We start from the raw sequence: 69,762 nt of genomic DNA on the forward strand, positions 1-69,762 counted from the left end.
GACTGGGTCACGGGGAGCCCAGATATTTATTCAAACATTCTCCTGGGTGTATCTGTGTTTCTAGAGGAACTTAGTGTTGGAGTGTACAGACTGGATAAAGCAAAAGGCCTGCCCCTGCAGGTGGGCCTTTTCCAATCAGGTGAAGGCCCACAAAGAGCAAAAGGCTGAGTGAGAGGGAACTCCCCCAGCCGGGTCAGGAGCTCGGGCACAGGGACAGTCTTCTCCTGCCTTCAGACTCAGGCTGAAATGTGGGCCCTCCTCCAGACTCGAGCCCACTGGCTTTCAGACTAGAACTGACACCTTCTGCTCTCCAGGTCCCACACGCCGACTCCAGGACCCGGAGCTTCCCAGCCTCCCTGATGGGGTGAGCGGCTTCCTTGTCCTCAGAATCCTCCTGTGGACACACACATCCTATGGCTGTTTCTCTGCAGAATGCTGATTCCCATGCTGTGTCTTTGGAACTGCTACTGGAGCCTGACGTCAGCAGGGGACTGCCTCACCATCCCTGAGCCAGGTGTGTGGATCTGGAGGAGACTGGCCTTTGGTCCTCTTCTCCAGCCAAGCCCCGTGTCCATCCCAGGGGGGACTGAAACAGGAGGGGAGCAGACAGGACACAGCCCTTGAAAGAATGGCATGGCCTGAGGACGCGGCAGAAACTGACTAGCACCAAGTGGGTCCAAGATGGTGGACGAGTTGCCTTCCACTAGACCTTGAGTCTCAATATGGTCGTTGTTCAGTCACTCAGTCGTATCCGACTCTTTGCGACCCCATGGACTGCAGCACGTCAGGCTTTTCTGTCCTTCACCATCTCCTGGAGCTTGCTCACACTCGTGTCCATTGAGTCGGTGATGCCATCCAACCATCTCATCCTCTGCCATCCCCTTCTCCTTCTGCCTTCAATCTCTCCCAGCATCGGGGTCTTTCTAATGAGTCAGCTCTTTCTCTTTGATTCAGGTGGCCAAAGTACTGGAGCTTCAGTTTCAGCATTAGTCCTCCCAATGAATATCAGGATTGATTTCCTTCAGGACTGTCTGGTTTGATCTCCTTGCAGTTGTCGACTAAAACAAATGTATAACTTGAGGGCTGTGAGTTGAGTTCTATTTGGGGCAAAATGAGGACTGCAGCCCAGGAGGCAGCATCACAGATAGCTCCGAGAGACGGCTCCAAAGCAGCTGTGGGGGAAAGTCTATATATAAGGTTTTGGTGAAGGGGGAGTTCAATACTATGAAGCACTCATTTTACAAAATGTTTTTTGTTAGTCGTGAGGATCTGAGGTCACCATGAAGGGATTTAGTGCTTCTCTAGATATGAGGAGATGCAAGGATTGAGACCATAAAATCTGTTCCTAAAAACATCCAACTGTCTAAAGACCTGTCCCACCAGATTCCCTGGAGCACAGAGTGCCTCACTGCACCCTGAACTCACTCGGGGGTTGGTGAAGGTCAGCGCCTATAGCAGCTTGGGGTTCAGTCTCCATAGAGTCAGATGGCAAACATCTTTGTTGTTTAGTTGTTGGTGATGTTCTTAGTAAATGCCAATTTGTAGTTGACACAGTCCAAGGAACTCTCAAGAATCTTCTCCAACACCACTGTTCAAAAGTATCAATTCTTTGGCGCTCAGCCTTCTTTATGGTCCAACTCTCACATCCATACATGACTACTGGAAAAATCGTAACTTTGACTATATGGATCTTTGTTGGCAAAGTAATGTCTCTGCTTTTTAATATGCTATCTAGGTTTGTTATACCTTTTCTTTGAAGGAGCAAGTGTCTTCCCATTTCATGGCTGTAGTCCCTATCTGCAGTGATTTTAGAGCCCAAGAAAATAAAGAATGTCACCGTTTCCATTGTTTTCCCATCTATTTGCCATGAAGTGATGGAACCAGATGCCATGATCTTTGTCTTTTGTAATGTTGCATTTTAAGCCAGCTGTTTCACTCTCCTCTTTCACCTTCATCAAGAGATTCTTTACTTGCTCTTTGCTTTCTGCCACTGGGGTGGTTTCTTTTGCATATCTCAGATTATTTATGTATCTCCCAGCAATCTTGAGTCCAGCTTGTGCTTCCTCCAGCCCAGCGTTTCTCATGATGTACTCTGCGTATAAGTTAAATAAGCAGGGTGACAATATACAGCCTTGACATACTCCTTTCCCAGTTTAGAACCAGTCTGTTGTTCCATGTCCAGTTCTAACTGTTGCTTCTTGACCTGCATACAGGTTTCTCAGGAGGCAGGTCAGGTGGTCTGGTATTCCCATCCCTTTAAGAATTTTTCAGTTTGTTGTGACCCACACAGTCAAAGGCTTTAGTGTGGTCAATGAAGCAGAAGTAGATGTTTTTCTGGAACTCTCCTGCTTTTTCTATGATCCAATGGCTGTTGGCAATTTGATCTAATCTCTGGTTCCTCTGCCTTTTCTAAATCCAGCTTGAACATCTGGGAGTTGTAGGTTCAGGTATTGTTGAAGTTTGGCCTCAACAAGAAGGATTTTGAGCATTACTTTGCTAGTATGTGAAATGAGCAGAGCTGTGCAGTAGTTTGAGAATTCTCTGGCATTGCCTTTCTTTGGGATTGGAATGAAAACTGACCTTTTCCTGTCCTGTGGCCATGTTATAGCCATGCGTTCTGGGAAACAAACTCACTCAGAAAGACAATGCAGATAGTGGAGTGAAGTTTATTACACTGGCAGGCCCAAGACAGAGTCCTCTCTTAGCCAAGGACCCCAACCAGCATTTGTGAAAATCTTTTATACCCCATGTGTACATGTCTGAACCCACCACCCCAAATTCCTTGAGACTTACATAAACAAAGGAAGGGTAAATGCAATCCCAATAACCCCATCATTCATGTATCATGTGTTCAAACAGTTAAACAATTGACCAATAATCAATAAGCCCGAGGTTACGCTCCGATTGGTACAGAAAAAATTATGGCCTGTCCGGAGGCAGGGGTGATGAGTGTATGTTTTCTCTTAGGCGATGAGTAACCTGGATACGATCTTGAAGTTTCCCCTGTCTGGAGGGGGTCTTATCCTTCCATTGTCATTTCCATGGGTGCTGAGCAGAGTTCAGAGTCCACTGGAGAGGCGGCTGAGCACAGTCAGCATGGACAGGCCTGAGACGGAGTCCAGGCCCCATGAGCTCCCTCTTCAGCCACTGCTGAGTCTTCCAACTTTCCTGGCATCTGGAGTGCAGCATTTTCACAGCATCATCTTTTAGGATTTGAAAGAGCTCAGCTAGAATTCCATCACCTCCACTAGCTTTGTTCATAGTGATGCTTCCTGAGGCCTACTTGACTTTGCAGTCCAGGATGTCTGGCTCTAGGTGAGTGATCACACCGTCATGATTTTCTGGGTCATGAAGATCTTTTTTGTGTAGTTCTTCTGTGTATTCTTGCCACCTCTTCTTAATATCTTCTGCTTCTGTTAGGTCCCTACCATTTCTGTCCTTTATTGTGCCCGTCTTTGCATGAGATGCTCCCTTGGTGTACACACACACACACACACACACACATATATTTTATATATATATATATATATATATATATATATATATATATATATATAAAACATATATATACACAGGACTTCCCTTGTGACTCAGCTGGTAAAGAATATGCCTACAATGCAGGAGACCTGGATTCAGTCTCTGGGTTGGGAAGGTCCCCTGGAGAAGGGAAAGGCTACCCGCTCCAGTATTCTGGTCTGGGAATTCCGTGGACTGCACAGCCCATGGGGTCGTGGAGTCGGACACGGCTGAAGGACGTTCACGTCAGTTCGTCTCACACATACACACACACACATGCACACGCTGCCTCGGTGCACAGCCTCAGTGCACACTCACTGTAACCCCTCAGCAAGCCCAGCGACACACCCACAGCTGCCATGACAGTTCTGACGCCAATCATCAAAGGCCAAAAAGTGGGTTGTGGCCTATTTCCTGGAAATCTCCGCCCTTTCCCCAAAATAGTTGGAATACTCCTTCCCCTTATTTCTACTCTATGAAGTTACCCAGCCCATAGAAGCTAGCCACAGCATATTTCAAGGCCACCCTCACCTTCTGAGATGGCCCACACTCTGTTGGTGGAGTGTTTCTTTTTGAAAACATCGACTTCTTGCCTATTACCTTCTCTCTCACTGAATTCTTTCTGAGATGAGAGATCAAGAACCCGAGCCTTATTAACTCCTGAAGCCAGGTGTGTGATCTCAGCTAAAGGACGAGTTTTGTCCAGATTTGAGTCCCAGCCTCATGGGTTCAAATCCCAATCTGAGTTACATGGTTTCAGGACAACGCACTCAACACCGCTGACGGCCCATGTCTGGTGACCTTGACCCCACTTGTGAGAGCCCACTGCTGCCCCTCAGATCTCGTCAACCTTGGACCTGCCTCACCCGAGGCTGAAGATCCCAGCTCCGCACGTCCATCCTCCCAGCCCGCCCTGAGTTCATCTCACATCTGCTTTGTCACCTGCTGTCCTGCCACTTCCTGTCTTCACGGCTTACTCACCAACCTGGAACACCCATCCTTCATGCCAGTCCTGCCCTTGCTCCTGTTGATACCGAAAGCTCTGCCTCTGGGCACTGGTGCCAAATTGAACCGCGGAGATAAAGTTTTGGGTGAAGCAGAAAAGAACAGCTTTACCAGGAGAGGGGGACACATGGGCTCCTGCCCTGGAAACCTGTGTGCTCCCGCCCTGGGGCGATTTGATGAAGAATTTGATGGTGATGGCTCAAGGGCAAGGGCTGCTAATAAGGGTCAGGGTGAGTGCCGGCCCTGCACTCAAGTGGTAAAGAACCTGCCTGCCAAGGCAGGAGGTGCGGGTTTGATCCCTGGGTCAGGATGACCCCCTGGAGGAGGGCATGGCAGTCCCCTCCAGGATCCTTGCCTGGAAGATCCCATGGGCAGAGGAGCCTGGTGGGCTGCGGCCCGTGGGGTCACAAAGAGTCAGACACGGCTGAAGAAGCTGAGCACAGATACAGGTGGGTCTCCTGATAAGCTTCTCTGGTTCTCAAGTTTATCAAACTGCAACCTTCTCTGGAATGAAGATGCTAACATCTTCCATTTGTTTGGGGTTTGAGAGGTCAAAGGTACTGTTCTGTGTATCTCTCCAGGTGGAAGCAGGGCCAAGCCTTCACTACTGTATCTCGGATGCTCCTCCCTTGTCTCCACATCCCTGCCCTTCCCTGATTAGCACCTGTTTGAAAGGCTTCCACGCCCAGGAATCCCGCAGGGGTCTACGGGATGGGGCTTCAGTGTCTGTGTCAGATGGACGTCACACTCCCCTGGTGGGGGGACTTTGTTAGAACGCAATTGCTGGGCCCCAGCCTAGCGTTTTTGAGTCGTGAGGTCAGCAGGGGTGGGGGTGGCGGGGGCGCTGTGAGGATCCGAATTTCTACCCCGTTCAGGGGCTGCTTGCTGGCCCAGCCACCGCTCTGAAACTAGATTCTGTTGCAGTAACAAAGACACCCTAAACTCTCAGCATTTTTCTTTCCACACACACACAGTCTTATATGGGTTAACTCTTCCTCATCTTCTGTTGTTTGGAAACTTGTGGCCTCCAAGGTCACCTTGAAAGGGGGTCCACGTGGGAAGTAGCTTGCTTCCCGTCCCCTGCGATCCCACTGGTCGGAACACGGTCACGTGACCGCGAGTGACTGTACTGACCGTGCCGGAGGTGGGGTCCGCCCAGCACCTAGCCTTACCTCTTCCCACGGGGGCCCCTGCTCGCCAGTGACCTCGTGTCACACACAGAACACAGCCTGGCCTCCCCGCTGCCTGCCCCGCCTGTGGCTACGGCCGCAACAGGTCCAGGCCACCAGCTGGGGACACGTCAGTCGGCATGTACCTCCTCTTGGTCCTGCAGTTTTTGACTTCAAAAGTTGACACATCGTGTTGGTGTCCCCAGACCCTCAGCCGGCCCGTGCCCACACTTCTGCTGTGGGACCTGGGGATGCCTGTCCACTGTCCTTGGGGAGTCTTGCCCTTGACTCTAGTCTTAGGCATATGACTCACTTTTGTTCTCATCAAGATGACACAGCCGGGCCGGCCTTCTCAAGGATGAGGCACAGTGGCACGGAGCCAGGCCATGAGCCGAGGCAACCTGAGTCCTACTTCAGGCGCTGCAGAGAGAGCGTGCCCCCCAGCATCCAGGCGATCTGTTGGATAATTGCTCATTTCGGTGTTCTGCTGTGACAACATTCAAACAACTTTTCCTGTATTAGTCACGTAGGCCAGGTTGTACTGTGGTGACAAATATGCCCTGGAGCTGAGATGACGTGGCCCTGGCTTAGCAGAGAGGCTGCTGGTGTTACCAAGCCAGGCCCGCGTCCACCTGCCCGTGTGCAGTCCGGTCAGTCTACCCACGCTGGGTCGTGGTGGAGCAAAGAGCAGCGTCTCTTGCAGGCTCCGAGCAAGGCGTCCAGGCTGCTACTGCCTGAAAGGCCTGAACTCCCCAGAGGCTTCCAGGGTGAGGCAGGCAGGCTGTGGGGAGGGCGATCGGCTTGCGGACACTCTTCTGATTGGTCGGTGGTGAGGCAGTTAGGAGTCAGCATCATCAGCCTTTTGGTTGCAACGTGTCTGGGTTCTCCATGCAGGTGGGCAGCACATGTTAACTTCTTCCACCTCGTGGGGGTTTGTGGGTTTAGTCACTCCGTTGTGTCCGACTCTTTGTGATTCCTTGGACTGTAGACTGCCAGACTCCTCTGTCCATGGCATTCTCCAGGCAAGAATTCCGGAGTGGGTTGCCACTTCCTTCTTCAGGGGATCTTCCCGACCCAGAGATGGAACCCAGGTCTCCTGTGTTGCAGGCGGATTCTTTACCGTCTGAGCCACAAGGGAGGCTCGGTATCTGCAAAACAGCTCAAAGGATATGCCTCAGCCCTGGAGGAGTCACTACAGGCCCTTGACTCTGTTTAGCGGCTAACCTGATATTATTTTGTCTTATTTGACTGTTTTTGTTTGTTTCTACATTTTCTCGGTTCTCTGACTAAACTGATCCTTTGACTAAAGCTTCTCTACAGACAAAAGGCAGGTGGAGGACATGGCGGGGGGAGCGCCGTCCTGGAAAGCCCCCTCGGGTCCTGCTCAGTTACGGTGGCCGTGAGAGCCGGAAGCAGAGGCGGGAGCTACAGTCCACGTGATGCCAGGGCCTTCGGTAAAGAACACCTCGTGGTCACTTTGCGAGTGGCCCGCGAGGAGACCGAGCCAACAGCCAAGGGCGGAAGCCGGAAAACAGAATGCTGCGTGTGTCAGGGCGCTCTGTGTTCGTCGCTCTTGGCCTCGTGTGTACGCGGAAGAGGTGGGGTCGAGAAGGTCCACTTTGCAAACAGAAATGAAAGTGAATATGAGCACATATTGCAGAAAGGAAAGTGAATATGAGCACATATTCAGAAATTCAGAACTTGGCAAAGTCAAAGCTTGGTAACAGAGGCCCAGGGGAACTCCCGTCTGACCTGGGGCAAGTGGGGCAAAGGTCAGGGGAAGGGTCAGACCTGTGTGTCGAGCCCGAGGGCCCCAGTGGCCGCTGCCAGGGCAGAGAAGTGTGAGTGCACACGGCCCCACACGCGCTCAAGGCTGTGTCAGCAGCTGGCGGCACGTCTGACGCGGGCTGGCGGCCCTCCTCCACCTGCAGCTTGGCCGACGGGACAGGTGGCCTCTGGGACTGCTGGGCAAGGGGACGGGAGGGCCAGGCCTAGGTAGTGGGGTGTGTGTGTCCCACCCGCCCACATGCTCCAGCCTGGAAGGGAGCGGGCGCCGTGCACGCCCGTGTCACCTGTCCCGTCTTCCTTTCGTTACAGCCTCACACTCCTCCAGTCTGCGGCCGCAGCTGACCCATCACCCCTCCCTAGCCTGGACGTTCAGGCGTGCTCGCTCCTGGCACGGGGCCCCACACCTCCCAGCAGCTGGACATTTGGTTTCTTCTGCTTGGAATGTCACATGCACATACACACTCAAACACAGCCGTATGCCCACACATATGCATACAAATCCACGTGTACCCACACACACACCCCATGTGCATACCTGCCTGTGTGCACACACACGTCTGTCCACACATGCACACCCACGTGCACACACATACCCACACACCCACATGCACTGTTCATTCCCCTGGCCTTCTGGGCCTCAGCCTGGAGCTTGCTCAGCAGCTGGACTGAGACCCTCCACAGCGCCCACCGTGGCTCCCGCCCCCACCCCGTCTTCCTACCTCCACATCCCTGGTAGGTCTTCCTCTGTCACTGCCGGTGTTGCCAGCTCTGAGCTGGGTCCTGGTGCCTGAGTGGGTCTGTGGGCGTTGGTGCCGTGGGCAGAGGGGGGCCCGCTGAGTGCACGGGGGTGGGACAGACCGTGGCCTCCAAGCTGGCGCTGCAGCTGTTGTGTGGGGTCAGGACTAACCCTGGGGGCCCTGGGACCCCTCACTGGAGGCTGTCAAGGGACCCCCAGGCTGGGCCACAGGTGTCGGACCTGAGAGTGAGCTCACAGCCCACAGCTGCTGCCACTCGGATGCTAGGCAGCCTGAGGGGCCCTTGGGGGACCCCAGTCCCAGCTTTACTGGAGCCTTCAGCTCCGGGGCTGAGGCCAGGGCAGGGGCAGCTGCCGGCGGGTCCAGGGCTCTGACCCTGAGCAGCCCAGTGGCTGTTCTCTGGTGCTGCCTGGGGCCCCCACCGCACTCCGGCATCTTGGTGTCAGGATCCTTGCAGCCTGGAAGAGACTTGGGCCTGGGTGTGTGTGGGGGCGGCGGTCACTGAAGCTGCCAGCGGGTGGCAAGGGGTCCTTGCCCAGTCGCTTGCTGTGGGGATGGGGGTGTGAGGGACCCACAAAGCAGACTTGAGTCCCCGGGGGCTTCTTAGACCTTGCCCCCCGAGGCCCTTGAGCCCCCAGATGTGTTGGCTCAGACAAGACCCCCAGCCTCGCCATCCCCAGAGCTGCTCAGAGGTGCCGGACAGGCCGGAGGGGAGGGTGAGCTCTCGGGTGCCTCCCAGCTCCCGGCAGAGGTGAGCAGACACTGTGGCCACGTGGGCAGGCGGACACCCGGGGCTGGCTGTGGGGCTGCTGCGTGACCACGACCCCTGAGGCCGCGCAGAGCCTCTGAGCCAGGACCGGGGCCTGGGCCGCCTCGCTGCGCTTGTTCCTGGACTGGGGGCTTTCCGTTCGCTCGGGCCAGGAGGGCAGAGGCCACCGGGGCCCACCCCGCCCCTCCTGCGTGATGTGGACTTGAAACCCCCCGGAATGAGCGCCCGAGTGTTTGTCCTCCCGGGTCATTCTGACCGTCTGGAGAGGTGCCCGGGCCAGCAGGACGGAGAGCTGCTGGCCATGGTACAGAGTTGGGGGCGGTGAGAACCCCTGGTGGGGGCTCTCGGAGGTTGCCCCTTCCTGCCACCAGCCAGGACCCCAGGGCTGCACCCGACAATATGCATCAGCCTTCCTGCTCCGCTGCGCTGTCCCGTGTGAGCGCCGCCGACGGGCCGGGAGGGCTGTCCCCGCCGCTGCGGCCCGTGTCGTCCGTGTCCCCCGAAGCATGGCCTGTGTGCCCCCGGGACAGGAGCCAGTCAGCGCCTGCGGGGGGCGGGCGCCGAGTGCCTTCAGGGACCCCTGCGGCCCCCGAAGCACAGGGGCCGGGGGCGCTGAGGGGGCAGCCCGGCCTCCGCGTCCTGCCCACGATTGTGAAACTGGGCCTACGGAAGGCGTGTCAGTAGGCAGGTGACAGGACGGACAGCAGGGCCCCCAGGTTCTCGGCAAGCCACGGCCGCCAGCGCACAGCCGTCACCCGCCGGGGTGACCCGGGGCGGGGGGTCACTGGTCAGTGCTGAAGACCCAAGCAGCCGGCAGACGCCCCCCGGGAGGGAAGAGGCTGGGCTGCCCCACAGGGCTCCAGGGGTGGAGCCCAGCAGAGCCTCTGAGCACGGGCTGCCTGCGGGTCTGCTGCGGGTCTGTCTGTGGGTCTGTCTGCGGGTCTATCTGTCTGCGGGTCTGTCTGCGGGTCTGTCTGCCTACAGGTCTGCTGAGGGTCTGTCTGTGGGTCTGTCTGTCTGTGGGTCTGCTGCGGGTCTGTCTGTCTGCGGGTCTGCTGCGGGTCTGTCTGTCTGCGGGTCTGTCTGCGGTCTATCTGTCTGTGGGTCTGTCTGCGGGTCTGCTGCAGGTCTGTCTGCGGGTCTGTCTGCGGGTCTGCTGCAGGTCTGTCTGCAGGTCTGCCTGCGGGTCTGTCTGTCTGCGGGTCTGCTGCGGGTCTGTCTGCGGGTCTATCTGTCTGTGGGTCTGTCTGTCTGCGGGTCTGCTGCGGGTCTGTCTGCGGGTCTATCTGTCTGTGGGTCTGTCTGCCTGCCCGTCTGTCTGTCTTCGGGTCTGTCTGCCAGTCTGTCTGTCTGCCGGTCTGTCTGCTGCCCTCGAGACTCTGCAGGAGGCGCAGGCGTGAGGAAGTCTGGGGGGCTGGCCTGTTAAAGGGCCGCAGCGTGCCTGTATTTCTGTGAGTGCTCAGTTGTGCCCGACTCTTTGAGACCCCGTGGACTGCAGCCCCGCCAGGCCCCTCTATTCATGGATGAAGGGCAGCCGGAGACCACTCTGTACGGGAATGCGGCCCAGGGCCTGGGCTTGTCCCGGGAGCCCACTGTGGGGCGAGCGTCCCTGACTGACCCCGGACAGGGGAGGGGGCGCCCACGGTCACGTGGGCAGGACGGGCCAAGGATGAAGCTGCGGGGTCAGCCTCCCTGGCTCCTGGAGGACAGCGGATGCGGGGCCTGGAGCCCGCCCTGCGCTCTCACCCACGGGACTGTCTCCGTGAAGGCGAGGACTCAGGAGGACAGAAGTCAGGAACAAGAGAGTTTAAAGCCTTTACCCCAAACGATGAAGGGCCGACAGCAATGCCCAGCGACAGCAGGAGGTGACGAGGTGGGAGCAGGCGGATGTGGGAGGGACACAGCCACCCGCCTCCCTGGAAAGATGGACCAGAGGAGCAGAGCCTGGCAAGTGGGATCACCAAAGGACCAGACCAGTGAAAAAGCATTAGGAAAGTAAAAGGGGCCTACGAACAGATCAGCAGGAGATTAAAAGGGTGGTGAGAGCGTATTTGGTTACCTTAGCAGCTTTTTATTTATTTCAGTAAAACTAAACATGCAAGTATCACACAAACCAGCAATCACACTCTTGGGCATTTCTCCAAAAGAAATGAAAATTTACGTCCACTCAAGGCAGTGCACACAGATGTCCACAGCAGCTTGTCTGTCACGGCCCTGGTTGGGGGTGGGGGGTGTTCCGACACCACACGCACTTCTCTGAGTCTCTGGACCCCAGTTGGGGGGAGTCCAAGTCTATTCTGACAGTGTCCGCCTGGTTTACTGTCAGACCCCCCCGGTTAAGGACTCAGCCCTGCAAGACAGTCCCCACACCTCTACCGAGTCCAGACCGCCTCTAATTCTGACTGTGAATTGGGGGTTCCCACACCCCGCCCCCTCAGCTTTCATCATTTCCAAGGACGGCTCACAGAACTCAGGACAGGGCTTCACTCACTAGTACCTGTTTATTATAAAAGACACAACCCGGGAATGGCCGGATGGATGCGGTGCTCGGGTGAGCAGGGGAGGGAGGGGGAGGCTGTGGAGCTTCCGTGACCCCCTGGGGACACGGCCCTCCTGGCCCCTCCACGGGACCCCCAACCACACCCCGGCCAAAGGACTGAGCCTCCAGCCGCTCTCCCCGCCTGGGGGTCAAGGGGTGGAGCTGACAGGGCCAACCCTCTAATCACGCCGGGTCCTTTCGGAGACCAGCGCTCGTCCTAAAAGGACCTAGGGGCCCTCAGACACCTGTCATCCCCTTAGCTCACAAAGCATGCTCATTACTTCAGAGATGAAAGGGCCTTATTTATTTATTGTTGGCCACTCTGTGCGGGATATGGGATCTTAGTTACTTGACTGGGGATGGAACCCCCCGTCCTCTGCAGCGGAAGTGTGGAGTCCTAACCACTGGACAGCTAGGGACATCCCAAGAGATACCAAAGGCTCTAGGGACTCTGTGTCAAGGGCCAGAACCAAAGCCAAATATTTGTTTTTTTCTTGTATCACAGGCCACCCTCTGGTCACCAACCAGATCCCTTACAGCCAAACGATGTCAAATGATATGGGTGCCTCGCTAGAATCAGCACAGTCCATTGTCACGTCGGGTGGGAACGTCCCCCAGGGCGAGGCCCCTCAGGACTGCAGGCTGATCTGGTCAGGCTCCGAAGCAGGACTGGCCTTGGCCCCATGGCCTGACATCTCAGGCCTCTGGTGAAGCTGAAACGAGAACCAGCGTCGCCGGCTCTGAGCCTAACTCGGGCGCTGGTGTGACACTGGGCTTCCTTCCCCACATCCCAGGACCTGTGGGCTCATCCCTTGGCCCCCAGCTGCTGTTCCTTCTCTCCCTGGTTCCCAGATGAGCTGGTCTAGATTGCAGCTGGGATAGGAGCCCCAGCAGTGCCTCCCCACAGTCCATGCCTGTCCGGGCGGGTGCAGGACGAGGGGCGTCTGCTGTCAGCCCAGGTTTGCCAAATGGGGCGACACGGCTCCCCTGGCCCCTTTAGGCCCGTAGGTGTTCAGGTTTAGAACCACAGTTGCAGCCCCCGCCTGTGCGCCATCACGAGCGTGAGCTGAGCTCCCTGAGTTACATGGCGGCTTCCCGCCAGTTACCCGTTCTACACATTGTAGCGCATGGGGTCACAAAAGAGTTGGACAGGACTTTGTGACTGAAAACAAGTGCATTTTTATCAATTCCAGTGAGGGGGTGGGGTGGCAGAGAGATCCAAGAGGGGCGAGATAGACGTGTGTATGTGACTGACTCACTTCACTGGACGGCAGAAACGAACAGAACTTTGTAAAGCAACTCTACGCCAATAAAAAATTAAAATTTAAAACAGTTGCAGTTTCTTGCATAAGAAACCCCCCTGCTTCTGGCCTTGGTCGTTGCAGACTTGGTCTTTTTGGTGTTGCGTCAAGTAGGAAAAAAACTGAAGTGATTTGGGGAAGAGAGGACAGTGTCCGCCCCCCGCCCCCTCCCCCCCAGCCCGGCAGGAATTGCACAATGACGCCAGCATCCTCTCCACCCTCGCTGCCCCCGATCCACCCGGGAGACGGAAGTGTCGGTGCCGGGGGGTCACCCACCGGCCCCCCACGCAGAGTGGGCACCCACGTGCGTGCCCCCCGCACCCGTGCTCCACCAGTCGCGCCCGGTCCCCTCGTCCCTCAGACCCGCACTCCCAGGCTGCACATTCTGGGTCCTACAGGGTTCCTCGTTCGGAAGCCACGGCAGTTGGCCACCCAGATTGTTGCTCCCCACCTGTTCCGGTTTCTCAGGTCTCTGAGCGTCTGGGTCTGGGTCAGCCAGACGTCGTCCAGGGTGAGCGTCTGTTCCCGTCGGGACTCCGTGCAGACCATGGGCTCCCAGCCTCAGTGTGCCCTGCCAGCTTCCATCGGGGCCTCCCCCCGGCCCGGGGAACTGGCCACACGCTATCAGCCTCCCCGTCTCTCCCCGGGATGCCGTGCCTCTGAGGCTGTGGACCCCGTCCCCCTGCGGTGCCCCCACGTCCACCCACCCCAGGGTCCCAGGTGCATGCCTCAGATGAGAACACAGGGATCCGCTTGCCGATTCCAGTCGCCTCTGAACCTGTGACGGGGCTGTGCTGAGGGGCACCGATGTGCCTACCTGCGCACACCCCAGATTCCCACAGAGATTTCTGCGAGGCCGTGTCCTTCATGGACGTCCCTGCAACAGGCCAGGTTTCCACGGGCCTCCTGCCCGACCAGATGGCCAGGACTTTGGCCGCTGCCCACTCGTTGGTAAAAACCCAAATGTCAGGACTTTCCCTACCATCCGGACCTCCCCCCCGCCCCCCGCCCCCCCCCCCACCGATTCGAGGAGAGCACGCGCCATCCGGCTCAACGCCAGGCTGAGCTGCCTACGGCTCGGCCAGAGCAGGGCTGTCCAGACAGGATGTGGCTGCCGTCCGCACACCGAGCCGCTCTCGGTCGGCCAGGGGAGGGCTGCGAGTCGGGCCGCGTCCAAGGGACAGCACGGCCCAGCAGCTCCTCCCAAGGTCAGTCCCGGGGAAGCAGAGGCTCCCGGTGTGGGGGACCCCCTTGTGCTCCCCGGCTGCACCTCCCAGTGGAAGGCGTGTCCACGTCAGGCTGCAGCTCCTCGGGGCACCTCCGCCCCCTTAGAGCCCTCCCCCCGTGTCATTCTGGACGTTGGGTGATTTCAGGTTTCATGATCTTTTCTTTAATTCCTGTGTTTTATTTGGGGCTGTGCTGGGTCTTGGTCGTTGCGCGCCAGCCTTTCTCTGGCTGCGGTGCTCCAGCTCCTCACTGCGGTGACTTTTCTCGTTGCGGAGCTCAGCCTCAGTCGTGGGGGTGCGCAGGCTTTGTTGCCCTGCGGCCTGTGGGATCTTCCCGGACCGAGGATCAGACCGGCGTCTCTTGCATCGCAAAGTGGATTCTTGACCACGGCACCACCAGGGACGCCGTTCGTGATCGTTTTGCATCCTCAGCCACCAGGGTAGCGCCAGTGGGCGTTTGGTAACAAGGCAGACAACAAGCAGGTGTTCGAGAACTCCACGCAGACGGAAGTTCTCGCGTCTGAGGTCCCGGCGGTCATCACTAGGAGGTGCCCACGGCTGCTGCCCTGAGCCTCTGCCTTGGTTGCCCGCAGGGCATCGCTCAAGGACCTGCCTGCCCAGCACCCCAGCTTCTACTCCCTGGTGGGTGGCTCAGGGCATCTTATGGGATGGTTCCCATTCGGCGTGTCCAGTGAACACAGCTTGAAGGGCGGAGTTACGAACTTTACAAGACCAGGCAGGAGAAACAGCCCTGAGCCAGGCACCACGTCCACCCCATCCCCCAGCACAATCGGGTGGAAGAGGCCCGAAGGTGTGACATAAAGCCTGTCCAAGCATCCCGAGGCGTCTCTGAACTTCAACCCTAATTCCATCGACCCTGACGTTCCTCCCAGTGGCCTCCTCCGGGGCCCATCTACAAGGTTTGGTTCCATAATACTAGGCAGGGGACGCAGCCCCTACTGCGGCATAATGTCCACTTCCTAAACCACTAGGTAAAGGGGGCATGATGTCTGCACCAAGAGCCGTCCAAACATCCTGACGGCGTCATCCCGCCGTGGCCGCGGCCCTGTCTCCTCTCACCCCGCTGTTCTACCTGTTGGCTTCTCCAGCCCGTGTTGGTCCCACCGTGCGCAGGACGCTGGCCTTGAGGAGTTCTGGACCCCGTCTCTCCACCCCGACCCTGGTGTCCACTCCACACAAGACTCGGGCCCCAGCAGAGGATTGAGCTGAGGAACACTTTGGTCCACTTTTGTGTTCTTTTTTTATACTTGCAGTATAGTTGGTTTGTATATATAGCAAAAACAAGACTGGGAGCTGACTGTGATTCAGATCATGAACTCCTTATTGCCAAATTCAGACTTAAATTGAAGAAAGTAGGGAAAACCACTAGACCATCAGGTGTGACCAAAAGCAAATCCCTTATGATTATACAGTGGAAGTGAGAAATAGATTCAAGGGATTAGATCTGATAGATAGACTGCCTGAAGAACTATGGATAGAGGTTCATGATATTGTACAGGAGACAGTGATCAAGACCATCCCCAAGAAAAAGAAATGCAAAAAAGCAAAATGGTTGTCTAAGGAGGCCTTACAAATAGCTGAGAAAAGAAGAAAAGCTAAAGGCAAAGGCGAAAAGGAAAGATATACCCATCTGAACGCAGAGTTCCAAATAATAGCAAGGAGAGATAAGAGAGCCTTCCTTAATGATCAATGCAAAGAAATAGAGGAAAACAATAGAGTGGGAAAGACTAGAGATCTCCTCAAGAAAATAAGAGATAGCAAGGGAACATTTCATACAAAGATGGGCACAATAAAGGACAGAAATCGTATGGACCCAACAGAAGCAGAAGATATTAAGAAGAGGTGGCAAGAATACACAGAAGAGCTATACAGAAAAGATCTTCACGACCCAGATAATCACGATGGTGTGATCACACCTAGAGCCAGACATCCTGGAATGCGAAGTCAAGTGGGCCTTAGGAAGCATCACTACGAGCAAAGCTAGAGGAGGTGATGGAATTCCAGTCAAGCTCTTTCAAATCTTAAAAGATGATGCTGTGAAAGTACTGCATTCACTATGCCAGCAAATTTGGAAAATTCAGCAGTCACCACAGGACTGAAAAAGGTCAGTTTTCATTCCAATTCCAAAGAAAGGCAATGCCAAAGAATGCTCAAACTACCATACAATGGCACTCATCTCACATGCTAGCAAAGTAATGATCAAAATTCTCCAAGCCAGGCTTCAGCAATAGGTGAACCGTGAACTTCCAGATGTTTAAGCTGGTTTTAGAAAAGGCAGGGGAACCAGAGATCAAATTGCCAGCATCTGCTGGATCATCGAAAAAGCAAGAGAGTTCCAGCAAAACATCTACTTCTGCTTTATTGATTACGCCAAAGCCTTTGACTATGTGGATCACAATAAGCTGTGGAAAATCCTTAATGAGACGGTAATACCAGACCACCTGACCTGCCTCCTGAGAAACCTGTATGCAGGTCAAGAAGCAATAGTTAGAACTGAACATGGAACAACAGACTGGTTCCAAACTGGGAAAGGAGTACGTCAAGGCTGTATATTGTCACCCTGCTTATTTAACTTATATGCAGAGGACATCACGAGAAACACTGGGCTGGATGAAGCACAAGTTGGTATCAAGATTGCCTGGAGAAATATCAATAATCTCAGATACGCAGATGACACCACCCTTATGGCAGAAAGTGAAGAAGAACTAAAGAGCCTCTTGATGAAAGTGAAAGAGGAGAGTGAAAAAGCTGGCTAAAACTCAACATTCAGAAAACTAAGATCATGGCATCTGGTCCCATCACTTCATGGCAAATAGATGGGGAAACAGTGGAAACAGTGGCTGACTTTATTTTTTTGGGCTCCTAAATCACTGCAGAGGGTGACTGCAGCCACAAAATCAAAGGATGCTTGCTCTTTGGAAGAAAAGCTATGACCAAACCTAGACAGCATATTAAAAAGCAGAGACATTACTTTGCTGACAAAGGTCCGTCTGGTCAAGGCTATGGTTTTTCCAGTGGTCATGTCTGGATGTGAGAGTTGGACCATAAAGAAAGCTGAACGCCGAAGAATTGATGCTTTTAAACTGTGGTGTTGGAAAAGGCTCTTGAGAGTCCCTTGGATTGCAATCAGTCCATCCTAAAAGAGATCAGTCCTGGGTGTTCATTGGAAGGACTGATGCTGAAGCTGAAACTCCAATACTTTGGCCACCTCATGCGAAGAGCTGATTCACTGGAAAAGACCCCGATGTTGGGAAAGACTGAAGGCAGGAGGAGAAGGGGAGGAGAGAGGATGAGATGGTTGGATGGCATCACCGACTCAACAGACATGAGTTTGAGCAAACTCTGGGAGTTAGTGATGGACAAGGAGGCCTGGCGTGCTGCGATTCATGGGGTCTCAAAGAGTCGGACACGACTGAGTGACTGAGCTGAACTGTGTCGTTGTTTTCAATACTTTGGCCAATACTTTGGCCATCTGATGAGAACTGACTCTTTTGAAAAGACCCTGATTCTGAGAAAGATTGAAGATGGACGGAGAAGGGGATGACAGAAGATAAGATGGTTGGATGGCATCACTGACTCGATGGACATGAGTTTGAGTAAGCTCTGGGGGTTGGCGATGGATGGGAAGCCTGGTGTGCTGCAGTCCATGGGGTCACAAAAAGTCAGACAGGACTGAGAGATTGAACTGAACTGAACTGATAGTTGATTTACAATTTTGTGTTAGTTGCCAGTGTAAGCAAAGTGAATCAGTTTTACATATACACATACCCACTCTTTTTCCGATTCTTGTCCCATATAGGTCATTACAGAGTATTAAGTAAAATTTCCTGTGTTATACTTATTATTAGTTATCTACTTTATGTTCTTATTATCTTATTATTTATCTATTTTGTGTACAAAATGTGTTGTTGGAGAAGACTCTTGAGAGCTCCTTGGACAGCAAGGAGATCAAGCTGATCTATCCTAAAGGAAATCAGTCCTGAATATTCATTGGAAGGACTGATGCTGAAGCTCCAAAGCCACCTGGTGTGAAGAGCTGACTCACTGGGCAAGACCCTGATTCTGGGAAAGATTGAGGGCAGGAGGAGAAGGGGGCCACAGAAGATGAGATGGTTAGATAGCATCACCGACTCAGTGGACATTAATTTTACCAAACCCTGGGAGATGGTGAAGGACAGGGAAGCCTGGTGTGCTGCAGTCCATGGGGTCACAAAGAGTCAGGCAGGACGGAGCGGCTGGGCAACAACTAACGCGGCGGTGTGTATGTGCGAATCCCAGTCTCCCAGGTTATCCCTTCCCGTCTTCCTTCCTGGTAACCATACCTTTGTTTTCTACACCTGTGGCTCTATTGCTGTTTTGTAAACAAGCTCATGTGTACCTTTTAGATTGCACACAAAAGCAGTTTCACGTATTATCTTTCTCTGTCTGACTCACTTCACTCAGTGGGACACTCTCTAGGCCCACCCACGTTGCAGCAGATAGCATTATTTTGTCCCTTTTTGTGGCTGAGTAATATTCACTAGTATATATATACCACGCCTTTATCCGTTCATCTGTACATGGACATTTAGGTTGCTTCCATGTCTTGACTATTGTATATAGCATCAACTTTTATTCTGATTAAGTTGCCAGATCATTGTCCCCAGAGAGTCTAGGTCTGCCGCCTCTTGTGACTTCTGCCTTCCTGCTTCTTGCTTTCCTCCAAGCTGGTGGAAACAGGCCAGACTTGTTCAGGGCCCATTAATGTTGGGAGACCAGCAAGGCCTTGCTTTGCCCCACCCATCCTTGAGAGACCTTTGTTTTGCCCCCATCAGTGCCCCTTTTATTAATCTATTTCTTAACGATGATCTAAAGATTCCCCCCTCCTAGGAAGAGTCCTTGAGTCCGGCCGACCCCTTCCCCATTTTCTTGTCAGTTAGTTTTGTTTTGAGTAGTGACCGTAAGACCCAGGGAGGGGTCAGCTGAGACAGCAGTTTCTGCCATCAGACTTTCTGGAGGAGGCGAGAAGTGTGTCCAGGATCTCCCCATATATTTTTTTTGCAACTTCCTGTAAAGCTATAATTATTTCAAAACAGAGTGTCAGAAAAAAAAGTTGTAGGCTGTGAAATTTGAAAACCTCAATGAAACAAAAACGTTGATAGAAAATTATGAATGGACTGAACTGACTCAAGAAGAAGTCAAATTAAGAATCTTCCTAGTTCACAAGTAGTCTCAGTTGAAGGAAAGTGTCTTTCTAGAGAAGGGTCATCTAAGGGACACAGAAAGAAAGAAAAGTGAAGTCGCTCAGTCGCGTCCGACTCTTTGTGACCCCATGGACTGCAGCCTACCAGGTTCATCCATCCATGGAATTTTCCAGGCAAAAATACTGGAGTGGGTTGCCATTTCCTTCTCCAGGAGAGCTTCCCAACCCAGGGATTGAACCCCGGTCTCCCACACTACAGGCAGAAGCTCAGATGCTTCCCTGAGCCCCCAGGGAAGCTCCCACAGGGACACAGAAGGACATGTTAGCTGTCTGCGGGTGTATGAGACAGCTTAGCCCCAAATGTGGGACAGCAAGTCCCCTACATACAAGTGAGTTCAGTTCTGAGATCACGTTTGTAAGTCTAAAAAGGTCAGCCTAGGTATCCAACTAACATCATCGGCTATGTAGTCTTACACTGTAATAGGTTTACAATATTTTTCACACAAATAACACATGAAAAAACAAACACAAAAAATAAAGAAAACGTTTTAAATCTTATAGCTGTTGTTCACTTGCTAAGTCATGTCTGAGTCTTTGTGACCCCATTGACTGCAGCACGGAGTTTACTCAAACCCATGTCCACCGAGTCGGTGATGCCATCCAGCCATCTCATCCTCTTTCGTCCCCTTCTCCTCCTGCCTTCAATCTCTCCCAGCATCCTAGTCTTTTCCAATGAGTCAGTTCTTCACATCAGGTGGCCAAAGTGTTGGAGCTTCAGCTCCAGCATCATTCCTTCCAATGAATGTTCAGGGTTGAATTCCTTTAGGATAGACTGGTTGGATCTCCTTGCAGTTCAAGGGACTCTCAAGAGTCTTCTCCAACACCACAGCTCAAAACCATCAATTCTTCCTTTACAGGACAGCCCTCCATATGGTCACTGCTCCCAGCAGAGTGAGGAAAGAGGATAAGAGGATGGAAGCTGGGTCTAGCCTCAGAAGACACCCCATCACTGTTCATTCAGTTGTTGAAGGTAAGTCACTCACTAGATCAGCCCACGTGCTCTCGACAAAGGGGTTTGCATGGGGGTTGTGACCAGTAGGAGGCAGGGCTTGACGAGATTAATTTATATGCCGCCTATCACAACAAATGGTAAAGAATCTGCCTGTAATGCAGGAGACCCGGGTTCAACCCCTGGGTCAGGAAGATACCCTGGAGAAGGGAATGACTACCCACTCCAGTATTCTTGCCTGGAGACTCCCATGGACAGAGGAGCCTAGTGGGCTACAATCCATAAGTTGAAAAGAGCCGAATATGGCTGAGTGACTAACGCTTTCATTATCACAAGAGCAACTTCCCGCGTTGCCACACCTCATGTCATAATCAATTCAACAGACGCTGCAGCCACGAGGAGGGTGCCTGCTGGGAACGGTTGGCACCAGGACGCCCACGGAGTGCTTGCTCGTGGCAAAGGAGAGATGTGACTTCACAGTGACAGTAGCTGCTGTCCCCTGAGTGACGGGCAGGCCCGTGCTTCCTGGGCCGGGGCAGCAAGGACCCCACGCCTCACCTGTGTGGGGTTCCCTCCAAGGCGGGCGAGTTGCCATCTGACTAAGCCTTCAGTGATCACTTCCAGTTACAAGAAGAGCAGGGGAGAGATGCACACTTAAACTGGCACCAGGACGTCACCTCCAGAACCTGGGGCCTTCGGTCCGCGGACCTGGGCTCCCGAAATGAGCTCGTGGCTCGGGGAGAAATGCTGAGGGTGGAAGCAAACTGCACTTGGTCAGAAAAGGCTGAAGAGACACAGCCAGAGCAGGGGGCTCAGCCGACTCGAACAAACCAGCCGTGAGAGCGAACGGGAATCGTGGCGGAAGCGGAACGCAGACCGCTCTCCTGCTCTCAAGGAACTGTTGCCAGCTTGGCCACGTGGGAGTGGGATGGTGGGTCTGCTGGGGAACAGCTTCCTTTTTTGGAGATGAAGGCTGAACCACTTATCTATTCAATTTCTGGGTCATGACATATGGAATCGGCTTTGAGACTCTTACAAACACACATATCTTAAAGTAAATACGCGTGTGTGTGTGTGTATGTGTGTCTACATATAAAGAGAGGGAGTGAAGAATGAGATGTTTATTCCAGGGAACGGGCTCATGCAGTTGGGAGAAGGGCACGTGTGCGCTCCGTGGGCAGGTCGGCAGGCAGGAACGCAGGCTGGCTCCCTGTGTTTCACTCTTGAGGTTGGAATCCTTCTTCTGCGAAAACTCAGTCTTTGCCCTGAAGGCCTTCGAATGACTGGGCAAGGTCCACCCACTCAATGAAGGTGATCTGTTTTACTCCAAATCTTCTGATGGAAATGTTCCATCAGGCTTCGCGGGAGGTCCAGCGGATGGGCCAATGCCGGGGACATGGGTTTGATCCCTGTTCTGAGAGGATCCCACACACCATGGGCTAACTGAGCCCATGGGCCACCGCTACTGAGCCCTCACACTGGCGCACGGGCTCTGTCACAGGAGAAGCTCCCGCACTGAGAAACCTGCGCCCGCCGCTAGAGAGGAGCCCCGCTCACTGCTAGAGAGGAGCCCCGCTCCCGCAGCTAGAGAGGAGCCCCGCTCCCGCAGCAAGAGAGGAGCGCCACTCCCGCAGCTAGAGAGGAGCCCCGCTCACTGCTAGAGAGGAGCCCCGCTCACTGCTAGAGAGGAGCCCCGGTCCCGCAGCTAGAGAGGAGCCCCGCTCCCGCAGCTAGAGAGGAGCCCCACTCACTGCTAGAGAGGAGCCCCACTCCCGCAGCTAGAGAGGAGCCCCGCTCACTGCTAGAGAGGAGCCCCGCTCACTGCTAGAGAGGAGCCCCGGTCCCGCAGCTAGAGAGGAGCCCCGCTCACTGCTAGAGAGGAGCCCCGCTCACTGCTAGAGAGGAGCCCCGCTCCCGCAGCTAGAGAGGAGCCCCGCTCACTGCTAGAGAGGAGCCCCACTCCCGCAGCTAGAGAGGAGCCCCACTCACTGCTAGAGAGGAGCCCCGCTCACTGCTAGAGAGGAGCCCCGCTCCCGCAGCTAGAGAGGAGCCCCGCTCACTGCTAGAGAGGAGCCCCACTCCCGCAGCTAGAGAGGAGCCCCGCTCACTGCTAGAGAGGAGCCCCGCTCACTGCTAGAGAGGAGCCCCGGTCCCGCAGCTAGAGAGGAGCCCCGCTCCCGCAGCTAGAGAGGAGCCCCGCTCACTGCTAGAGAGGAGCCCCGCTCCCGCAGCAAGGAAGACTCAGTGCAAACACACAAAAACGGTAATCTTGAAAAACACCTCCATGGCAACATCCAACTGGTGTTTGACCAAATAGCTGGACACTACGACCTGGACGAGCTGACACATAAAACTGGCCTTCCCCGTGGATATCTGTGTATTCAATACATTACTCTTTCTACTTCTTTTCTGTATTAAAGTTTTCATCAAAAGCTAAAAAACAAAGAACCTTTGTTCACAGAAGTCACTATAAAGAAAGTGAAAACCAGGTCGCAAATATGAGACAACATTTACAATCCATGTAAGTAGCCAACGACTTCTACCCAGTAACACAAACTTCTCCACGCGTCAGAAGAAAGAGACATAGGATCCAATTTTAAAAAATGGGCAAAAGACATAAACAGACATTTGGCAGCATAGGAAACAGAAATGGCCAATAATCATGAAAACAGGAACAGGAAATTAACATCTCCTGGATGCACAGACGTTTTAAGGTTTTGGGCAAGAACACCAGTGCGCCGCTGTGAGCGCTGAAATTGGAGCGAGCAGTGGGAGGACCGATGGCCACGTCCGGGAGGGTGGCTTCTGCACGTGCAACAATTCAGCACCCCACCTCTGGACGGGACCCTGGATCGGGTTGTCAACCTGTGAGCTGCGCCCTATGGCGGGGTGCGGGGTAGGGGTGAACCTTAGAATGAGGTGGTGGCGTAAGGGCAGCCCTAGCTTCAGTGTTTTTTTTTTTTTAAGTCTTTATTGAAATTTTGTTAAGATATAGCTTCTGTTTTATGTTTTCTTATGTTTGGGTTTTGTGGCCCTAAAGCATATGGGATCTTGGCTCCCCAGCTAGGGATTGAACCCACATCCCCTGCGTTGGAAGGCAAGAGCTTAACCACTGGGCCACCAGGGGAGTCCTGCCTCAGGTGTTCTGTCGGCACAAACCTTATGCACGCGCCCGCCCCCCAGCCCCCACCTCCCGCCCCCGGCATGTGGCTGCCCGGCCAGCGAACACCTGGCTTTGTTTTCGCATTTTTAGGTCTGTCCTAGGATGCAGAAAGCCAGAGGCCGGACACCTCTGCCTTCACCTGCGGGGACAGCAGTGTGGCCCCGCGTCAGGACCACGCGGACACTTGCTCTCGTTGTCTCAGTCCACGGGCTGCTGACCGTGAGCTCACCCCGGCCCCCCAGACCCCCTGCCGGTGAGATCTGGAGGAGGCACCCTGGGTCACTTCGGTGAAAACCACATGGCAGAGCATGAGTGAACCCTGTGAACACAGGTCCTCGTTGGGTCCCGGGGACAGAGATATGCGCCCCCGCGCCTCGGTCCCCTGTGCACGGGAGGCGGAAGCCTTGTTTGGGCATCTGCTTTGCTCTCACCTGCATCCAGGCAGCACGTCGGGGTGCTGACTTTGACCGATGTGCAGAGTTGGTGGAGGCGCCCCCGGGGTCCCAGGACTTGGTCCTTGACCCAGGGACCCCAGGGCCCCAGCGGCTGCCGGGGAAGCTGAGATGCAGAATGCCAGTGCCAGCCCTGTGTGGGCACACAGCCGCGCCCTTTGCGAGGACCTCACCTCCCTTTGGGACTTCTCGTTCGGCTCCCGTCTGGGCCGGGGAAGAGGTGGCCCCCTGCACATGGGGCGGCAGGGTGACCCGAGCTGCCCGTCCTGAAGGGGGTGTCATCTGGGCGCTGGGTCATGTAGCTGGGCAGGCCAGCCGCTCCCCGTCGCCCAGTGAGGTTGGGGGTCTGGACTCTTGTAAGGTCCTTGGAGCCCGTGGCAGGCAGGCAGTGTCTCCTTCCCCAAGCAGCCCCGTGCTGCCTGCTGGCCCCGTGAAAAGCAGAGGGCGGGGAGAGGAGCTGTCCGTGGGCCCGCAGGACCCCCTACAGCTGCAGGCCAGACCGTCACAGTCACGCGTCCCGCTCTGCACCACAAGGCCGTACCTCCGGGAGACCGGCCTGCCCCCTGGAAGCAGGTTCACGGCCGTGAGACCCCGTGTTGGTCAGGAGCCTCCAGAGAAACCGCACCAGTGGGATGTGCGCGTGCGTGCTCACTCACTCAGTTGTGTCTGACTCTTTGTGACCCCCTGGAGCCCACCAGGCTCCTCTGCCCTGGGATTCTCCAGGCAAGAATGCTGGAATGGGCCGCCATGTCCTCCTCCAGGGGATCTTTCCCACCCAGGGATGGAACTCGCATCTCTTACGTCTCCTGCATTGGCGGGCAGCTCTTTACCACTGGTGTCACCTGGGAAGCCCACCAGTGGGATATCTGTCTCTATACCATCCATCCATCCTCCACTCATCCACCCATCCATCTCTCCACCCTTCCATCTCTCCACCCTTCCATCCATACACCCATCCATCCATCCTCCGCTCATCCACCCATCCATCTCTCCATCCTTCCATCCATACACCCATCCACCTACCATCCAGCTATTTACCTACCTTCCTGTCTATAAAACATGGACTACAAGGAAATGGCTCTCGTGGTTACGGGGCTGGGAATGGGCACGCTGGCGGCCCAGGAGGACCAGTTTGGTGACGTCATCCAGCCTGAGTCTGGAGGCCTGAGCCCCAGCGATGCTGTAAACCCGGGGCTGAGGGCAGGAGGAGGCACCAGGAACCGCCCCAGCTCAGGGGGTGGGGCCGGAGGAGGGCACATTCTCTTTTCCCCTGCTGTGTTCCGTTCAGGCCTCGGGGGACTGGCTGGTGCCCCCCAACATGGGGGAGGCCGCCTACTTTCCTGCACCAACCTCCCCGGGAAGCTCTACCCCGGCCAGCCTCCCCAGAAGTCACGGCCCACCTGGCGGGTCATGCTGGTGAACACGGCCCCCCACTTCATGGGAAGGGCAGCGATGGTTCCCATCGGCCAGCCCTCGTCCTGCATGTGAGTGCCCCCCGCCCGCGCCCCTACTTCCCTTATTTACCGACTTAACGCCCTGCTGCCGTCCTAGTTCCTCACGGATCCCTGTTTCTGGGCAAGGAGCTGACCTTACAGCCAGAGGAGCAAGGCAAGGGGAGGTGCCCTGGGCTCCCCGAGGGCCACCCCGGACCACGCTCCTCAAGGAGAAGACCCCACGGGACGGCAGCCCAGCCCTGGCATCCTTCAGGACCACGGCCGGGACAGTGGGGCGACAGTGGCCCTGTGTCCTGTGGACATGACAGTCAATGCCACCATCTCCCCCAAATCAGGATGCACGGGGTGGAGGCCGTGTGGGGGCGGCGCTTCCTCTGATTACAGTGAATGGGCGGCTGGCGAGCATTCTGCCTCGCCCCTGTTGGTCCCTGCTTGCCTGGTTTTCAGTACCAGAAAGGGATGCTTTGAACAAAACAATGGTGACCTTGAGTTGGAAGGAGGTGGGGGTCCCAACTGGCCCAGCCAGGGCTCCTCTGCCAGTGGATTCAGGGGCCTGGAAGGGGGCCACGGTGATGGGAGGGTGATGGGATCAAGAGGAAATGGGGTCCTGCTCATGAGTGAGGGCGGGATGAGGGGGTGATGAATCCACGGCAGAGGTGACCACAGGAAGGAGGCCTTCCTTCCCAGCACCCTCCCCACGAAGAGTGGGCTCACCAACAGGAGAAGCAGGGGAGAGGGCCTGGACCGGGTGGGGCGGAGAGGAGCGGCGAGCCTGGCTGCGGAGGGAGCGCGCACGCCTGCAGGTTCAGGCGCAGACCCTTCTCCTGCACGCTCATATCCGTCTCTAGGGAATCCGACCCTGACGCACGCCTTCTCCTCTCTTCCTCTTTGGTCCTCGGCCTGGCTGCCCGGCCCCTGCGGTGGAAGCGCCGAGCGTCCAGCGCCGGACTGCCAGGGAAATCCCTGCTACAGGCCCGTTCCCGCTTCTTCCCGCCAGTACTGGTGCCTGCCTTCAAGTTTATTTTGCAAGATGAGAAGAACAGAACCGGGAGAGGAACACACCTCCCCGGAGGCCCTGGACGGTTACCAAACCCAGAACCGCGGAACCGGGAGGCTTCTGCCCACGAGCTTCCGGCGTGAGGCTGCTCTTTGTCCCGGGGGAGCCGTCTTGCTCTGGGAGGTGTGCTGCGGAGAGGGTGTGTGACTGCAGGCAGCGGGCGTTGGTCACTCTGTGCCCTTTCGGCTGCACCTCACAGACGCCGCTCCTCGCTGGGGAGGGAGCCGACTCTGCCGGTTTCGGTGGGGGCGGGGCTGCACCCCCTTGGTGGAAGCTCAACGGGCCGGGCGTGTTCCCTTGTCCTTTGGCAGCTACGATGGGGCCCCGAGCTGGGCTGGGCCAGTCTGGGTCCCGCCCAGGACTCTGGCACTTGAGCCCAGGATGCCAGTCGTCAGGTGGTCAGATGGCGGGCAGGGAGGCGGCAGCAGGCAGGATTTCTCAGATGCACCCCCGGGACCGTGCGCACGGCATCACTACATGCGTGATTTCTCCTTATGCCGGGGAGGTCACCGGGTGGTCCCCACCTAACCACCTGGGCCTGCAGACAGCCCTCCCGCCCGGAGGGTCAGAGGGGAGCAGGAGCCCTCCTGTCTATGACGTGAGGATGGGGGGCCGTGTGAGGAGGGGAAGCGGTCTCTGGAGGAGAGCAGGCCGCGGACAGCCCACGCGGGTGGGGCCTCAGTCCTGACGCTGCGCAGAACTGAACTGCCCCCAGTCTGCCCGAGCCTGCAGTGGGTCCTCCCATCTCCCCAGAGCCTGGGGGTGGGGGGCCAGGGAGCCCTTCCAAGCCCACCTTCTCCCTCTGCCCACACTCTCACCCCGCTAGCCTCTCCCCAGAGTCTGCGGTTGACCCTTGCTCCCCCAGCCCCCTGTCTGCTTAAATGGAGGTGCTGGTCTGGTCAAGCCTCCTCTCCCCGCACCCCACCACGTGGAAGGAAACAGCACCTCCCCTCCCACAAGGGTTACATGCGAGTGCAGACCGTAGCGTCTCCACTCCTGTGGGCAGGCGGGTGGGTGTCCCGGGGCAGCAGAAGCTGACCAGAGCATCTGCTTGAACTCAGACGGCCCTTGGGAGCGTCTGCTTTGGACGGGCGGTGAGGAGACCGGGATCCCTCCTGGATGCATCTGTATACTCTGGGCTCCTGGGGAAGGTGGCTGCGGGCCCTGAGGGGCAGAGGGGTGGTGAGGACACAGGGGGGCCGGCCGGGGATCTGGGCCCGGAGGGCGTGCAGGTGGCCAGAGCAGAGGCTGGGTCAGCGGTGGCGGAGCTCGCGGCGTGGATGGAGGCCAGGGGGCTGTCCTGGGGGCCCCAGCAGCCCCGTCTCCCCACGGTGGTGGAGATGCCGCTGTGAGGCCCCGTGTCTGCAGGGGCGGGGAGGGGGCGGAGCCTGCCTGGCCGGGTGCTTGCTGCCCCCAAGCACCTTCCCTAGGGTGTTGGCCTGGGCCCTCCGTCCAGGGGCCCCACCACTGGGCAGAGGCGGGATCTTGGGAGCGGGAAGGGGTGGTGCTCTCTGCCCTCCTCCTGCACCTGCAGGCCTGTAGGACCCTTCTGGGGAGGTGGCGGCACGGGGGCAGGCAGGCCTACCGTTGGCTCACGGAGTATCTGCCCGAGCGGATGGTGAACCAGATGAAGGAGCTCAGCAGCATTGCGTACACCTGGTGGGGGGGGGAGCACGTGTCCCAGCAGCTCTGGGGTCTCACCGTCCTCCCACCCCCCGGGGGGAGGGCAGCCAGGGAGGCCACGTCACCCCCAGGCCTGCTCTTCCCTGCTTCCCATGCAGGGCGAGCCTGCAGGCCCCCAGGACCCTGGGGGTAGGGGGCCGCGGGGGACGAGGGCTGCGGGGGGCGGTGAGAGCTACCGTGAAGGCGAGGCCCAGGCCAATCAGGGTGGAGACGATGTTCCCGTGCACCCTCAGGAAGCTCTGGATCCCCCGCAGGCAGTCCTGGGCAGAGGGCAGCGTGTGGGCCCAGGCATGGCACCTTCGCGAGGGGTGTGGGGCTGCAGCGGCCACTGGGACCCAGGCTAGGGGTGCCGCCCATCCTGGGGCCCGCCCCGAGCTCCAGACAGGCACTGCAAGCAGGCAGAGACAAGCAGGATGGAACCTGCCTCTGTGGGGATGAGGGGCTCCGGAGGTCCAGCATGGCCTGCCTCTGGGGGAACCCTAAGCAGCGGTGTTGGGCCCTGTGTCTGCCCCCAGAGCAGGCTGAGACCCAGTTACTCTGGGTCCCAGGTTCCCCGTTGCGGGGGGGACACAGCCTGGCTGAGGAAAGGATGCTGGCTAAGAGGGAGGGGCGTTCTTGCTCCATCCTGAACCTCCCCGGCCTCCCCAGGCGTGGTGTCCACGGAGGCACACTGTCTCCAGGGAAGAGCGAGGGGACCGCCCCGACTCTGAACCACTTCGGCTCCGGGGAAGGACTTGGTGCTCCGGGCGGGGGCAGGCTGGGGCAGGGTGTGCGGTGGGGCAGGCGGGGTTGGGCTCTGAAGCCCGAGCCGGGGGAGAGGAGGCCGGCTTGGTGTCTGTCTGTCCATCTGCCCGTGGATCCCTTCGACAGGCTCTCGTCCCCGCCCCCTCCCCCGGGGGTCCCTTCCCACAAGGCCTTCACCGTCCCCCATGTCTCAGAAGGTGCAGGAGGCTGGCCTTCACCCCCACTTTGCAGGCGAGGACCTGGGGCCTCCCCCTGGTGGTTTAAACAGGCCTCCGCCCCCGCCCCCACCATCCCTCCTCTGCCCTCGCCGCCCCCCAGCGCCAGGGCCCAGGGCGCTGTGTCGGTTCCGTCCTGGGCTGGGCCTCCAGCCATTTGCATCCTCCTGTCTGTTTCTTGGAGGGTGGCCAGGAGCCTCTTGCCAGAGATGGGGCGAGTTTGTTCCTAAGGTGGGGAGGGGAGCCAGGGGACGGGGGCAGGGGAGGCCACTGTCTTTGGGAAGAAGAGGGTCCCTGCCTCCGACGCCCTCCTGTCCAGATTCAGGCCTGGGCTGACCTTCCAGGAAATGTCCTTACGGCCTCGGGGACCCCGGCCCAGGCAGAGCCGCCCACCGCACTCTCTGGGCGTCCGGCACAGCTCAGCCCCTGGGTCTCCTGCCCTCCCCTCCTTCTAGGGGCTTCTGATGGGAGGGTCTCAGTCCCCCACGCTGAGAGCTGTGCGAAGGAGTGCGCACTCGGGCCCAGCCGGGTCAGGTGACCCCGGCCCAGGCCAGCCCGCTCCCTGGGAGGGTCTGGGGCCGCCAGTGGGTGGGCGTGGCCCTGCTCTGGGGCTGAGCCCCCAGGGATGGCGGTGGCCCTCCCCTCACCTGTCTGGTGGCCTCCTCCCCCTGACACAGGTCGGCCTCCGAGCCCCCCAGGAACCCAAGGGGCGAGCTCTTGCCACAGCACCGGAACTGCAGGGGCAGAAGAGGGAGGCGGTTTGCTCTGAGAACCCCAGGGGCAGAGGGGAAACTGGGGCACGACGTCCTCCCCGCGCCCCGCCCCAGGCCAGGACGGGGGCTCAGGGCCAGGCGGCTGGCTCTGTAGGGGGCACCCAGCTCCCAGCAGCCTGGCCTGCGGGCACCGGGACGGGCTGTGCCGCCTCCATCTGGAAGCTCACGTGTGGACGCGGGCTCTTGCCGTCTGCTCTGGGCCTGCGGACTCAGAAGCTGGGCCTCCTAGGGTGGACGGAAGACGGGCGCTCTGCCCTGCGCCTCCCCCCGCCGCGGCGTGATGACCCGGGACCCTCAGCTCAGCACCCGGCCAGCTGGCTCTGGGGGGCTGCTCCCCTGTGCACCGTTTCTGGATGGCAGGCCGCCCAGAGCTGCCCCGGAGGGGTCTTCCTGCACGCACTCACCGTGTCCTGGATGGCCACCAGCTCCTGCCGCCCGGTTCCGGACGCGCTCCTCACCGCCTGGTCGTAGGCCCGGTCATAGGCGTCCAGCACAGCGTCCTCCACCTGTGCAGAGGGCACCGGGAAGGCAGTGCCAGTGAAGCTCACGTGCCTGACGGACCCCCCGATGGACCCCCCGAGGGCTCTCAGGTGCTGAGCAGCGCCCAGCCGGCCTCCTCCTCCTCCTGCTCCCTGGGGACTGGGCCCCCTGGAGCAGGGCCTGCGTCCCCGGGTGCTGGTCACAGGGGTTCCCATGCTCCAGCTGTGGGGACCTCCCCCCAAGAACAATTGTTGATGCCACCCTCGCCCCTGGGGGTCCTGCAAGGTAAACCAACTCTTGTCTTACGGTGGGAGGAGGGCCCGGCCTAAGTGTCCACCTGCTTCTGCTGATCTGGAAACGCACGGTGGGGAGGGAAAGGCAAGGGTAGGCCTGAGGGAGACGGCCAGGAGCCGCCTCGTGCTGGGGCTCAGCTCACAGGGATGCTCCGGGTCTTCCCGCAGATCCATCCGGTACGTTCTGGAAAGCCCAGACAGCTGGGCTCCAGGCAAGGCCTAAGTACCCAGGGCTGACGAGGCCCCTTGGAGACGACGGAAGAGCGGAGCTCTGCCTTCATGCCGTACCCCCTCCCCCAGACCTCCTTCTGTTGCCTCGCTTCTATGCCTTCTGAACTGTCCTCCCCTTGCAACTTATTTCTCCAGAGGCAAACTGGAATCCTGCCTCCTCCAGGGAGTCTTCTGTGATTGCGCTGGGGTCACTGGTCTGGCATGGGCAAGGCCTCTGGACTCCCTGCCCTCCTTCCCCGCCTCAGAGACCCTGAGCCCAGCCTCCCTTCCCTTCCTGCCCCCGAGTCGTGTGCCCGCTGGGATGGGTGGGCGGGTGCTCGGGGGTACCCTGCTCTGGCCAGCCACCCCACCCTCCAGAAGGGAAGTGGCTTCCCCACTCCCAGCCTGGAGGTCTTGGGGGCAGGCGGGCGGGGGGGCGGTGTTGCCCAGTGCTGCCCAAAGCCCTGGTGCCCCTGTAGGGATGGGCGGATCTGCACCCCCAGCATCGCGCTCAGAGCTCATCACCCTCTTGGTGGGACCCGGATCTCAGAGCCGCCCGGATGCTTCAGCGGCTTTGTTTCCTACCCAAGGGGTAGATGGGCAGCGTCCTGGGCGGGGGGCCAGGCGCCAGGCTGGCCCACCCTGCAGGAGGCCTGGCGAGGGGCCCTCTCTTGGGGTGGAGACCGGCCAGGCTGTCCTGGTCTCTGTGGGAGGAGGTCCCGGGGGTGGGGCCTGGAGCCAGCCTGGGGTCAGGGGTGCAGGAGGCCATCTCGTGGTTCCAGGTCACCCCCACCCCCCACTAGGGCCCAGGGAGACCTCGGCCCCTCTGAGGTGGGGTGCTGCTCCCAGGAACGCTGGCTGGAGGGGCATGCCCACTGGGGGTTGAGCTGTGTGTGTCTACCCCCTCCTACCTCCCCACCCCCACCCGACCCCAGAAGTGGGGGCCACAAGGTCCTCCTTCAGGTGAAGAGGTGGATCCGACAAACCAAACCCTGCCCGAGACCCCTGGCCTGGACGTGGGGGCCAGGCAGACTCTCCCAAGGCCTGGTGCCTGGGTGGGTGGTGCCCCATGGGGGCCCGGGCTCAGGGGCACAGGGGTCCTGTGTGTCTCTAGGAGAGAAGTTGGGGGATGCTGGGAGGTCTCAGAGGCCCTTGGGCCCCGAGACTTGGGTGCTCCCTGCAGGGCGCCCTAATCTTTAAGCCCTGTCTCCCAGGGCTCCGGGGCTGCCCCTTGGGACGGTGTGCCTGGGCTGCTGAAATCAGACCGAGGGCCTGGGGTGTCCCTGCCAGGCCAGCTCCCCACGAGGACCCCTCCCAGCCTTGCTGACCGTCCCTCCCATAGTCTGCTGGCCTGCCTGGCGGGGGATGCCTGGGGGGCGGGGGCAGGGGCAGTGGGAGCGGCAGGTGGTCCGCAGACCAGCCCCCGGTGGCCCAGGGCCGGCTCTGGCGGCTCGTGGACCATTGGGGGGGAGTGGCCTTCAGGGCGGGGCCCAGCCCGGGAGCCGGGGGACAGGCAGCCTTACACCAGCTCGGGCGCCGCCGCACTCAGTCCGTGCCTGAATTATTAAGCGGGGCCTGGCGGTTAATCGCCCGCAGGCCTGTCTGGGGACTGGGCAGAGCGGCTCTCAGGCGCCCTCAAGCTCTGTATTCACAGCACGGCCGCCGAGTCCTGCTGAACGCCCGCCAAGCTTCAGGGCAGCTACCAGGGCCCGAGGCTGGGAGGGGGGCCGGGGGCCTGCGGGATGGCTCCGGGGCCACCGGAAGTCACGGCCGTCCTCAGATAGGCGGGCCATCTGGACCCCGTGTTTCAGGGTTTCTCAGGGGGTCACTTGGGGGGGTTCCAGGGGAGAAATGGGGGTGACAGAGCCCTGAGAGCAAACGCATGGCCCTTTGAGTGTCTTTGCTTCTGCCTCCAGGAGGACCCCACGGAAAGGCGAGATCTGCTGGCCTGGGTCGGCCTTGACGCCAAGGCCCCCGCAGGTTCCCGGGGTCAGGGGCACAGGACAGGCGGCTCCTCGGCCCCTGCCCCCCGGGGCCCGCGCCCTCATGAGTACAGGTACGGAGGTCAGACCCGGGCTCGGGGGCTGCAGGCAGGTTCCGCTCATCCTTTCACCTGTGCTGGTTCATTCCTGCACAGGGAGGTCTTCATACTCCTTTACAGACGAGGACATGGAGGTCCAGGAAGGTGGGCTGATTGCCCAAGAGCGCCGGGCGCGAGGCTGACCCCACCCAGGCCCCCCCTGTGCCCACACAGGTGTGGGAGGAAGCCCCAGCCCGCCCCGGGGCCAGCCAGGGCCCAAACACTGGACCCCGAAGGCCGGCTGCAGCACAGACCAGACCAGAACGACTTCTGTGGGGGGTGCGGGGGCCGTGCAGGGTGGAGGCCCAGCTGGGTCCTGTCTGTCTCCACCCCTTCCCCTTTCCAGAGCGGGAGCCCCAGGAGGGTTTCGGCCTGTGAGCCCCGCCTCCGCAGACCCACCAGCCATGGGCTTCGAGCTGTAAACACAGGGTCCCAGCCAAGAAGGGGGGCTGCAGCTGCCGGGGGGAGCTGCCCGGCCCGGGCACCCTGGTAGCCGTCTTGTCAGGGACCACCCGCGTGGCGACCCAGGCCTCGCCTGGCCCGGCGGTGGGTGGTGGGTCAGCAGCCTGGCTCAGTGCTCCTGGGTCACCGAGAGCCGAGGCTGCCTTTCCGGGCTCCGAACCCCCCAGGAACCAGAGGGAATGTCCTCTTCCCCCTCCGGTCAGGGGCGGGTGACCCCAGATGACGCCAGGGTGGTGGTGAACAGTTTGGGGTGATCTTTGGGCAGGAACAGGAAAAAGGCGTTGACTCAGGGCTAAGAGTCCTGACGGTGGCCCGCTCTGGCTCCGGCTCTGCCAGGGTAACCTGGCCCCCTCCCCATCCCCGTGGGCCTGAGTCCCTCCATCTGCGGACCAAGAGGATGGCTCCGCCCTGGAGGGTCTGGGGATGGCCTCCTCAACTCCAAGGAGTTCAGCAGTGGCAGGGGGACGGGGAACTAGGCCTGTGCTGTGGGCAAGGCAAGACAGGGCCAGAGTGGGTAAAGAAAAATGTGGAAGCGTTAGCCACCCAGTCATGTCCGACTCTTGTGACCCCATGGACTGCAGCCCACCAGGCGCCACTGTCCATGGACTTCTCCAGGCGAGAACACTGGAGTGGGTTGCCATCTCCTTCTCCAGGGGATCTTCCCAACCCAGGGATTGAACACGGCTCTTCCGCGCCGCAGGCAGACTCTACCCACTGAGTCACCAGGGAGGCCCTCTGGGCTTTAGAGTGGGTCACCACACACCTCAAAGCCCACAGCACGAGCTTGGTCTCCTGACCCAGCCGTTCTCTGCATAGTGCAGGAATATCTCGGGGCGCCCGTGCAACCAGGGGCCGGGCCGCTGGGATCCCTGATACACGGTCAGACTGCGCCACTGGTCACCTGCCTGCACGGGGTTTTGCCTGGAAACCCAGGATCCTCCAAGGCTTCCCTAGTGGCTGAGTCGATAATCTGTCTCCAATGCAGGAGACCTGGGTTCTATCCCTGGGTCAGGAAGACCGCCCCCCCCCCCCCGCCCCCAGAGAAGGAAGTGGCAACCCACTCCAGTCTTCTTGCCTAGCAAATCCCGTGGCCAGAGAAGGCTGGCGGGCTGTAGTCGCAAGCGCCAGATACGACTTGGGGACCGAAGCACCGCCCCCCAGCAGTGTCTTCCACCAGGAGTGGCCGTGGCCTCCCCGGGCTGGTCCTTGTGGAGTGCAGGGGAACCTGAAGCCCAAGGAGAGGAGGAAGGTGCGCTCAGGGTCTCAGGAAGTCTGGCTGGACAGGGTCAGTGGGGTCTGCTTTGGGGTCTGGCCTGGGGCTTGGCTCTCACAGGCAGAGCCTGGGCCTGAGTTCTCCTGCCTGGCTTGTGTCCAACCCTGGGGGCTGGGGGGAGGCCCCTGCAGGCACTGGCCGCTCAGTCAGAGCGGCAGGGTGAGCAGCCCCTTTGGGAGGGGCACCCGGGGGTTGGCCTTCAGACTGCCGGCTCGGCTGGGGAGTGAAGCTGACCCTGTCGGGGCCACGGGCACAGGGCGTGGCGGGCACTGGTGTTGGCCAGCCTCACTCTGCCCAGCTGGGACCAGCCACGTGGACCAGCGGCGCCCCCTCCTCAGCCGCCTGTGGACCCTCCCGGCCCTGCCAGTCCTCAGCCCCTGCAAACAGGAGCCCATCCCGGGCTGCGTCCCCGTCTCTGAACCTGTTGAGCACCCATTTCCTCTGTCTGGCCACAGACGTTCTGACCTTGACCCCCAGCCCTGGTCTGGGAGGACTCAGCTCTGCTCATGGACTTGACCAGTTCCATTTCCCAGGCAGGCTTTCAGTTCTGTCTCGGGGCCTGGAGTTCAGGCAGAATTTCTGGAAGGCCAGGCTTCCCCCGCCCCTGGTCACATGGGAGCGGTCCCTCCCGAGCTGTGATCCTGCCCTCCTCCCTGGGGTTGCGCGCACCCTAGACCCGGGCCCGCAGGCTTCAAGCCCCGTTGTCCGGGGGCCGGCGTCCCACGTGACTGCATGATCAGAACTGGGGCCTTCCTCCCTGCCAGCCTCGAGCCGCCCCGGGGTCGCTCGGAAGCAGCAGCACCCAAGGAACGGAGGGGTGGGTGGACGGAGGAAGGAAAGGAGAACAGAGCGCCCCCAAAGGGACCCACGCTCACCATCACCGTGGCCACTACCGATGTGAGCGTCCCTGGGAAGAGCCCCCGGCGACCACGGAAGGAGCGGGTCGCCCGGGCAGCCCACCTGAAAGCAGGCCAGGGCCCGCCCTGAAGGACCACTGGACACCGCGCCCCCTGTCCCGCGCCCCCGCTGCGAACAGGCCTCTCTCCCAGTCAGGCCGGCCCCCGTCAGGAGTGCAGTCCTCGAAGCTGCGTTTTCTGGAGCCAACTCCCCCAGTCAACCCTGCAGGCCTGGGAGGCTCCCCTCCCCCAAACCCCAGGTGCCATCTTCCGGGCCTCTGGGGGTCTTAGAGAGGAGTGGGTGTCCGCGGCCTGCACCTGCCTCCTTCCCGCCCCGGGAGCTGCTGCTCTCAGCCCAGCAGAGGGCCGGCCTGCAGGCAGAGAGTGTCTGCAGCGTGGTCCCCACACCCGCCCGTCTCCCCCGGTGACCGCAGGAGAGGGAGCAGGGGCCCTCCACTGCGTGACGGGGCGCGCTCACCTGGGTGGGCTTGTGGAGCCTCCAGAAGGCCGCCTGCGCCAGGGCGCAGAACACCAGGGCGAAGCTCAGGAAGGCCTGGGAGGGGGCGGGAGAGGAGACACCTGAGTCCCGGCCTCGCCGTGGCCCGGCGGCTCCCCCTGCCGAGGGCAGGCCTGCGGCGGCGGGCACGCTGGCTCCCAGGCCTCTCTAGGCCCTTCTCAGGAGGCCCCCACAGCCGGCTTTGGCTTCCCAGGGCCCCAGGGAGGCGGGCGGTCAGGCCCCGGGATGAGGGAGAACCCTGCCGTCTGAGCCTGCGGCTGGGAAAGGCACCGACCCCAGAAAGGCCGGGGGGCCTTCCCTGAGCCTGAGATTCAGATTCAGAACACGTGCCCCCTTTCAAGTGGTCTGGCCCGGAGGGCGGCTCGGGGGTGCGGGCTGCCCTGGGTGTGCTGCGCTCCGTCACTCAGCCGTGTCCGACTCTGACCCCACGGACTGGAGCCCGCCAGGCTCCTCTGTCCATGGGATTCTCCAGGCAAGAATACTGATGCGGGTTGCCATGCCCTCCTCCAGGGGATCTTCCTGACCCCGGGATCAAACTCGGGTCTCCTGCATTGCAGATGGATTCTTTACCGACTGACCCATCAGGGAATTGCTTGCATAGGAAGGGCCTTTTCCAGAAGGGACAAGTAGTTTTGTTTGGTTTTCTGAAACAGGCCTCCTGGAGGTTCGAGAGCTGGGGTTCTAGCCAAGAGCATGGCCCGGTGGGCACCCTGAGACGTGGTGACCCCCAGCAGAGGTGCTCCTCTTCCCACCAGCATGCCCTCCAGGACCCAGGGGGCCTGTCCACCTCCTGCCAATCCCCGGGCCTCGGGCTCTGGTGGACCCTTTCTCTCACGGGGTTTCTGAAGCTGATGATATTTGTCCCCTCCCCTGAAAATACACACACGTCCCCAAAGCTCTTTTGTGGGTCGTTTCAGAGGCTCATCCCCGGCTGCCCAGGCCCCTGAGCTGCCCTGGGGATGCCCCCCCCACCGTGGTCTGACTGGTCACCTTGTGCTGGGGATGCTCCCATTCAGGCCTCGGGCTGAGCCGCCTCCAGGAACTCTGGATGGTCAGTCTGCCTGCTGACCACCTGGCCCAGGGGTCTGGAGTTCAGTATCGCTCCCTCCCAGGAGCGGGACTGTCTGCTGCTGGGCCCGCATGGCCAGGCTCTTCCAACCCAGGGGCCTTACTGGGGTGACACCAGAGAGTCCATGGCCAGCATGGGGTCCATGGCCAGCATGGAGGGACACCCCGCTGCAGACACACTAACACTCCCCGGGCTGGATGGGGATGGAGACTGTTCCTTCTGCTCCACACTTGGTGGGCGCGCGGCGGTGCGTCCACCAGGCTCCAGGAGACAGGGCCAGCCCGCCGGCTCCCAGACTCCACGTAGGGACAGGGACCTCCAGCTCCGCTCAGGGACGGGAGGCCCACCAGCTTTCACCCCACGTTTTCTCCTGCCTGCCCAGGGGTCCACCAGGCCTCAGTCTCCAGATGGCTCTGGGATGCCTCTTCCTCCTCTCCTCCTCATCCTCCCTCTATTTCTCTCCCTCCTCCCCTTCCTCCTCCCTTTCCTCTTCCTCATCCCTCTCTTCCCTCCTCCCCTCCCTCTACTTCCTCCTCACTGTCCTCCTCCCTCTCCCCCTTCTCCTCTCCCTCCTCCCCCTCCTCCTCTCCCTCCTCCCCCTCCTCCTCCCTTCCTCCTCTCCCCCTCCCCCTCCTCCTCTCGCCCCTCCCCCTCTCCTCTCCCCCCTCCCCCTCCTCCTCTCCCCCTCCCCCTCCTCCTCTCCCCCTCCTCCTCTCCCCCTCCCCCTCCTCCTCTCCCCCTCCCCCTCCTCCTCTCCCCCTCCCCTCTCCCCCTCCCCCTCCTCCTCTCCCCCTCCCCTTCCTCTTCTCCCTCCTCCCCCTCCTCCTCCCCCTTCTCCCCCTCCTCCTCCCCCTCCTCTCCCTCCTCCCTCTTTTACTCCTCCCTCTCCTCCTCCTCCCACCCCCAGGCTGGCCACGGGCTTCCTTCCCCATCTGGAAGCCATTGCGCAGTGCTGCCTCCCAGGCTGGAGGCCCGGAGCCAGCTCAAGGGACAAGCATTTTCCAGGAACTGTTCCATTCCTCGGGAGAGGGAGCATCGCTCTGTCCCGCCCACCCGTCCGCCTTGCACGGAGGGTCCTGGGGGGCACACGGGCCTGGCTCCGGGCGCCTGCGCGCTCAGGCACCGGGTGCGGTGGGTCCCAGGCCCGCCGCCCTCTCTCCTGATTCTAAGCAACAGCATAAATAAATCAAATGGCTTCCTTGGCGCAGCGGCCAGCCCTGCTCTCAGCCGCTCACTTCCTGTGTGCGAGGCTGGTTTGGGAGGAGGCGGGGGCGGGAAGGGGGGGCAGCACGGGAAAGATCGCCCTCTCCCAGCCCCCCGGGGGCTCGCAGGCTCCGGACACACACAGATGCCAGACGCAACAGCGCACCCCGGGTGCACACACGCCCCCGCTCAGCGGGTGGGCACGGGGGTGGGGTCCCGCAGCCCCCCGGGGGTGAGTGCTGGGCTCCCGGCTTGGCCACGGGAGGCTGGGGTGCGGCAGGAGGCCAGCGGTGGGGCCCGACCCGCGTCCCGGGCAGGGAAGCAGAACCGAGGCCCTGGTGCGCCCCGGTCCCTGCCCCCGAGCAGGGCGCAGAGCGCCGTGGTCGGCGGAGAGAGGGGAGGGCCTGGCCCGGGGCTCCCCGGCTAGGCAACAGGAGCCTTCAGCAGCAGCAGCCTCAGGCCGCGGCTCTGCGCCCGGCACCATGGCGCCCCCTGGCGGCGGACGCGGCAGGCTGTCCCCGCCCGGACCTCCGGGTCTGGCCCCGCCGCCCGCAGCCTTGACCTCCAGCCGCGAGCCCCTGCGGCAGGCCCAGGCCTTAGGGCTCCCCTCCGGGGAGACAGTCCACTGGCCTGGTCGGATGCCCCTGGGGCCTCCCTCCCTCCCCTGCCCAGCCGGACACAGGCCAGGTTGGTGGCACCGCCCACGCTCCTGTGGGTCCTGATTGGGACCCAGCTGCCAGATGGGCCTCGAGCACACCAGGGCCGCCGGCTCTGGGAGGTGACTCTGCCCCTGGCCTTGGTGCGTCGCTCAGTCGTGCCTGACTCTGCGACGCCGTGGACTGCAGCCCACCTGGCTCCTCTGTCCATGAGATTTTGCAGGCAAAGATACTGGAGTGGGTTGCCATTTCCTCCTCCAGGGGATCTTACCGACCCAGGGATCGAACCTGGGTCTCCCGCACTGCAGGCAGATTCTTTACCGACTGAGCCACCTGGCCTTGGAGATGTCTGTAACCCAGGAGTCATTCAACACGTTTGCTGACCCCGCTGGCCACAAACCCCGCCGGCCGTGGGCACTCAGAGGCTGCCACGGAGCCCAGGGTCGGCAGCCTCAGCGTCCACCTGGGAAACACGGCCCCCAGCAGGAGCTCCCGGGGGCTGCCCCATGAACCGCTCCCAGGGTAGGGGCGGGGTCTGCGGGCACAGAGGGCTGGAGGCAGGAAAGTGGGCGCTGCAGGGACCCGTGGAGTCCCAGGAAGGCTAGACTTGGTGTCTCGGGAGCCTCAGAGGGGTTGGGGGTGGGGTGACAGCGCCAGCCAGGGGCCGAGGCCCCAGTTCAGGCAGGAGGGGGTCTGGCAGGTGCAGCAGGACAGGCCGCTTGGAGGAGCAGGCGTGGGGGCAGCAAAGGCCCCTGCTGTGGGGCGAGGTCGGGGCGGGGCAGGGAGCCCCACCTCTGGCACTGCGAGCCGCTAGGGAGGAGCCCGGGGCCTTGGGGTCACGGCCCAGTCCTGACCTACGGGGGACCCATTGAGCCTGGCCTCATCCTAAAGGGTGGAATTCATCCAAACTGTGTTCCCAGAGCCTCCAGTATCACAGAACCAGACCTTCCGGGCCTCTGATCAGCACCCAAGGCCGGGAGGGCCAACATTGCCTTTCAAAGCCCCTGTGGATGATGGGGGCGAGGTAGAATGCCCATCACACCACCCCTGGGGAAGGGTGCCCAGGTGGAGGGGTCCTGACTGTCCTGGGTAAAAGATCCCGACTCTCCTGAGTGGGGGGGTGTCCTGACTCTGGGTGGAGGGGTCCTGACTCTGGGTGGGGGGGTCCTGACTCTTGGGTGTGGGGGGTCCTGACTCCCTGGTTGAGGAGTCCTGACTCCCAGGTTGGGGGGTCTTGGCCATCCCACACCCCTTGGGCTTCGCTTTCCTTAGGGACACAAGGGCGAGACGGGCTCCCCGGCCCCCAGCTCGGAGCACTCACCGCAGCCATGAGGCCCCCGGCCCCTCTCACAGTGGCTGCGGCGCTCAGCACGGCCCCCAGGGTCAGGAGTGCAGCCAGGACGATTCCAGCGAAGAAGGCTGGGGGCAGAGAGGTGGGTGCGTCAGGGTGCCCGGGCAGAGGTCCCGGGTGCGCAAGAATGGACTCAGGGCTGCTGGGCTTCCGGGGGCCCTGAAGGGGCCTCATCTTCTCAGCAGGGATGTGCCCACCCGCCCCGCCACCCCGCACTGCCCCTTCCCCCTCCCCTTCCCCGTCCCCCCTCACTGCTCCCCCACCCCCCCACCCGCCATCAGAAGCCCGTTCCTGCCCCCAGGCCCCACTGACAGGCTAGTAATCTTATCAGTCCAGGCCCAGCCCCAGGCTTCCTGCTCCCGGGGGTCTGGGGTTTGGGGCTCGAGATAAAAGCAGGAGGCCTGGGGCTAGGACCACCGTTCCCCGCTAGCCTCAGTTTTCACCATGTCTGCCCTCCTCAGCCTCTGGTGATCTCTCCTGAGGCCAAGACCCCCAGGGGCGGGGTTGGAGGCACGTGATGCCGTCTCTGAGCTGCTCCAGGACTCAGCGTGGGTGAGCACACCTTCCCGGACGTGGAGGACGGGGCCTGGATACCCCCCGACATACCCACGCTGCCCCAGGGGCCCAGGAAGATCCAGGCAGACGCAGGCTCTGCCCAGGGGAGCTGGGACCCCAGGGCGGCCCCTCCTGCCTCTGACCCCGCTGCCTGCCCCAGCCCAGCTTCGCTCAGCGGTCCTCCCCCCGCCCAGGGCTCCTCCCCAGCCGCCTTTGCCCCTGAAGCCCCCTCCCCAGCAGTGGCCGCCCACAGCGTCCCTCACCCCAGTGATGCATGGCCTCATAGGTGCTCCTGTCTGCGGACACGTTGCCGATGACGGCAAAGTGGGGCCCGAAGTAGCTGAGCGCGGCCGTGGCGGCCATGGCGGAGCCCAGGAGCTGTGGGCAGGCACGTCCAGCTGGTGGGCACGGGGCTGGGCACCAACACCCACCACCCATCTCCGCATCCTGGTCTCACGAGACACAGGGTCAGCTGCAGGGCTTCCAGGTTTCTGGGGGTGGCCTCAGCGGGGCCTTTGCTGCAGACACCTACCCCCACACCCTCACACACAGACATCCCACACGGAGACACCCCACCACACACACACAGACACCCCATCACACACAGACACCCCATCACAGGCATGCAGACACCCCATCACAGGCACGCAGACACCCCATCACACACAGACACCCCACCACACACAGACACCCCACCACACACAGACACCCCATCACACGCAGACACCCCATCACACACAGACACCCCATCACAGACACCCCACTACACACGCAGACACCCCATCACAGACACCCCACTACAGATGCAGACACCCCACCACACACAGACACCCCATCACACACACCCCATCACACACACCCCATCACATACAGACACCCCATCACAGACACAGACACCCCAACACACACAGACACCCCATCACAGACACAGACACCCCATCACAGACAGACACCCCGTCACACACACCACACAGACTCACATTCACGTCGCCCCATTGCCAGCACACACACTCACTGTCTGGCGCCTCCAAGGGCCCAGATCCTCCGATGGGTCCGTTTGTGGACCCCCAGCCCTCTCAGCTCCACCTCTCATGTGAGAGCACCTCCTCGGGCAGGAGGTCAGACCCCCCCGCGCCCCTGGGAGACTTCTCTCCGACCCCAGTTCACCAGCCACCCAAGGCCCTCAGGCCGTCAGCAGGCCCCTTGCTGCCTGGCAGGAGGATGAACACCGCCAAGACTGGGCCCGCAGGACCCCAGGTGCATGTGCATGGGGGCAGCAAGGCGGGTGTGTGTGTGAGGGGGAGGACCCACAGTTCTGGAGGCCCAGGAGCACGGCGCACCCTCCCCCACCCCCCACCCCCCTCCGCCTCCTGCCCAGCTTGCCTGTTACCAGAACAAAGAAGCTGGTGGCCAGCATCTGGCATTTGGCCACCCTGACTCGACGGCAAGGCTCCATGGAGGTTCCTCTGCTCTCCTCTGCCCTCCCCTCCCCTCCCTTCCCCTCCCCTCCCCTCCCCTCCCCTCCCTTCCCACTGTGGTTTTGTTTTCCAGCTGGGTGGGGAGCTCAGACCACAGCTGCCCGCCGAGGAGCTGGGTTGGTCGGTCACCCATCTGTCTCTTTGTCAGCATACCCAGGAACTGAGCCTCCGGGTGCCCCAGAGAAAGGGCAGGGAGGAGGCGGGGTGGACAATGCCAGCTTCCATCCCCCTGCTGCCCCTCCCCTGGCCCAAGCCCCCAGGACAGGAGCAGGTAGATGAGGCCTCCCTGAAGGGTGCGCCCTTGCTCCTGGCAGGGCCGTGGAGGACCCTGGGAGGAAGTGGGCGGTGAGAGAGGGCCCCTGGGTGGGGGTGAGCTTCCCGTCCTAGGAGTGTGCAAGCAGAGACTGGACCCGCGGGGAGTCCCGCCTGGGGCGGCTGTCCTTGCAGGACTTCGGGGAGAGGCTGTATATGAATTTCTCTATCGAAACACTGTCTTACGAAACACCTTTCGAAATGTTCTGTGACATCAACATTTTCCAAAAAGCCACTTGATTTTCGATGCTTCAGCGGCACAGATGAGTAATTTAGAGCGGAGTGTGCAGGGGGAGGGGGCTGGGCCCCTCTCTGCACCCACGTTGAGGCTCTGTCAGAACTCTAGTCCATGATTAAACCTCCTGACATGAACCCGGGGCTGCGCTTGTGGGTGGATGGACCCAGCGCAGCCTGGGGGGGACACGTGGTGAGCCCCGGGTCTGGGTCCCTTTTGGGCCAGCTGGAACAGCGGGGGCCCCCGCTGCGGTCCTCCAGGGCTGACCGGAGCAGGCTGCCTGGACACAGCTCCCCTCCCGTGCTGGAATCACCCCGCTTCCACATCTCATCATGTGGGTCCTCAGGGCACCGGGGGGCCTCAGCTGGGGAGGACAGGTGCCCCAGACAGCTGTCACCATGTCTCCCGTGATGCCTTGGTCTTCTAGAAGCCAGCAGAGTGCGGCCTGTGCTAGCCAGCAGCTCCGCCACCTCCTTCCTCTCCCTGTTCAGAGCAGGGGCAGCCAGGACCCCTCATCCACCACAGTGCCCCCAGCTGCCCCATTGCGCCAGGAATCCCGCCCTGTGTCCGCAGGGGCAGGAGGGGGGCCCCGACATCCCAGCCTGTGCTTAGAGCTGGTGAAGCCGAGCTGCGGCCCAAGGGGCCAGCGGGAGTGGAAGTCCTGGACCGGGGTGGGAGTTGGGGCTGTGGGCTGGGGGCTGGCAGCCTGGATCCGCCCTCCTGCAGAGACGAGCCAGTCGTCGCCCTGCTGGCCTCACTTCTGGAACTATCTGCCTCTGACTTGGAAGCAGATGTCCTCACCTGTTCCCAAAGGTCAGACCTGGCTTCTTGACCTGCTCCTGCCGAGTGCCGACCTGCGCCAGGCACTTGGCACCGGTGACCTGACTGTGTTTCCCCACATCAGCCCCTGGCCCGCTGTGGGCAGGAAACGAGGCTTCCTTGGGGACCGGGCTGCTGGCGACTGAGCCCATCTCAGACCCCCCCCAAGTCCAGGCCTCTGATTGAGGCACCCCTGCCCTGGGCCTGCTGCCTGGCCCACGTGGGGTGCCATCCACACCTGCCCCAGGAAGCCCATTTCCACACCCTCTGGCTACAACAGCCGGTCTGAGACAGGAAGTGACATCTGGAGGGGAAGTGCTGGCTTCACCCAGCTCCCTGACCCTCAGCCACTCATTTCCCCTCTGGCACCCAGGGCGGCCACCCCTCCCAAGGGCAGCGCAGGCTCGTGGGAGCCAGCAGGGTGCCCAGAACAGCAGCTTCTGTCGGAGGCGCTGGGCCGGGGGACAGACCCCACCCTGCACGGACCCTGTGCCAAGGGTCCCGCCATGAGCTGCCTGGGTCACTCCTCTCTCCGTGTCCACGGGCCATGTGTGTGTACACGTGTGCCAGCCCATGCACATGTCTGCGTGTGCATACGTGTGCACCCACGTGTGTCTGTGTAACGGTCTTTGCCTGCCAGTGACCTCCTTGTCTCTCCTCTTCCTGCCCACGTCTAATAATTGCTCGGTTAATAGAAAGCTGTTTTGTCAGGGGAGCCAACTGACATAGCTCCCCATGGCCATGGCTGGGACGCTTTGAGCAACAGAATAAATAACAGATTGATGACAACCCACGATGTTAAACAAACATCCATAATCCGTGCTGGTCCAAAGGAAGGATGAATACACCAGTGGGAGAGGAGAGAGACTGCCTGTGCAGAAGAATCCCAAGGAGCGGGTGTGGATCCTCCCCCATCGGGGGAGCACCTCCTTCCGGTCTCCCTGGGGCTCCGGCAAGCACTCCTCAGCCCGGCGGTCGCGGGCAGCGCTGCCAGGGTGAGGCATGTCGAGGGCTGTGTCAGTGGGACACACGGACGGGTGCCTCACCCCTGCGTCTTCCTGCCCAAACCCACAGCCCTGGTCTGATTGCAGCGCAAACACCGGCAAACCCAGCAGAGGGGTGTCCTCCTGCTTACCCGCCCCCCACATGGCCACGGTCACCGAAGCCGTCACAGCCCAGAGGAGCCAAGGAGATGGGACAGCCGTGCGTGTGGGTCTTGGGATGGGCCCAGTTCAGAAAAGAGAGGGCAGGCAAGGGCTGAAGAAAGCTGAGTGCCATATGGGCTCTAGTCAGTAATAATGGACCCCTGTTAAGTGAGTGGCTGTGACTGATACCCCGCACTCCCGTCAGACACTGGTATTGGGAGGCGGCAGGGGCACAGTAGTATTGGTGAACTTATCTTTGCAACTCCTTTTTGTAAATCTGAAACTATTCTCAAATAAACTTTATTTAAAAACATGGTGTTGGCTGCCACCCCCGTCTCAGGGTGCAGAGGGGTTGGCTCTGCCCGTCCACTTACTGGGGCGTGAACTCTTGGCCCCAGGCCTGACCAAACCCCACTCCACTAACTTCTCATCACCAAGATGTTCATGAACTCGGTGATGGCACTGTCCCCCTACTCACCTGTCCACCCACCCACCTGTCCCCCTATCTACCCGCCCACCTGCCCCCCTGCTGACCTGCCCCCCTGACCCCTGCTAACTTGTCCCCCTATCTACCCGCCCACCTGTCCCCCTGCTGACCCATCCACCTGTCCCCCTATCTACCCACCCACCTGCCCTCCTGCTGACCTGCCCCCCTGACCCCTGCTGACCCGCCCACCTGCCCCCCTGCTGACCCGCCCCCCGCCCCCCTTCCCCCTGCTAACTTGTCCCCCTATCTACCCACCCACCTGCCCCCCTGCTGACCTGCCCACCTGCCCCCCTGCTGACCCGCCCACCTGTCCCCCTATCTACCCACCCACCTGTCCCCCTGCTGACCCGTCCCCCTGCTGACCCGCCCACCTGCCCCCCTGCTGACCCACCCACCTGTCCCCCTATCTACCCACCCACCTGTCCCCCTGCTGACCCGTCCCCCTGCTGACCCGCCCACCTGTCCCCCTATCTACCAACCCACCTGTCCCCCTGCTGACCCGTCCCCCTGCTGACCCGCCCACCTGCCCCCCTGCTGACCCGCCCCCCGTCCCCCTGCTGACCCGCCCATCTGCCCCCCTGCTGACCCGCCCACCTCTCCTCCCCCCTCCCCCCTTCTCTCCCGTGGCCCCTCTCACGCCCTTTCGCGCAGTTGTGGCTTCACCACTTGGCCCCTTGCTCCTGTCTGCTGTCTGCCGCCTGCTCCGTTTACCTGGGCAGTGGCCCCTGGGAATCCGAGCGGGGGTGTTAGCCATGAAGCAGGCCGCTCCTACCACAAGGCTACTTCCCTGGGCCAGGAGGTGGCAGCCTCCGCCCGGCTTCCTAACAACTGCCCCGAGGGACATGTCCCTCCTCCTTCTCCATCGGAGGAGATGTTCGGCCTCACGGGCTGGTGCCACGGCCTCCTGACCCAGGAAGGAGTCCCCGGGCTGCCCGTGAGCACGTCATCTCCCCGCAGCGTGGAGGGTGGGGCTCTGCCAGCCTCCCGGGCGGCGCTGAGGGCTGAGAAGGACCCCGAGTGCGATCTCTGGCTTCTCTCTGCCCTCCGGCCAGATTCTGACGCTGTCGCAGCCGCCCAGACGTGTCCGCCCTGGGCAGCGTCTCCTGGGAAGGGTTTTCTTCCCGGACATCTTACATCTGGTGAACTGTGTGAGCTCCGGGGCCCCTGACCAGCTTTCCCTCCACAGGGTGTCATGTTGGTCCATTACCTCGATGACATCCTGCTCATCGGGTCCCGTGAGCAGGAAGTGGGAGTCATTCAGACACTGTGTTACCACGGGCCGTGCTGGAGGGGGGGAATAAATCCCGCAGAACGGGCTCCCTGCTACCTGCTGACCCTCGAGGGGTCCGGAGCGCGTCCGGGGCACTTTGAGGCCCACATCTGGCCCTTCTTGCTGCTTGAGAAGATGCCTGATGCCCAGGGCGTCTCTTTGGTTTTGTGTCTGTGTGTGTTTTAACATCTACATCACTTCATGGCAGATCGATAGAGGAAAATGGAAACAGTGGCAGATCTTATTTTCTTGGGCTCCAAAATCACTGCAGATGGTGACTTCAGCCATGAAATTAAAAGACGCTACTCCTTGGAAGAAAAGCTATGACAAACCTAGACAGCACATTACAAAGCAGAGATAGAACTTGGCCAACAAAGTTCTGTACAGTCAGAGCTATGGTTTTTGCAGTAGTCATGTACGGATGTGAGAGTCGGACCATAAAAAAGGCTGAGCATTGAAGAACTGATGCCTTCAAAATGTGGTGTTGGAGAAGATTCTTGAGAGTCCCTCAGACAGCAAGGCAATCAAACGAGTCCATCCTAAAGGAAATCAACCCTGCATATTCATTGGAAGGACTGATGCTGAAGCTGAAGCTCCAATACTTTGGCCACCTGATGCGAAGAGCTGACTCATTGGAAAAGACACTGATGCTGGAAAGATTGATGGCAGGAGGAGTACGATTATCAGAGGAAGATTATCTGACAACAGAGGATAAGACGGTTGGACGGCATCACAGACCCAGTGAACATGAGTCTGAGCAAACTCTGGGAGATAGTGAAGGACAGGGAAGCCTGGGGTGCTGCAGTCCGTGGGTCAGAAAGAGTCAGGCACGATTGAATGACTGAACAGCAACAACAAATGTGTAAGCTAGGTAACTAATGAGAACCTACTGCGTAGCACAGGGAAGTTCTCAGTGCTTTGAGATGACCTAAGTGAGAAGGAAATCCAGCAAAGAGGGGATTACATGTACACTTATCACTGAGTAACTGTAAAGCAACTATACTATAAAAATTTTTTTAAGTCCAAGAATAGCAAAGACAAAGGAAGGCAGGGCAGATGAACAAAGAATGGGTGTCCCACCAAAGAGACCAGACCAGACAATGCAGCTGGTTTTACACAGCCTCAGGCCATGAAGCTGGGCACACAGTCCTGTTCCACCATCAGAGAAGGGGTGTGTGTAAGACAGGCTCAGGGCAGGTTCTGAGGATACAAGCAGGTCACGTGAGGAAGCGGCTGCAAAGCCTGCTGTGCCCGCCCCCGGCTGTGTCACCGCTGACACCAAGGGACCTTCCCGTGACCTGGTGGCCAAGGAAGGAAGAGCCAGGGCCTGTCTCTCCCGGGGTTCTGCTCTGCGTGGGGTCACCACCCGGAGTGGACAGCCCGGAGCTCCAGGAACTCAAGGAGCGTCTCTTCATTTGACTTGGCCTGGAAGGAGGGTAGGGGGTCCCAGGTCTACAGACATCATAGCTTTGAATGGTGTGGCTGGACGGCCAGGGACTTGGGAAGGGGCACAGTTGGAAAGTTGCTGGCAGGAGGTCTGGGAAAGAGGGGGCGAGGTTAGACTTCCCCAAAGGACACGGAATGGGGAGGCGTTTGGGGCCCACATGAACGCCGAGCTGCCGCCGCGGCCAGAAAAGACCTCAGTTACCAGGCAGACCACTGGTCCTTCTTTGGACCTCCGCCAGCCTCCATCCAGAGGGCTCGTGGCTGCCATGGTGGAGGTGATGGGGGGGCTTGGCACATGGACTGCCCCCTCCACGTGGCTGTCCGCTGAGGGCCTCTCCCGAAACAGCAGAGATGACCGATGCCCCGATGCGGTCCGGGCGGTGCGGCACCATCCCAGGGCCGCAGGTGAGGCGGCTGCTTCCAGGTGGGAAGGCACCAGGTGGCTTCCTAGAACAGACGCTCTGAGTATGGAGTCACGTTCCTGCCCCCACGTGGCTGCAGATGCACCACCTGTGCCCAGTGGGACGCCTGACCCACCGTCACAGGCCTGACAGCAAAGGAGCCGGGTCCCCAGCCAGCGGGGGCGCAGGCTGACTGACTCATAGGTTTCCCGAGGACCCCGTCACCCTGAAGCCGCTGGCCCATCAGGACAGTGTGACGAGCTTTTGAAGACGCGGCTGTAGCACCTGCTGGGGGTGCGGGGCTGGGTGCTCCGAATCAGCGTTTTCTCTCTTTGCTCAGATGTGTGGTTCTGGGAATCACGAGGCAGAAATGGCGATGAGCTGTCACCCTAATGAACAGCCCTCAGCACGACTTTGTCTCCTGTCCCCCGACTCTAGGTTCTCTTGGTCTAGAAATTCAAGTTCTCAAGGGAGGAGGCCTCCCACCAAGGACACACAGAGAGTTCATTAAACCTGGACCACCATGGGGTCCTCGTGACAGAGAATCAACAGGCAGAGAGGGGTGACGATAAGGTTGGGGTGATCTGTCCCATCGGGTCGGAACCGGGACTTACACCAAGGAGGTGAGGATGAGAAAGAACATGTCTGGAAGGCAGAAGTCCCCTGGAGCACGGAGATTCCTGGTCCTGTGATGGAAATCAAACGGCAATTGCAGCCTTCGGCCCAGACCTCTCAGGAATGAGGCCTTGGATTGACCCAAGGCAGGGAGCCAGCATAAGCTGAGGTGCCTACGGAGGTGATGAGGGTGTGGAGGTGGGCGTGGGGGAGGTGCTGGCAGAGACCAGCCGTGGCCCTCTGGCCAACCACGGAGCTTGGAGGGTGTGACTGATGATCCTGGCCCACCGTTCTGTCTCTGCAGGTAAATCATAAAACGTCAGAGTGGGAATGTGACCAGGCCAGAAAGGAAGTGGACACCACCCCGGGCGAGGTAAAGGGCCCCCTCCCCTTTGGGGGGAGGGGAGCACGCTTCTGGTTGTACAGGGAACTTGTGCCTCGTTGGGCAGAAGCGTGATTTTACTTTGCCTTTATTTGGAAGCTGCGTGTGTTGCTCGCTCAGTTGTGTCTGACTCCTTGTGACCCCATGGGCTGTAGCCCTGCAGGATCTTCAGTCCAGGGAGTTCTCCAGGCAAGAATACTGGAGTGGGTAGCCATTTCCTTCTCCAGGGGGTTTTCCTGACCCAGGGATCAAACCTGAGTCTCCTGCATTGCAGGCAGATTCTTCACCATCTGAGCCACTGGAAAAGTTAAGTACAGTAAAAAAAAAGCATGTGGCATTTTGCACGACAACATGTGTATGAAAATTCCAGAATAGGCAAATGCAGAGACAGAAAGTGGAGTTGTGGGACTTCCCTGGTGGTTCAGTGGCTGAGACTCCGAGCTGCCAATGAAGGGGGCCGGGGTTTGATCGCTGGTCAGGGAAGTAGGTCCCACTGCTGTTGCTGCTGTTATTGCATTGCTTCAGTCATGTCCGACTCTGTGCGACCCCATAGACAGCAGCCCACCAGGCTCCCCCGTCCCTGGGATTCTCCAGGCAAGAACACTGGAGTGCGTTGCCATTTCCTTCTCTAATGCATGAAAGTGAAAAGTGAAAGTGAAGTCGCTCAATCATGTCTGACTCTCCGAGACCTCATGGACTGCAGCCTACCAGGCTCCTCTGTCCATGGGATTTTCCAGGCAAGAGTACTGGAGTGGAGTGCCATTGCCCTCTCCGAGTAGGTCCCACAGGCCACAACTAAAGACCCCGTGTGCTGCAACTGAGACCCGGTACAGTCAAATAAATAAGTAATAGAAGGATGTGGTGTGATACACATGATTTACCATAACCCTAAGTGCGCGGCTCCGTGGCATTAAGGGCAGGCACCCTGTGGGGGCCCGTCACATCAGCCTCCTCCAGAATGCTCTCATCTCCCTAAACCCACACTCTGTCCCTATGAAGCACTCATCCCCTTCCCCTCCCCCAGTCTGGCCCCGCCTTTTGTCTCTAGGAATCTGACTCCTCTGGGGGCCTCAGGTGAGTGGAGACATACAGGACTCCATCCTCAATGAAGGATGGATCGCAGCAGAGTTGTCCTTCTGTGTCTGGCTTTTTGGCAGCAGGTCCAGAATACTCTGCACACCTGCACTGCTCTCCTTTATGGCCATCAGCCTGCGGCCTCACTCATCCGGCCTCAGTAGCCATCAGCCGGGCTCACCGGTCCTGTCTGCGGCATCTTCTATCCCTTCCAGGGAAAGGCAGTGCCTATTCCAGTCCCACAGCAGAATTGGCCGCTAGATGGGGATGCCCAGGATCAACCATGGAGAAACCCTAGAAGCTAGAGGGAGGAAGGGATCTGAGGAAAGATCAGCAAGTATGATAAACTTCTGGGAGCACTGAAGGTGGTGTTGAACTGCAGTGTGTGTACACACACACACACACACACACACACACACACACGTGCAGTGTGTCTCTGTTTCCCTCCCTCCATGGATCTGTCTGCAAATCCTCCTTCCCTCAGCCTCCTTGAACTTAGGTTTCCACCTCCCCACCTCCGTGAAAACTTGGGCTCAGTTGGAGAATCACCCCCTGGCCCCTGGGATTGTTTCACTTCTCACACAGGTCCCTCACTCCCCGCTGTCCGTGTGTGAACACAGTGTTACACGTGCTGTCCCCTGTTCTCTGCTGACAGCAGGTAAATGTGGTCCCAGTTATCCACATGGCCAAGGGAGGACCACCTGGAGATATTAACTTTTACACATGATTAAATATAAGTCACAGGTTTACAGTGACTTTACAGGGTGAAGTTAATGTTTTGCCCTTTGTAATTTTTATTTTGCGGGGAGGAACCTCGAAACTGTGTAAATATCCTGCTACCCTTCCCACTTTTACCCACTGCTTCAGCATTGATTGGCGGTTTGCACCTACATAAACCAGCACTGTGATACTGTGAAATGGACTATCAGAGGGGACCCTGAGAGTCTGGGGAGGAAAACGAACACGAGCTTACTGGACAAGAGGAGTCACAGAGGGAAAGAGAAACACCAGGAGGAAATATTTGAAAATGGAAGCAAATTAAGTACCTTAGAAGGAAAGAAATGAGAAAAAGCTCTCAGGGGCCAAACAGGATGAAAAGGAAGAAACTAGATTCTTCCTATCATAGTGCCACAAAGATGAAAGTTCTGGAACGTTCCAGAGCAACCTGAAGATGAGCTTCACATCGTTCTTCTCAAGGGCAGTGCTGGATACACGGAGAAGTCATATTTATAAAGTGCAGAGGGCCAATAACTTTTCACAGAGGGCTTTCTAGGGTATCATTATTATTTAAATGTGAAAGTGGGATAAAAACACTTTCAGAGACACCAAGCTTCAGAGTATTTAGAATGTTTGCCACAATCACACCCACTCTGGAAACAAGGTTCTCAAACAATAAGATAAATAAATTCCAGAAGCTGCTGCAAGGGGCATGAAAGTGGGAGAGACCGAGGATCTGCTCTGCATGCCTGTAAAAATCACCAATGGGAATATACAACAGCATATAAGACATCACCCCTAACTGTAACAAAACCAAGAACAATTAGAAATTCATGAACAGGAATGCACCAGGCCTCCCTGTGCTAAATTCGAGACTCAAGTAAAGACCCTGGTGGAGGTTGTTGAAGTGAATAGACACACATTACATGTCGGAATGCCTTACTATGACAAAGACGTCAAGCCTCCTGAAATTAACCCAACTTCTCCAGTGCCACCCTGACTCACATCTCAGCGGGCATTTGAAACGCTCAGCGCACTTACTCTAATGTGGATTACCGTTCAGTCGCTAAGTAGTGTCCGACTGTTTACGACTCCATGAACTGCAGCGTTCCAACTGTCCTTCACTATTTCCCAGAGTCTGCTCAGACTCATGTCCACTGAGTCAGTGATGCCATCCAGCCATCTCATTCTCTGTCATCCCCTTCTCCTCCTGCCCTCATTCTTTCCCAGGGCCAGGGTCTTTTCCAAAGAGTCGACTCTTCACATCAGGTGGCCAAAGTATTGGAGCTTCAGTTTCAGCATCAGTCCTTCCAATGAATATTCAGGACTGATTTCCTTTCGGATGGGCTGGTTTGATATCCTTGCAGTCTGAGGGACTCTCAAGAGTCTTCTCCAGCTCCATAATGTGAAAACATCAGTTCTTAAGCACTCAGCCTTCTTTATGGTCCAGCTCTCACATCCATATATGACTGCTGGAAAAACCATAGCTTTGACTATACGGACATCTGCCTGCAAAGTCATGTCTCTGCTTTTTAATATGCTGTCTGGGTTAGCCATAGCTTTTCTTCCAAGGAGCAAGGGTCTTTGAATTTTGTGGCTGCAGTTACCATCTGCAGTGATTTTGGAGTCCAAGAAAATAAAATCTGTCACTGTTTTCACTTTCCCCCATCTATTTGCCAAGAAGTGATGGGATCAGATGCCATGAGTTTTGTTTTTTGTAGGTTGATACTGAAGTATAAAGGTCCATGGAGTAGGTAGATAAGCTTTGAGTAAAAAGGACAAGAAAGAGGGACTTGCTGTGTCTGATATGAAGGCACCTGATGGAGCCTAATATGAAAACCCCAAATGGCATGGGATTGTAACCTGGATGAAGTTGGAGAATAGAAAGCTTGGAGAAAGACTCTAGTATACATTTACTCCATGCTTAAAAATATTAATCTGTTCATGACAGCCCTTTTGGGAAGTGAAAAGCCATTAAATGGGAAAAGAAATCAATTAATTTTAATGGTTAAAATTTATGATGTGTTTCATCCTAACCTGATAACTTTCAAAAATTCACAGATAAAATATCAATCAAGGCATGAAGATGAACTAATTTGAGTTATAAAGGACACAAGGATTTTAAAAGTTTGTCAACTTCTACAAAAAAAAATCTGCTGGGATTTTGATCAAGATTGTATCAGATCTATAGATCAACATGCACCCAGGCGGAATGATCCGGTGGGACCGCATGAGCCTCGGTTGGCCTCAGACAGCCAGTCCCCAGCGGTCCTCAGCGCGCCCCGCCGCGTGGTGGAACCGGGGTCCGGTGAGGAGAGCCCTTCCTCCTGGGACATGGGGCGTGGCCGGAAAGGTGGCCGCCCCCTCGCCGCCATGCACTGCTCCTTTGTGGGGAACCTGGTTCTAAACCGTTAGTAGATGACCTGCTTCTGGTCCCAGCTTCGTGCAGTTGCAGAGCAGCTCCGTCGCTGCAATCTAGTGAAAGTCAGACCTTGGCATGAGGGTTTGTAGAAAAAGAAAGAAGAAAAAAGCAGAAACAAAGCAAACAAGCAGAATTAGAAGATTAAAAAAGGAAAATAAAAACAAATGAAAAAATATTAGATCAATGTGGGGAAAAATAATATCTATTGGATCTCCTAATCCATGAACATAATCCATGAGTATAATCCTTATGATTATACAGTGGAAGTGACAAATAGATTCAAGAGATTAGATCTGATAGAGTGCCTGAAGAACTATGGACGGAGGTTTGTGACACTGTACAGGAGACAAGACTCAAGACCATCTCCAAGAAAAAGAAATTCAAAAAATCAAAATGGCTGTCTGAGGAGGCCTTACAAATAGCTGAGAAGAGAAGAGAAGCTAAAAACAAAGGAGAAAAGGAAAGTTATACCCATTTGAATGCAGGGTTCCAAAGAATAGCAAGGAAATCATTATTATTTAAATGTGAAAGTGGGATAAAAACACTTTCAGAGACACCAAGCTTCAGAGTATTTAGAATGTTTGCCACAGTCACATCCACTCTGGCAACAAGGTTCTCAAACAATAAGATTTTTTTAAAAAAAAGCCTTCCTCAGTGATCAGTGCAAAGAAATCGAGGAAAGCAATAGAATGGGAAAAACTAGAGATCTCTTCAAGAAAATTAGGGATACCAAGGGAACATTTCATGCAAAGATGGGCACAATAAAGGACAGAAATGGTATAGACCTAACAGAAGCAGAAGATATTAAGAGGTGGCAAGAATACACAGAACTATACAATAAAGATCTTCACAACCCAGATAATCACGATGGTGTGATCACTCACCAAAGCCAGACATCCTGGAATGTGAAGTCAAGTGGGCCTTAGGAAGCATCACTATGAACAAAGCTAGTGGAGGTGATGGAATTCCAGCTGAGCTATTTCAAATCCTAAAAGATGATGCTGTGAAAGTGCTGCACTCAATATGCCAGCAAATTTGGAAAACTCATCAGTGGCCACAAGACTGGAAAACATCAGTTTTCATTCCAATCCCCAAGAAAGGTAATGCCAAAGAATGTTCAAACTACCGCACAATTACACTCATCTCACATACTAGCAAAGTAAAACTAAAATTCTCCAAGCCAGGCTTCAGCAATATGTGAATCGTGAACTGGCAGATGCTCAAGCTGGTTTTAGAAAGGGCAGAGGAACCTGAGATCAAATTGCCAACATCCGTTGGATCATTGAAAAAGTGAGAGAGTTTCAGAAAGACATCTACTTCTGCTTTATTGACTATGCCAAAGCCATTGACTGTGTGGATCACCACAAACTGTGGAAAATTCTTCAAGAGGTGGGAACAACAGGCCACCTTACCTTCCTCCTGAGAAATCTGTATGCAGGTCAAGAAGCAACACTTAGAACCAGACATGGAACAACAGACTGATTCCAAATCGGAAAAGGAGGACGTCAAGTCTATATATTTTCACCCTGCTTATATAACTTATATGCAAAGTACATCATGTGAAATGCTGGGCTGGATGAAGCACAAGCTGGGATCAAAATTGCCAGGAGAGATATCAATAATCTCAGATACGCAGATGGCACCACCCTTATGGCAGAAGGTGAAGAACTAAAGAGCCTCTTGATAGAACTGAAAGAGGAGAGTGAAAAAGCTGGCTTAAAACTCAACATTCAGAAAACAAAGATCATGACATCCGTCCCATCACTTCATGGCAAATAGATGGGGAAACAGTGACAGACTTTATTTTGGGGGGCTCCAAAATCAGTGCAGATGGTGAAATTAAAAGACGCTTGCCCTTTGGAAGTAAAGCTATGACCAACCTAGACAGCATATTAAAAAGCAGAGACATTACTTTGCCAACAAAGGTCCATCTAGTCAGAGTTCTGGTTTCTTCAGTGGTCATGTATGGATGTGAGAGTTAGACTATAAAGAAAGCTGAGAGCCGAAGACTTGATGCTTTTGAACTGTGGTGTTGGAGAAGACTCTTGAGAGTCCCTTGGACTGCAAAGAGATTCAACCAGTCCATCCTAAAGGAAATCAGTTCTGAATATTCACTGGAAGGACTGATGCTGAAGCTGAAACTCCAGTACTTTGGCCATCAGATGCAAAGAACTGAGTCATTTGAAAAGACCCTGATGCTGGGAGACATTTAAGGCTGGAGAAGAATGGGGGTGACAGAGGATGAGATGGTTGGATGGCGTCACCGCCTTGATGGACATGAGTTTGAGTAAGCTCCAGGAGTTGGTGATGGACAGGGAAGCCTGGCGTGCTGCAGTCCATGGGGTTGCAAAGAGTCAGACATGACTGAGTGACTGAACTGAACTGAACTGAACTGGGTTTGTCATAGCTCTTCTTCCAAGGAGCAAGCTCCTTTTAATTTCATGGCTGCAGTTACCATCTGCAATGATTTTGGAACTGAAGAAAATGAAGTCTGTCACTTTATTTTACTTTTGTAGATTCGGTCAGATTTCTTCATAGATGGTTATGCTTTCTATGAATTAAAACATTTTGCTCTTACTTCCAGTTGGTTTCTTTTTCTTACCATATCGCACCAGCTAAAACTTTCAGAACAATGTTAGATAGCAGTCTTGACAAGAGACATCCTTGTCTTATTCCTGATCTTAGGGAGAAATCAACCAGTTTTCCACCATTAAATTTGAGGCCCTTTATTAGGTTGAGAAAGTTTCCTTTGATTCCTAGTTTGCTGGCACTTTTAAAACTGTGAATGGCTATTGGATTTTGTCAAATGCCTTTTCTGAATCTATTGAAATAATGGTATGACTTTTATTTTTAAATTTAATGTGGTCAGTTAATTGAGTTGACTTTTTAAAATGTTGAACAAACTTGCATTTCTAGAATTAATCCCCACTTGTTTTGTTGGATTTGAGTTGCAAAGCTTTTCTTTAGATTTTTTTGCCTCGTATGTTCATGAGGAATATCTGTAGTTTCTTTTCTTGTGTTTGTTTCTCTTTGGTATCAGTAAATGCTGGCTTCATAGGATGATTGGGAAGTATCTCATCCTTTTTAATTGTTCTCAGTGAGTTTAGGTAGAATTGGTTTTATTTCTTCCTTAAATATTTGAAACAAGTCACCAGCTATTCTATCTAAGCTTGGAGTTTTTTTAAACAGTAAGTTTTCTTAACTACACATTTAACTTGCTAAATAGATATGAAGCTACTTTGGTTATTTCTTCTTGAATGAATTTTGGCAGTCTGTGATGAGTTTGTTATCTGTGTGCAGAAACTCAACTCATTTCTGTATTCGATTTTGTATCATGCAACTTTGCTGAATTTGTTGATGAGTAATAACCATTTTTTGTTTTGTTTGTTTTTGATTTGTGGAATCTTTAGGGTTTTATATATATAAGATCAGGTCATTTTCAAAAAGAAGCAGTTTAACTTCTTCCTTCATGATTCGGATGTCTTTGATTTTTTTCTTGCTTGATTGTTCTGGCTAGGACTTTCAGTACTTCATTGAATAGGACTGTGACAGTGGGCACACTTGTCTTTTACCTGATTTTAGAGGAAAGGCTTTCATCTTTTCATCACTGAGTATGATGTTAGCCATGGGACTGTCATATGTGGGCTTCAGTATGTTGAGGTGTGTCCCTTCTATACCTACTTTGTTAAGAGTTTTCTCTTTTTTTAATCATGGAAGTATGTTGAATTTTGTCAAGTGCTTTTTCTGCATTTATTGAGATAATATGATTTCCATCTTTCATTCTATTAATGTGATGTATCACATTGACTGTGTATGTTGAGGCATCCTTTCATCCCAGGGATGAATTCCATTTGATCATAGTGTATGATCCTCTTAATGTGCTGTTGAATTTTGTTTGCTAGTATTTTATTGACAAGTTTTGCCTCTATATTCATCAGGAATATTGATCTATAACTTTCTTTCTTTGTAGTTTCCTTATCTGGCTTTGGTGTCAGGGTAATGTGATCTCGTAAAATGAGTTTGGGAGTATTCCTTCCTCTTCAATTTTTGAAGGAGATCCAACCAGTCCATCCAGAAGGAGATCAGTCCTGGACTGATGCTGAAGCTGAAACTCCAATACTTTGGCCACCTGATGCGAAGAGTTGACTCATTGGAAAAGACCCTGATGCTGGGAATGATTGAGGGCAGGAGGAGAAGGGGATGACAGAGGATGAGATGGCTGGATGGCATCACCAACTCGATGGGCATGAGTTTGAGTAAACTCCGGGAGTTGGTGATGGACAGGAAGGCCTGGCGTGCTGCAATTCATGGGGTTGCAATGGGTCGGACACAACTGAGCGGCTGAACTGAACTGAACTGAATGTGATCTCGTAGTTTGGGAGTTTGAGAGTATTCCTTCCTCTTCAATTTTTGAAAGATTTTGAGAATTGGCACTAATTTTTCTTTAAATGTTTAGTAAATTTCATCAGTGAAGCCATCTGATCCTTTGTTGGGAGGTTTTTGATTAGTGTTTTTAATCTCCTTATTCACTTGTCTCTTAAGATTTTCTGTTTCTTCAGATTTAGTGTCAGGAGGTTACATCTTTCTAGGAATTTATTCATTTCTTCTAGATTGTCCAGTTTGCTGGTGATAGTTGCTCATAGTAGTATCATCATTCTTTGTGTTTCTGTGGTATTAGCTGTAATGTCTTCTCTTTCATTTGTAATTTTATTTATTTGAAGCCTGTCTTTTTTTTTTCTTGGCTAGAGGTGTGTCAGTTTTTCTTTATGCTTTCAAGAACCAATCCTTAGTTTTGTTCATCTTTTCTATCATTTTCTTATTCTTTATTTCATTTATCTTTGCTCTAATCTTTACTATTTTCTTCCTTTTGTTAACTTGGGGCTTAGTTTATTCTTTTCTAGCTCCTTGAGATGTACTGTTAATCTTGTGGGAGAGCTTTCTTTTTTCTTAATGGATGTGACTCCAGGTTTCTTTTGATTAGTTTTGACACAGGATATCTTTTGAAATCTGTACCAATTATTTATTGTTGTTTACCAAATACCCCAAAGCTTAGTGGCTTAAAATAATAAATCTTTTTATCTCACAGCTTTTTCTTGGGCAAGGAAACTGGGCGTGATTCAGCTGGGTTCTTCTGAATCAAGGATTCCCATGGGGCTGACTTTTTCCTTTTCCTCAGGCCCCAGTAGGGCTTATTTTGGCAGAGCATCAAACTGTTACTTATCCTATTTTTATTTAAAATTTATATTTTAATTTTCATGAATTTTTAACTTGAATTTGTATTATTAAAAAAATACTGCAATAAGATATTATTTATCTTGATTGATGAGTTTTTTGCATGCTTCCTTGTATTTACTGACTGAAGCAAGTGCCTCACTCACCTCATCTTAGATTCAGCCCTGGATGCGTCTCGGAAGATAATCAGGGCCTCCTTAGCCACTATCTATCAGAGCATTGTCTTACTTTTAACATATCTTTGTATCTTTATATTTGATGTGTATTCCTAAAAGACAGCACAGAGATAAATGTTTCTTTTTTGTCCATTATGACAACATCTGCCTTTTAACTGGGATATTTAGACCATTTACACTTAAGGTTATTAATGATTTGGTTAGGTCTGTCATCCAACTATTTGTTTCCGTTTTACTTATTTGCTCTTTGCTCCTTTTTCTAGCTTTAAAAAAATTAATTGAATATTGTAATTTTAATATGATATTAGTTCCTGGCATCTAATCTTGGATTGACTTATTAACTAATGCTGTTGGCTTATTAACTACAACCTTCATGGTCTTATTTTAGTAGTTGCTTTAGGATTTGTAGTTTATATCTTAAATTTATAATCTGCCTTCAAGTGATATTATACAACATTCAGTTCAGTTCAGTTCAGTCACTCAGTCGTGTCCGACTCTTTGCGACCCCATGAATCGCAGCACGCCAGGCCTCCCTGTCCATCACCAACTCCCGGAGTTTACTCAAACTCATGTCCATCGAGTCAGTGATGCCATCCAACCATCTCATCCTCTGTCGTCCCCTTCTCCTCCTGCCCCCAGTCCCTCCCAGCATCAGGGTCTTTTCCAATGAGTCAGCTCTTCGCATCAGGTGGCCAAAGTACTGGAGTTTCAGCTTCAGCATCAGTCCTTCCAATGAACACCCAGGACTGATCTCCTTTAGGATGGACTGGTTGGGTCTCCTTGCAGTCCAAGGGACTCTCAAGAGTCTTCTCCAACACCACAGTTCAAAAGCATCCATTTTCCGGCGCATCACACGCAGTGTAAGAACTTTACGAGAAGCTCTTTCGTGCCTGCCTCCTGCCCTTTCCACTATTGGTGTCATGCTGTTTACTTCTGCGTACCTCACAGCCCCACACCAGGTTGTTATTAGTTTTGTTTAAACATTGACTTATCTTCTGCATTTATTTTTATTTTGGCTGTGCTGGGTCTTCACCACGGCACGCAGGCTTCCCCTAGCTGTGGCTCGTGGCTCTCTAGGGGCGGTGAGCAGGCTTAGCTGCTCCGTGGCATGTGGGATCCTAGTTCCCCAGCTGGGGATTGGACCTCCACCTCCTGCACTGAAGGGTGCATTGTTAACCACTGGACCAGCAGGAAGTTCCCTGACTTAGCTTTTTTATTTTTATTTTTTGATATATTTAGGTAATGATAATTTAAATATATTTATGCATGTAGTTGGGCTTCTCAGGCGGTGCTAGTGGTAAAAAACCTGCCTGCCAGTGCAGGAGACAAAAGAGACTCAGGTTTGACCCCTGGGTCAGGAAGGTCCCTTGGAGGAGGACCCGGCAACCACTCTGGGTATTCTTGCCTGGAGAATCCCAAGGACAGAGGAGCCTGGTGGGCTGCAGTCCACGGGGTCACCAAGAGTCAGACCTGACTGAAGCAACTTGGCTCACACACCCTGACGTAGTTGCCGTTCCCGATGCGCTGCGTTCTGTGGACATCTGTAATCCCACCTCATATAATTTTCCTCCTGCATGAAGGATGTCCTTCTTATTTTTTTTTGGCTGCCCCATTTGTCATGTAGGATCTTAGTTCCCGGACCAGGGACTGAACTCATGTCCCCTGTATTGAGAGAGCAGAGCCGCTGTGCTGCCAGAGAATTCTCATGAAAGACATTCTTTAATATTTTTCTAGTGTAGTTCTGCTGGCAGTGAATTGTTTCATTCATTCAGCTTTTAATGAATGAAATAAAGCTGAGAAAATTCAGCTTTTAAATGTCTGAAAAAACTTGTTGTATCTCTGAATTTTTGCAAAATGCTTTCACGGAGTATAGAATCCTAGGTTAACAGATTTTTTTCCTCTATATATTTAAAAAATCATATTCTTGCATTGTTACCAGTGAGAAATCTGTTTTTTCTTTATTTTTATGCCTTTATGAATACCTTATTTCCCTGATGTTTTTTCCTTTTTGGCCATCCCACGTGGTATGTGGGACCTGGGCCACAAAGGAAGTCCCCAGTGGGTGTTTTAAAGTATAGATTTTGTTATTATTCAGGCATAGCAAGGCCAACAGAGCTGAAGATGACTCTTGAAAAGATAGTTACAGTTTCTGGGAGGAGGGGAATATGGGATGCTTGAGCTGGGTCAGGAGGCAGTGGAGGGAGTGGGAAAACGTGGAGAGGAGCCTTTATTGTGGTTTCCACAGATGGAGTGGGAAAGGCTGGATGAGCAGGCTTAATGCTGGCTGGTTTCAATAATGCTGGGTCACCGGGCTCCCCCGGCTGTCTGGTTCCTGACCTGGGATGACGAGGACAGGGGTGGGTGGTCCTGAGCGTCAGAGCCGTATAGAAGAGGTGGTGGGTCTGTGCTCTGCCTGAGATGGTCTGCACGTCTGGCTTTTATCCCTAAGTGTCAGCCCCTCCCAGGGATGGGCAGTCTCTCCAGGGTCCCCGGAGCCCCAAGATGTCAAAGCACCAAATGCAGACTAGAAAATGCAGTATTACGATGCAGCTTGGCGCTCCCTCTGTCTGGGCCTGTTGTGGCTCAGTATGGTAGCATGAGTCACACATGTGTTCAGCATTTGAAACGTGGCCAGCCCAGGGTAAGTATAACAAAATACACATCTGATTTCCAAAACTTAATATTGTGAACTATCTACTTAAAGGTTTTTATATTGATTATATGTTGAAATGTTATTCATTTGGATGTATTATTAAAATCCATTTCTTTGTTCCTCTTTTTTTTTTTTTTTTAATGTGGCTACTAGGTAATTCAAAGTTGCATTTAAGGTTCACATTATATTTGCCTTAGGTGGCCTGTGGCTCTTCTAACCTGTGTTTCCGGGGGAACTTCACAGCCCTGGAGGTGGGAAGGGCCTTACACCCCTCTTCCAGATGGGAACACCTTACTCTTCTCTCCAGAGCAGGCTATGAGTCTGTTCTCCCAGCTGGGGTGTTTAATTTTGAGTCAATGTGACTGATCACCAGGAGCTCAGCTTCCACACGATTCTGGGGCATCTGGGAGGGTGTTTCCAGGTGAGACTGGTGCTGATTTGTGGATGGAGGAGAGCAGGTGGCCTCCCTGTGTAGGTGGGCACCATCCCATCCAGCAAGGCCTGAGCAGAACACAGAGGAAGGAGGACTCCTCTGCTTCCTGACTTGTTTCTCAAACTGGACACTGACCTTCCGTCCTCAGTCGCCCGAGACTTTGGACTTGGGCTAAATCTCACCACTGGCTCTCTTGGGTTGCCCGCTTACAGACAGCAGAGGGTGGGACTTCTCAACCCCTATAATCAAGTGAGCCAATTTCCCAAGATAAATCTGTATCTCTCGTGGTTCTCTCTCTGCTGCTGCTGCTGCTGCTAAGTTGCTCCAGTCGTGTCCAACTCTGTGCAACTCCATAGACGGCAGCCCACCAGGCTCCCCTGTCCCCGGGATTCTCCAGGCAAGAACACTGGAGTGCGTTGCCATTTCCTTCTCCAATGCATGGAAGTGAAAAGTGAAAGTGAAGTCGCTCAGTCGTGTCCGACTCTCCCAGACCCCATGGACTGCAGCCTACCAGGCTCCTCTCTCCATGGGATTTTCCAGGCAAGAGTACTGGAGTGGGGTGCCATAGCCTTCTCCTCTCTTTCTCTAGAGAACCCTAACTATTAATAACAAATATTTGGGTACTGAGAGTGGTTCCAGAGGGTACAGAATGTTAAGAATGAATTTTCTGAATTCCAGGTTTCTAGGATCAGTTTTCTAACCTGATGGGATTTAAAGACACCAATGACTCTATTTCCAGCCAAAGTGAAAATGCTGATAATCCACGATGGGATCTGGCAAGAGAGATATTCAAAGTATTAACATCTGCACCCTCCCCATCAACCACTTATGTGAAGCAAGGAGATGCACTGCCCTGTAGATCATTCTTTTGAACATCTTTGGAAAACTGAAGAATGTCGTGACATTGGCTGGTGTCTCCTGGTGTCTCTGGACAGAGTGGTTCAAGAAAAGTGTGAGTTTGAGATTTCAAATTCCCAGCTCAAGAGTCTCAGAAATAACCTTAAAGATAATCTCAGAAAAAGATCTCATAGCCATAAATATCTCATAAATAATCATAAAGAGCTTCCGTGTATGGCCCGAGGAAAGCCTTATCTCCTTCTGCTGCAAGATTGAGATTACTGACAACCACATGTCCAGTCTCATCCTGACTCACCACGTGAACTGAGCTCCCAGCCTTGCAGGGTGTCTACGGTTAAAGTAGGAGGACCAGGAGACTGTGTGTTGGGGTGAGGACATGTGGGAAGATCCTGGAAGAATGAGGGGTCCTGACCCTCAAATTCTCATGGGTCCTCTTTGCCAGTGGAAGAAGTCTCGCCAGTCCCAATGAGTAGGAACCTTCCCACCTCCATCTGGGGGGCTGACCCTGCATTGCCTGGGGAGATGATGACAGTCCCTTGGAGATAGTTGCCATGGAGGATGCTGCTACTTCTTCTCAGGACCCGCCCTCATGACCTCTTGGCTTCTAGATCCTTAAGTCTACACAAGTGCCAGCAGGTCCCCAAAGGTGAGGGGCAAATTGTGACTCAGGACGAGGTGCTCTGTGCTGCAGAGGGAGCGGAGTTTTCTGATCTATACAGACAGAAGCCGAGGGGACTTGATAGATGGATGCTGAAGGTGTAGGATGCTGGAGGATGACGTTTGTGGGGCTGAATTTGTGGACACGAACCTCTGAGCAGAGATTCTGGCTCTCCAGAGAAGGGGGTGGGGGTGGGGCTCTCACTGTTTGTTTTGCTGTTTGGCTGAGACAGGGGCCAAAACATGACTTGTCACGATGACCCAAACTGGAGGTGGCCTACCTCCCGTGTTCAAAGGTTTGGGGATATAGGATGTGAGAGTGGGTTTGTTGAGTAAGACCTGCACACCCTCCTGGGAGGGCCCAGAAGACCCTCTCAGCATGACTGTGGGGGGTACACCTATGGGGAGCCCAGCATCCCCAAGGACCATATCCTCAGAGGGCTGCATTCTCTGCCATCCAGACCTCATGGTGGGTGTTGTGGTCACTGAACTGGGTAACCTAAGTGAGCAGGGTTGCTGAATCTCAGGGTGGCAGGAGCCTAGTGGGGGCACTTGCTGTCGAAAGCAAGGTGGGCATGGTGGCGGGGATGACCATCAGGGGCAAGACAGTGGCCAGAACAGTCGGACTGCACTGACCCATGGTCTTAGCTGCTTGACCCTGGTGCTGGTGTGGAAGCCTGCTGGATTCTTACTGCACCTGGATAAGGAAGAAGTCCTAGGTCAAGTGAAAAAGCATCTACCTGAATCACAAAGCCAGAGGGTCATGGCCACTCAGTGAGGCCCCTTGAGCCAGTTTTCAGACCCAGGATCTTGAAGGAAGGGGAGGCCAGCTCCCCCTGAGGTTGGACCCAGGAGACCCCTGGAAATGGGTGCTGTCAGTCTTTCTCCCAGCCTTCCCCAGAGGACCTGCCGCTGCTTACAGGTGACTGTGTGCCGGGGAAGAGGAATAATGAGAGTTTCCAGGGGCCCCTAGACAGTGGCTCTGAACCTGTACCCATTCCAGGAGACCCCAAGCCTCCCTGGGGACCCCCCCAGTCAGACAGGCCCCTGGAGGTCAGGGGGTCAGGTCAGCTCCAGCTCAGGTCTGTCCATATCAGGCTCACCAGAAGGCACAGCTGGAAGGTAAATCCTCAGCAGCTGGCAGAGTCCTCACATCGGTTCCCTGACTGTAGAATGAGGTCTACGATGGTGGGAAAGGCCATGTGGGAGCCGCTAGAACACTGCTACTGAGGAAGACAGCACACCAGCCAGCATCCCTGGTTGGACCGCAGAGGTCAGGGCCTCCACCTAGGACTTCAAGCGTGGAGAGGTGGAGGGGTAGTGATTCCCATGACATCCCATTCTATTTGGCTTACGCAGAAGACAGTGGGTCTTGGAGAAGTGACAGTGGGTCCTCTTAAGCTTAATGAGGTGGTGACTTCAACTGTAGCTGCTCTTTCAGACGTGGTTTCATTGAGCAAATTCACACATTTCCTAGTGCCCAGCATGCAACCCTGGATCTCACAGGCGCCTTTTCCTCCATCCTTGTGCCTAAGGCCCAGCAGAAACACTTGCTTTTACATGGCAAGGCCAGCAGTACACCCTCACTGTCCTACGTCAGGGGTAAGGCAACTCTCTAGCCCTGGGTCACAGTTGAATTCACAGGGATCTTGCTTACTTTTCCCTTCCACAAGACATCACACTGGTGCACTACATTGATGATATTTTACTGATTTTTGAGCCTATTGAGAAAGAAGCAGCAACTACTCTAGGCTTACATTTGTATATCAGAGGGTAGGAAATAAAACCAATGAAAATTCAGGGGCCTTCCATCTCATTAAAACTTCTAGAGAGTCCAGTAAAGTGGCAAGATATCCTTCTAAGGTGAAGGATAGAGTATTTCATCTGGTCCCTCCTGCAACTGAAAAATGGAAACGATGTAGCCCTCATTTGGATGTGTTACTCTGGCCCACTGACCGACTAGACAACTGCTGGTTTGGGGTGGGGAGGTCTGCAACAGGTCTAGGCTGTGCACTCCTGAAGTCAAGTGATCCAGCAGGTCCAGTGGTCCCTGAAGTGTCAGGGCAGAGACGGATGCTCCTTGAGTCTTCGGCAGCCCCTGTAGATGAATCACAGGGCAAGCCCTTAGGATTTGGGAGCAGGACTTTGCCATCCACCCCAGAAAAGTGCTCTCCTCTTGAGAAAAATCTCTGGGCCTGCTACTAACCTTAGCAGAGACTGAACACTTAACCACAGGTCACCAAGTTACCATGTGACCTGCTCATCATGAACGGGGTGTTATCTTTATCTGACCCACCAAGCCAGAAACCTGGGTGTGTAGGGCAACACTCCACCATCCAATGGAAGCGGCATGTAGGTGAGTCTGCCCAAGCAGGCCCTGAAGGCAGAGGTTAGTGACCTGAAGAAGTAGCTCAAATGCCCGTGGCTCCCACCCCTGCTATACTGCCTTCTCTCTTCCTGCCTGAACCTATGGACTCGCGGGAGGGGGTTGGTTTCCTAGGATCTACCAACAGCAGCAGCAGCACCTCGGTCTTCTTTACAGATGGTCCTGTGTGATCTGCAGGCTCCCCCCACCAGAGGCAGACACCCCTCAAGGACACGGTGAAGGGTGGTCCTCCCGGCGGGCAGAGCTTCGGGCAGTGTACCTGGTCCTGCACTTTGCTTGGAAGGAGAAATGGCCAGATGAGTGGTCATAACTGGGTTCACGGGCTCGGGGCAGCAGCGGTTTGGGTGGGTGGTTAGGGACTCAGAATCAACATGACTGGAAAACCGGTGACAAGGGAGTTTGGGGAAGAGGTATGTGGATTGGCAAGAAACCTGAAAATATTCCTGTCCCACATGAATGCTCACTCAGCAGATTTTAGGACAGAGTGCACAGGAGGACCTTCCTGTAGACCCCAGTCAGCCTCCTTCCCAGCCACCCTGTCATCGCGCGGTGGGTTAATGAGTAAAAGGGCCATGGCGGCAGGGATGGGGGATGCCTGGGTCCAGCAACATGGATCCACTTGCCGAGGCTGAGTGTCCAATCTCCCAAGACCAACACCAAACCCCTGACTTGACCAAACACCACCGCCCAGAGGGGCCAGCCAGCTGGTGAGCATGTAAGCAAGCAGGACACGATGGAACCTTCCTGGAAGAGAGCCCGCCACTACGTCTTGTCTGTAGAGAACCTTCAGCCTCCCAAACCTTCCCTGAGTTCCAAAGAGTAAACTCAATCAGAGAAGTGAGAAAATGCAGAAAGAAATGAAAACAGTCAAACAAGTCAACATAATAATAGTTTAGCCATTAAAGTTATGAACCCTGAGTTCCTCCTTCAGGGCTGTAGATGACATTCTGAGCCGTTTCCTTGGAGCTGCTTTGCAGACACTGAAATCCCCACCAGGTGGCGGAGGTTAACTTCATGCTGCCCACCAGCACAGAGACCCCAGATCGCTTGGAACCAGAGGGTAGATGATGTTGGCTCTGATTAGTTCACCAACCAATCAGAAGAATGGCCATGAGCCGATCACCCACCCCACAACCTCTCTCTCTTACCCTTCAGGGAGTTCAGGCCTCTGGAGCACCAACTGCCTGGACCCCTTGCTTGGCACCTGCAACAGACGCTGCACTTTTCTTCGCCACAACCACCTGTCAGTAGATTGGCTTTACTACTCCCGGGAGAGTGGACCCAAATTCAGTAACAGGACTGTTTTCACCATGGCTTCCCTGGTAGCTCAGCTGGTAAAGAATCTGCCTGCAGTGCAGGAGACCCCAGTTCGGTTCCTGGGTCAGGAAGATCCGCTGGAGAAGAGATAGGCTACCCACTCCAATATTCTTGGGCTTCCCTTGTGGCTCAGCTGGTAAAGAATCAGCCTGCAATGCAGGAGACCTGGGTTTGATTCCTGGGTTGGGAAGATCCTCTGGAGAAGGGAAAGGCTACCCACTCCAGTATTCTGGCCTGGAGAACTCCATGAACCATATTGTCCATGGGATCACAAGGAGTCAGACACGGCTGAGTGACTTCCACTTTCCCCATGGAAGAGACAGTGGTTTGTTCCTACTGGGACAGACACTCATGCTGGGTTCGGATTTGCCCTCTCTGCATTCAGTACTTGTGCCAAGGCGGATCACAGAATGCCTCATCCACCATGTGGTATTGTACCACCGTGTGGTATTCCACGCAGCGTTGCTTCTGATCAGGGAAGAAAGGGCGGCAACTTTCTGCCTGCGGAACTCACCACGTTCCCCACCATCGTGGAGCAGCTGGCTTGACAGATGGTGGAGTAGCCTTCTGAAGACCCAGTTACAGCACCAGCAAGGTGGCAGTACCCTGTGGGGCTGGCAGGTTCTCCAAGAGGATGTATGCGCTCTGCGTCACCGTCCTCGATTCGGTGCTGATTCACAGCGGAGACTCCAGGGCCCAGGGATCACGGGGTGAAATGGCAGTGGCACCCTGACTGTGCCCCACCAGCGTAGCGGTTACCTCCTCTTCTGGAGACCGTGCGTGCTCCCGGCTCAGAGCGCTCAGGTCCGCCAGGAGATACAGCAATGATTCCACTGAGCCGGAAGTTAAGACTCACCGGGCACTCTGGGGTCCTCGTGTCTCAGAACCAACAGACACAGAAGGGCTCACTGTGTCGGCCAGGGTGACTGACCCTGAGGTGGGGAGACTGGGCTGCTGCTCCCTCCGCACGGGAGGTGAGGAATGGCACGAGGGTGCCGGGGGTCTGGGACTGGGGCCAGGGGAAGCTGACGGCAGCCCAATCCAGGCAGGGCCACTGAGGACCCGACCCTCTGGGAACGAAGGTTTGGGTCAACCACCGAGGACAGAACCGCAGCCAGCTGAGGGGCTCGCTGAAGGCACCGGCAGCCCAGAGCAGGTGTTGGGAGAAGGTAGTTACAAATACTGGCTACAGCCTCACGGCCGGTTACAGAAACCAGAACTGTCGTTGTGGTATTTATTTCCTCCTCCTGCCATCGTTATTGTTTGGTCACTAAGTCGTGTCCAACTCTTTGCGACCCCGTGGACTGCAGCAGGCCAGGCTTCCCTGTCCTTCACCATCTCCCGGAGCTTGCTCAGACTCAAGTCCCTTGAGTTGATGATGCCATCCAACCATCTCACCCGCTGTTGCCCCTTCTCCTCCTGCCTTCCTGCTCTAAGTGTCACAGAAACAAACAAACTTGGGGTCGCTCTCCTGCATGCAGTGAGCCAAGCTGACATACGGTTGTGGGGAAGGAAAGTGCAGCATTTACCGCAGGTGCCAAGCAAGGAGTCCAGGCAGCTAATGCTTAAGAGGCCTGAACTCCCTGAAGACTCATAGGGTGAGGGAAGGGGGTGATGAGTGATCAGGATGAGTGATCAGCTTGTGGACGTTCTTCTGATCAGTTGGCAGTGAGGTAATTGGGAGTCGATATCAACCTCTGATTAGAACAAGTCTGGGGTCTGCCGGCTTGTAGGCAGCATGCAGTTAACTTCTTCTGCCTGGTGGGTCTCAGTACCTGCAAAGCAGCTCAAGGGACATGGCTCAGAATCGCATCTACAGCCCTGGAGGAGGAACTAAGGGTCCTTGAGTTGAATGGCTAAGCTATTCTCTTGTTTTGCTCAACTGTTTTCTTTCTGCGTTTTCTCATGTCTCTGATTCCATTTAAAGTTTTCCTACACACGAGGCAGGCAGGGGACCTGCGGGGTGTGCGGGGAGGGAGGCTGCGTTCTGGGAAGGTCCCATCGGGTCCTGCTTGGTGATGTAAGTGTGAGTGTATCTCTGTTTCTTTCCTGTCTTCTCGTCACATCACATGAGATGCACTGACCTCGAGTCACAGCATTGAGACCTGGGATCTCACACCACAGTGTTTAAGGACGTCGGGAGAGGGGGGCACACCCCCAGGCCTCCTCCTCCTCTGCCAGGGCACGTGCTTTCGCTTGGAGGCAGGACAGCTGTACCACGCGAGGCAGAACTATGACCTTTTTATTGCCTTTGTCTGGAGCTCAGGCATGGTTTCAGGAGGTGGGTACAGGTGATGTGTTGACAAGGGGTGGACATGAGATGGTCAGTTTTGAGTGTCAACCGGCCCAGTCCACAGGTGCCCTGATTAGACTTTATTTCT

The 69,762-nt window shown here is 56.1% G+C and overlaps 1 protein-coding gene and 1 long non-coding RNA gene across 4 annotated transcripts; one reads left to right on the forward strand and one right to left on the reverse strand.

Annotated features, from left to right (window-relative positions):
• Positions 1-320: 320 nt before the first annotated feature.
• On the forward strand, positions 321-25,138 carry LOC136168896 (uncharacterized). 2 transcript variants are annotated; one of them, XR_010663352.1, is made up of 3 exons: positions 321-514; positions 20,189-20,301; positions 23,534-25,138. It is a non-coding gene; the product is annotated as an uncharacterized lncRNA (long non-coding RNA). The 2 variants fall into 2 exon arrangements; XR_010663351.1 differs by lacking the exon at positions 23,534-25,138 and adding an exon at positions 20,664-20,779.
• Positions 25,139-26,064: 926 nt separating this feature from the next.
• Positions 26,065-42,322, reverse strand: TSPAN32 (tetraspanin 32). Of its 2 annotated transcripts, XM_065936626.1 has the most exons (9): positions 42,257-42,322; positions 41,130-41,244; positions 40,282-40,379; positions 35,994-36,068; positions 30,226-30,327; positions 29,696-29,782; positions 28,266-28,349; positions 27,992-28,062; positions 26,065-27,570 (listed from the first exon to the last, which is right to left on the reverse strand). In XM_065936626.1, the coding sequence occupies exons 1-9, from the start codon at positions 42,320-42,322 to the stop codon at positions 27,369-27,371; spliced, it is 900 nt and encodes a 299-aa protein (XP_065792698.1). In that variant the 3' UTR covers positions 26,065-27,368. The 2 variants fall into 2 exon arrangements, with proteins under 2 accessions (XP_065792698.1, XP_065792699.1); XM_065936627.1 differs by lacking the exon at positions 29,696-29,782.
• Between the last annotated feature and the right edge of the window lie 27,440 nt (positions 42,323-69,762).

The sequence above is a fragment of the Muntiacus reevesi genome, chromosome 5 (assembly GCF_963930625.1).
Source record: "Muntiacus reevesi chromosome 5, mMunRee1.1, whole genome shotgun sequence".
Classification (NCBI taxonomy): Eukaryota; Metazoa; Chordata; class Mammalia; order Artiodactyla; family Cervidae; genus Muntiacus; species Muntiacus reevesi.

Excerpts from the sequence above, each read along its gene's own strand:
- TSPAN32 (XM_065936626.1), bottom strand. The coding sequence starts at position 42,322 with ATGGAGCCTTGCCGTCGAGTCAGGGTGGCCAAATGCCAGATGCTGGCC. Across the intron at positions 40,380-41,129 it reads TGAGGCCATGCATCACTGGG|CCTTCTTCGCTGGAATCGTC; the intron begins GTGAGGGACGCT and ends CTCTGCCCCCAG. Across the intron at positions 28,350-29,695 it reads GGGAGGAGGCCACCAGACAG|GACTGCCTGCGGGGGATCCA; the intron begins GTGAGGGGAGGG and ends CCCTCTGCCCAG.